Source organism: Sinohyriopsis cumingii, chromosome 7 (assembly GCF_028554795.1).
Source record: "Sinohyriopsis cumingii isolate HCF-2022 chromosome 7, ASM2855479v2, whole genome shotgun sequence".
In the NCBI taxonomy this organism is placed as follows: domain Eukaryota; kingdom Metazoa; phylum Mollusca; class Bivalvia; order Unionida; family Unionidae; genus Sinohyriopsis; species Sinohyriopsis cumingii.
This window is the reverse complement of record NC_142967.1, coordinates 120691582-120763670: the sequence shown is the minus strand read 5'-3', so window position 1 is coordinate 120763670 and position 72089 is coordinate 120691582. Positions and strand designations below refer to the sequence as shown.

The following is a 72089-nucleotide window of genomic DNA, read 5'->3' as shown; positions in this document are numbered from 1 at the left end:
AAATTAGGAAACATAAGTTTGCAACAGTTATAGCTTTTAGCAGAATGCATGAAATAAGATAACATAAATTAAATCTTTATTTTTGTTATTGCCCGTAGTATCTTTAATAAAACAAAGACCAGAATATATATATATATATATATATATATATATATATATATATATATATATATATATATATATATATATATATATATATATATATATATGTGTGTGTGTGTGTATATATATATATATATATATATATATATATATATATATATATATATATATATATATATATATATATCTATGTGTATATATATATATATATATATATATATATATATATATATATATATATATATATATATATATACAATTTGACGTATATAGCCAATGGTAGAGTGAGACACTCGCATTCTATGGTAATTGGTGGGCAGGGAATGAAATCGGTGTGTACAAATCGAAATATGTTTGTCTTATTAGAAAGGATCTAATGATTTTAAAATATTTCCATTTCAACAGATATATAGCTTTTTTCAATTTATTACTTAAATTTGCATTACTGAAAATATATATTTTATCTCTTCACACACACACACACACACACACACACACACACATATATATATATATATATATATATATATATATATATATATATATATATATACACACATATATACACACATATATACACACATATATACACACATATATATATATATATATATATATATATATATATATATATATATATATATATATATATATATATATGTATATGTATGTGTATATATGTGTATATATATATGTGTGTGTGTGTGTGTGTGTGAAGAGATAAAATATATATTTTCAGTAATGCAAATTTAAGTAATAAATTGAAAAAAGCTATATATCTGTTGAAATGGAAATATTTTAAAATCATTAGATCCTTTCTAATAAGACAAACATATTTCGATTTGTACACACCGATTTCATTCCCTGCCCACCAATTACCATAGAATGCGAGTGTCTCACTCTACCATTGGCTATATACGTCAAATTCACTGCTGACGACACTTGCCTCCAAAAGGTGTATCTAATGTGCGGATGAATGGCTATTTCCGTTTATTCTGTGGGTAGATACAATTAATTAAGACTAGAATTTAAAATAAGAAGCAGGTTTCCGATTACTAAGCAATGACAAAATCAATATAATGGTGGCGGTAGATTAGGGTCTGTGCTGCCCTGTCTTGGATTTCGACCATTTGTAGTAGATCCTGATCTTCCATCAAATTATCAACGGTAGACCCACAGTAATCTGTATACCAGTGGTATACTGCTAAAGACGGCACTTATAAGGTAGACCAAGTAATCTGTATACCGGTGGTACACTGGTAAAGACGGCACTTATCCGTTGGTCGATGGCTTTTGCAAGAGGAACGTGGTAAATACGTCAATTATTATTATTATTATTATTATTATTATTATTGAATTACTTTTTCTGATATTCGTCGACACGCCCATTTTGAATAATTATGTGTGAAACAGGATGGAAATTATTGAAGGTAAAATGAACCGATATCTGTCAGTACAACATAACTTTCAGCTTGAGAACTGGATTGTATTAAGCATATTATGACTGAGTTATGTATTGAGATACATCCACATACCGATTTTCATGACTGTTTACGAAACTGCGTCTAGGAAATTGAGGATGTAATGAAATAACAGAGGAAAATACAATATCGAAATAACAATAAAGTTACTATAATTAACGATGCTTCTATATGCTGATTTAATTTCATGTAGAGATACCCACATACCAAATTTCATCAATCTAGTATCCTGAATAATCATGTTAGATTAGCTGAAAATACAAAAGTCAATCAAGCGTTTAAAATTAGGCAACATGCACATAGCTTTCATAATGATTTTGCTATGTTACTCTCTCTCTCTCTCTCTCTCTCTCTCTCTCTCTCTCTCTCATGCATCAACATACCACTGCTCATAAGTGCTAAGTGAAATATGACCCAAGATACTGAGGACATAATAAAACGAATTTCACCTTTTGATGCAAATATACACAAAGAGAACATCGTTGAAAGCAACTCCATCATGAAAGCAGGGTAATGGTTACCTCTTTTCCAGAGTCTGAATATCACTGAAAACTGGTGTTTGTATTAATCTGTTAGCACATGTTAACCTATTTCCACCAAACATGAACTGCATGCGCATCTGCTAATATAGCTCTGTCACGCAATAAAACTGGTGTCTAGGACCTATTTTCTAATCTTTATGGAGCACTTTTAAAGATGCTGATTAATGCCAATAAAGTAGGGATGCGTTGTAAGCTCCCGGATGACTAATAGCTCTATTTTTCATAACCAAAAAGCTGAAGTGACCAACAATTCAATAAAAATATCTTCATCAGAAAAATTCAACTGAAATTCTTCGATAAGGCATATTATATTTTTTGTGTATTGTGGACATGATCGTAAAGTACCTCAGACGTAATAATTCAATTAGTATACTCTCATTTCAAGTATAGCTTAGGAACCAAGGTTGGCTCTATTGAGCAGAAATCACTTGACTCACACAAATATAATTTGACCTGGGTTGGCTCTAATGAGCAGAAAACATGTGACACACAAATATAATTTGACCTGGGTTGGCTCTACTAAGCAGAAATCACGTGACTCACAAATATAATTTGACCTGGGTTGGTTCTACTGAGCAGAAATCACTTGACTATCACAAATTTAATTTGACCTGGGTTGGATCTAATGAGCAAAAATCACGTGACTCACACAACTATAATTTGACAGTTATAGTCAAATCAAAATGTAGATTAAGTGATTAGTTTCTTTTCACAATTACTTTGAGTTTAAATATTTGATAAGTCATTTTTTAATGTTTATTTTTCATAACTTAAATGCAATCACGGCTAGGATCATTTGGACGATTCCACAGGAACCTTCTACACGGACACAAAGAGAATTCATTACATATGATGTGCAAATAGCCCGATTAGTTTTTATTATGCCAGTTAAAGCTTTTGACATTGATACATTTTTAGCAATTTCTGGACTTCACAATTTTGGGCTAGACCGTTGGCTCGTGACAATTGAAATGTAATATACATATTTCTATGCATACCGTCACGTAATTGTGTGCGGTTAATTTAATGTTTTTTTTTTTTGTGCATGTTCATGTCTATACAGTCTAACGGCATCATTGTTATTCCTCCGATAGCTTAACTTGTGATTGTTTTGGCTCTCTTTGCGAGTTACTTCCCTTAGTCGTACACGGTATATAGTACAGGTCATGGATGAACACAGTCCATCTATACTTTCGTGCTTAATGTTGTTGTTGTTGTGGAGTTTAACGCCATTTTTCAGCACACGATAAGCTATACATGGCGGCTAGTATTAATGGTGGAGGAAGAACCCGGGAAAACCCCGGAAAGAACCACCGACCCACGAGAAGCTACTGGCAAGCTTTCGTGCTTAATGTGCGCACCTCATTGTTGGTTTCAGCCACATGAGATAGATTCCGTTTACCCGCGGACACGGGTTCGAAACCCCGTAGAATGCCGATTAGAAAGTGCTCACACCTGTATGATAATGTTATTTAGTCATAAACAGCACCTATCGCCTTGCTTGCACGCAACAACCCCTAGTCATTCCGGTTTTCTATGACAGAAATCAAGGTATATAGAATTAGTTATGGAGAATTACAAATACAAACACAACAGAATGGAGAGTGATATCTCTGGATTCTAAATGAGAATGATTTATGATATTAACATAATTTAGAAGAGTACATTCTGAATCTACTATTAGAACTGTGCGCGTGCATTTACCACTACTTTATGCGGATTCAAGTGAAATGCAAACTCGAAATAATTCTTAGTTTTTTAAACGGTTCCTGTTTCCATAGTATAAGAGGGCTGATTCTTTGGGGAAACCTACGACGTATACAAGATGTCATATAAAGCCATCGATGCCACGACCTCTGTTACCTGTGCTATAATTCATTTCCTGAAAGGAAGTTAAAGATACTGGTTAAGATTTAATGGATTACCAATTACTTGTGAAATAATACATTCCACAAGACTATGTCATTCCATTTAATTTTGGATAACATGTTGTGTATGTGGTCGTGGCTGCTTTTCTTGGATCTCATTAACCGTCAGATTCTATAAAGGAAACGTATCACCAGTGCATGCACAAAACGTAACAACTTAAACTGCATCCGTGCACGAAATCTCCACCGTGATAAAATTGTTACCATCAGAGCTGAATATGTCTTATCTAACCCATTGTGAATCTACCTTTTTAATTTACCGAAAAGGCTGTGAGGCATGTATCATCCACCAATATTTACGACTGGCAGAATTACATGACTGCACAAGTCTTAGATTCGACGCTTGGAAACAAGAGAAGCTTGTATATGTGGAAAAAGTCGTGTATAAGAGATGAAAGAAAGAAATCACAAACGTTGTTTCGAAATATGAATATTATTGTTGTACCATATAAAAGAGAAGGTCTAACGTTCTTGGTGACTTTCTCAGAATCTTTAAAATACAGCTCGAGAGTTAAGACTGTATCCTTCGTTCTGAAGTTGATTAATGAAAGGTCAAGGTTGGGAGGTACTGTATCATCGTCATCGATATATCATTCTAACTTTAGGGCGAAATGGTTCAGGCAAAACTGGATTTGTCAAATATGTGATCGATGGTGAAAGGACTTGAGTTACCATTTCCTGCCTTCACTGACTTCCTTGGAGACGAAACACATCGAATCTCTTGCAACAGATCGCTGAGACTTCCTGTTTATCGATTTATTTGACAGATCATGTTTTAAAAAGAAGTTAAGAGTGAACCCATTACTTACCATTCCTTGTGACAATGAGTACCATGTAACTTCATTACCTTCTGACCATCAGTACGCAAAACAGCTGTCTGGAATACAGTAGTGTGTACTAAATATGAATTTCTTCATCGCGGCCCTAAAGACATTCCAGTTTATGTCATCCACCTGGACGACATTCATGTACACAAGAATCCATGGGGTAGGCATTTAGTTTCCCAACTAGCACAGTCTTGAATATATTGATATCTAATGGTTACCTCCTCTAGAAGACGATATCATGAAAAGAAGTAATGCTTTCATCCAGTTCAATAATGTCAACCAGTCGGATTTGGTATATGATTTAATAGTGTATGTATGTTAGTTCAAGAGTTTAGTTCGGGGTGGGTGGGGTCGAGTGGTCTCCGGTGCTCTTCTTTACAGAGCACTTACATCTCACCCCTCTGTCCTTATGTGTTCGAATCTTGGCGTAGTAACGTGAGTATGTACAAAAAATCTGGCCACTAGCTTCCAATTGGTCGGTGGTTCTTCCTCCACCAAATATACTGGCCGAGCTGTGCGGAACAATGGCGTAAACCAACAAAACCAAACCAATGAATGGTATGTGGACAATACTCTGTATGTTTCTTCCTCGACACAGTCTTAAGATCCTGCTAGAATATTTACTACTTTGTATGTGAAGTGTTTGCTTTGAAATGATGTCAAAATAGAAATATGATTTAGTGATCACTATTAATATATAATTTCTTAGCTCAAAATAGTAGAGCTCATAGATGGCAAACTGGCATTGAAATATATTATTGGAAATCCAGTCATATTCCACAACTTTGTCAACATAGTAATAAGCATGTGTGTATGACATTAATTGGGTACTTAAACCCGAAGAAAACTGGATTTGATCTTCTCTTTTTGTTTTGTTGCTATCTGAGTGAGTGAGCATTATTACAATGTTTATTTTGAAATTTTGGAGCTATCTAGTTTTTGAAAGAAACAAATTATTTTTGACATGCTTTTTCACTTCCTCTCATTGCACTTTGAATGGATGGTTTCTTTTCAGTCAGTGCTTATAGTATATAAAGCAGTGCGTTCACAAAGTCGTGCCATTAGAAAAACTGGAGAGATATAATCATTCATACTACTCATTAATACGATCACTAACATCCGTTCTTCCTTTCTCACAAACCTATTTACACCACTCACCTATTCCATAAACCCTGACCGAAGCGAGAGGCAGATAGAACTAGTCGGCTGATGGATGGAACGACCCATCAATCATGTCGCTAGAGCATAGTGTCGCCTCGCGCGATCGATCGATCCCAAACGCAGTTGAAAAAGAACTCCCTGCTTCCACATAATCAGGTCCGTGGCCAAACCACCTTAAATAAGTCATTAGAGTTATAATAATATGAGCGAATGAAATTATTAATTATATATAGTAGTACATATTTTATATATACCAATAACAGGAAAGCTCCTCTTTCAATTAATTGGAACTATTCCAACCCTCAGTCTCTACTAGAATGACACCTACGCCCTCAGCGAGAGGTGTATTAGGTGGTCGTACCAAGAACCTTCATGTCCAATACATATATTTCATTACCCACTAATCGTTGGAAGCAATATAAATCCCAAAATAGCGAATACATACGATGGTCCAATTCCCAAGAATATCATACCCAGCTGTACAACGTGGCAACCTATATTGCTCAGCTTTAAAAGTAAGCCATCAAACTTAGTGAAAATATAATGTGGTACATCTCAATACCACAACAGCTTAAACGTGGCCCACAATGATTACTGCGTCATTACCCGTTACATAAATTACTGAAATCTTAAGGTCATTAAAGCCCTAATCATGAGACACAGCCTCACAGGGTGGCATACTTTGGATCAACTTGACCTCAAGCCCATTTCAAGAGCCAATTTTACAATATTAACAGATCAATCAATTAACAACACTTGCCCATTTTCGACTACTTCTGATTTCATTACTTCATCTCATGCACAGAGATTCAAGCATTCCAAATTTAGGCAAGACGGTCAATTGAATTATTGGATTATCTGGGAATTAAATTTCACACCTGGGCACGGATCCTTCGTGAATAGCGTTGTGGCTCACTCGCCCCCTCTCCTCTCTTGCAACAGCCAGACATTGAATGAAATAATGTGTGGAGCACACACTAATGCAAGCCGGAGAGAAGCTCGTTTTCCCTCCATTGTTTTAAATCAAATAGCCCTCGGTGTGGACATTAACAAGTCGTTCATGTCCAAATGGGCGAATACGACTTAAATGCTAAGATAGTTAAGTAAGTTAGTCTTGCCATTAAACATCGGTCATGGAGTGCTGGTGGAAGATTAAGGGAGATATTATTTATCTTACAGCATGAACAGAAACTCCCTGGCCGAGTGGAAGACATAGAGTTGCATTCTAATAGGAGAGTTATGAAGAGGGAAATATCTCAAAACCGTCAAGGAGCTCTTAGTCTCCGTGCTGCAGGAGGATGTGGAAAGGGATAAAAATAATGAGAAGAAGCGAAAAGGAAGCAACAGAAACGACAAGAACAGAGTCAAAATGTCTTAGTCCCGACGGCAAAACATGGTGAGAAGGAGTCAAATCCCCTCTTTTGTGAAGTAAAGCCTTTATAGTTCATATAGTTTCTGATTTTTATTTCTTCCTTTTTCACTCTGAATATTGTTTCGCATCTGGCCTTAACCCTTCCTAACTGCACTCTTTTTCAATACATGCACACGACACATAAGTAGAATAAATGGTTATATTTTGTACAGTAATTATCTATGTTGCTTAATGAGCTCACTGGTAATTTCTTGGACATAATTAGTTTTGGAAGATTGTTTTAAAGTGATAACGCAAGGCATTTGACATAAGCATAAATACTTTGGTATTCATGCTTATATGCAAATGCTGTCAAGAAGAAGTTTGAGTCATTTGAGTGAATTATGCAAGCTTTAGAAACTGTTACGAAATATTGAACTTAGTGTTTTGAAACTAGTTATTTCCACGTCTTGAAGGTCATATGGGGTCAAAGCTAGCTTTACATTAGAAGTTACATGGCGGTCAAAAGGAAATCCTATTTTAACAATGTCCATTGGTTTACGTTAGGCTTTTTGGGGGTGGGCATAATTGAGAAAAGCGGCTATTTAACATGGGAAACGCTTATAGGGTCAAAACATTAGTAGATCAAACATACTGTCCAATACTCACTATTACTATCAGCAGCCATTTTTTATAAGGATTCAACATCTTGCTCTCCTGCACCCGCTTTTTATACACTATCCCACATCCCACATTACACTATCAACACACCATATGTTGTGACCAAGACCCCAAACATACCATCCAACACTTCATGTATAGTGACAGGTAGCCAGTAAATTACTACTCAACACCCCACATTATACCGTCAACATGAGATGTGGAATGACCAATACCCAACACACGCTATTCATAATGGCGTGTGTAGTGGCCAACAATCAGTCATCTACTATCCACCATTATAACTTCAACACGCCGTGTGTAGTTACCAAGACCTTGTATATACTATCCAACATGTTGTGTGTAATTACCAACCCCCATTCATCTAGTAGCCCACACCCCACAATAAACGATCAGCACGTTGTGTATAGTGATACCTACTATCCGACTAAATGGCTAGAGTGTAAAAGAAGGGGGATGAAATCATGCAAACGTACTCTCTTCATCACCCACTTTTTGATATACAATCCAACAGTCACATTTTGATTACTACTCAAAACCCTCTTTTATTTCAGATTCAGTACCAATACATATGGTTCAAAACGACTTGTTTTTTGTTTAAATGCTCCACACATTCAATCGAAACAAAAGGAGTATGATGTAACACGTATCGCTTACGTGGACATGAAATTAAACATTATTTTAAACAAAGATCAATAGGGAGAAAATGAAAGAGCATGTCAGTGCAGTTACGTTTTGCTAAGTAAACAAGATGAAACCAGTTGTTTTTATAAAAACGCCACGCTTTTAAATAAGCTCCGCTAACTAAAGTATCAACAATGAAAATGAAAGAATTGGGCAAGTCCCTTCCTCTTTATTTACAAATAACATAAACGTTAAGCATGATGTAGGTATTTGAACGCTGTGTCTTTGAGCTAAGGAGAAGAGATTGTCATAATATTTATGTTTGGCTTCATAATATTTGCTAAATCACCTCTCTATTTTCCTGAGGACCTATGGTCAAATCAAGTAAAACAAATTCTAAGGGAAATCGAAGTCTGCGTTGATGACAAAAATACACACAATATTGTACACAGATAACGAACTTTGTCCTTTTTAATGTCACATTTACAAATTCAGTTGATACAACATTAATTTTTATAATCTATTTGATGTCATCATCCATCAGAGGTTATCCTTACGAATCAAAATATTGCTCACCGTGCTCGTTTGGAAAATGCACGCTACCCTACCCAACAGATTCATGGAAGATGGCTGTCGTCTGTGTTAATGACATATTTAGTTCTGGTTTCAACATGTTTAGCTTCGGCTTCGACGAGAAAGTTCATCTTAAGCACACACCACACGACCCCCCCCCCAAAAAAAAAAAATATGCACGAACTATGACTTATAAGATAATGATGTTCTCGGGTATTTATTGTTTCTTTGTCTCTTTTGTCACTGGCAATATTGTTTCGTGAGTTCACACGTGACGTTTCCATTAACAATTTCAGTGAATGAAGTCAATACATCGATAGTCGCCGTATCTGTTGCAAGATAGCATCGATGCGTCCTGTCTCCAGATAAGTCAACCACTTTTTCAAACTGTTCTCTTCTGAGACGAGGATATATGACACTTGCAGATAGTCATCCAACTTCTCTTCTGGGCTCATCACCAGACATGTATCGTGTTGTTTCTAAGATAATCCATAACAATTTCCATGGCTAAACCTTTGATTTCTAACAACAAAACATGAAACTAAGTGTTTTTCTTGTTCTGCTGATCTCGACATCACGAATGTATTTTTGCCTTCTTGTTTACTTGTAGTCTGTGAATGTTGTTGCTTTTTCTATGTATATTAAACATTTTTCTCGCCTATTTTATAGGTGTGTATTCCAATGTTTATATCTTCTTATAGTCTTGATCACTTCTATCAAACTGTTTATTTTTTAAAGTCTTTTTAATTTCCTGCATACAAGACAACGTTCATTTGTGTCGTAAGAGCTACTGCGAACGTAAGGTAAACACAAATTTCGTCCGGTTTAATAGGGTGGAAATGTTTCTTGCTTTGGTTTATAGTGCAATCAAATTCCTACAAAACATATCCTCTTGCATATTCTATGTACAAAATACCAAGGCTGTTGTTCGGTCCCTAATTGTTCCATGATTTCAGTGTTCAGTAAAAAAAGCCATTCAATTAATTTTTGTGGCCAGAGCTAGGTTGAACAGGTCTAAGAATTTACCAGTAGCAGAATAGATAATTTATACAGTTCATAACTCCGAACTAATGGATCCTTTTAATCAGTAATTAGCTAATAGATAATTTATACAGTTTATAACTCCGAACTAATGGATCCTTTTAATCAGTAATTAGCTTCTTATTGCACTTGTTTAACTGTTCTAAATTATTTTTGCTGTTAAGATAACCGTGTGATAATAGGATATACCTACATATTAATTTGTTTGTTGATAACATCTTTATACAATTGCTATAATGTTTCACGTTTGTGAGGTTTCTGAATCTACTTTTTACAGACAGAACCATTCAAAGTATAAATTTGTATTGTTCTCTTTTCGCATGGATAATATAGTCAAGAAAACTTTTACGGAAGATAATTGATGTATTGGCTAGTAAATGACATTTTCTGGATAGTATAAGACTGAATATTGGTCATTCACATTTTGACAATATATATGGGTTCTATTTTGTTCGATTTGCAACGTTTAGATGTGTGCGGTATTATGTATATTTCATTTCATTTATATTTGATTTAGTCTACTTGTTTGTTTGTTAGTTTTTTATTCCATTAATTGCTATTGTAATGTAACTTTATTTCCATGAATAGAGTTCAGTTTTGACTGATTTTTTATTTTGGACGTAAATAGTTTTTTTTTTTTTGTATAATAGAAACATTGTATCTAATGTTGACCTAGTTCCTGGCCTTAATTCAGAACCAGTGTTATTTTGTAGTAAACAACTTTTTATATAATAAAAAAAATTCTCAGAGTAAGATTCATAAATTAGATTCAAGGTCATACATGGACTACGTGTTAAACATCATGCATCAATTAGGTTTTTCACAGGATTGACCTACATCCGGACCCCTGTTTTGCGGTTTAGCTAGATTAATTGTTGATGTTTTGAGAAATAATAGTCTTATTTGCCTTAACACTGGGGACGTCAGGTGTTTTATGTTGTGACCAGTTTAGGGGCCAATTATTTTATTTTATTTTAAAGAAAAGTGATTTTTTTCCTTGGAAATACTCGTTCTCTAAATCAATTTTTGGACAAAGACAATTATCGAAATTTATACAGAATTCAAATTTGAATATTATTTTATGTGATTCATCAAAGGACTGTTCACACATTAGTACGACGCTGACCATAACACCCGTCATCGCCTTCCATTTTGGATTTCATAGGGATTTGAACTCAGTTTCATTAGGAGTTTTTGTTTCCGGGATTTATATTTTTTAAATCTTGGATTACATTTGGATTTGATTCGTAAAATAGTAAGTTCTTTGTCTCATCTTTAACTTGTTTTTCTAGGGAAATAAACTATTTGTTACATCTTATAAAGCTTGCTGTCTTCACTTTTTTCTTATTACGTTTTGGCAGAGCCTAAACACGTAACACCGGATATTTTTCAGAAATCGTAAAATTCGGTTTAATTTTTTATTTGTATTTGTAAAAAAATTGTAACCTTTCATCTTTAACTTTTTGACAGTTAGTAAATTTTCTTTTTACAATGTTTATATTTTTGGGGGACTTTCATTTTGATCTCCACAAAATTTCGTATTAGATAGAAATTTTAGTTTTACTTTTCGCCTCAACCGAATTTTTAATTTTTCAAGAATTGTTTCAGTTACTACTAAGGTCTGTGTGAGTTTCGGAATTTAGTATTACTTTAAGGATTGTCCATTTTTTAAACACAATTTTGTTTTTTTAATTGTCTGCTAAAGCCAGCAACAATTTTGGAAGCTTAGTTTATTTTTTCTTTCGAATTTGTTTTTCCAGGCACAGCTAAAGTCCGAAGTTTCAAACTATATATGCTACCTTTAGTCTATGCCAAAATATATGTCATTTTTCTGTGTTCGCTAACGTCTGTGAAACTTTAGAATTTTTGTAGTACTTTCAGTATAAGACTGCCATATAATTTTCTTGATTTTGTTTCAGTCCCAGCTAAACTCTCATACAGTTTTGGATTTTTAGTAGTAAACTTAGTCGCGTCTATTTTACTAGTATTACAATTTGGTACCCTCGATTATAGCTATTTATGACATGAGTACAATTTATTTAAATTTACTAACACTGCCACTAGGCAGAAGGTCACTGCACACGTTGTTGTGGATAGTATATGTGCCATTAGAAGTCAAAAACTTCTAACAATGTAAAATGTAGCCCAATTTCAGGACAATCGTTTCTAACAATGTTACCATTTTCCCTCAATCTGAGATTCCTATTTGACATTTAAGTGTCGCCTAACGTTAACTTATGGACATTTTTAACATATGAATTTTAGTTAATCCCCATGTAAAAATATGACGTATGAACCTCAGGAGGCACATTTAAATACTTTTGGGGTTGCAGTGGGGGACTACAAGTTCCGCGAAATAGTTTCGATGTTAAACTCGGAGCTGATTTCTTCTGCTTATTTCTTATCAAAGACGGACGGTAAAGACACAAAGGGGAAAACAATTTCAACGTGTAACTAATTCATTTAGCGTTCTACATGAGTGACATGACACAAACAAACAAAAATAGACGTCTTTATAGCTACAAACTTAGTAGAAGGGAGAAGAAGAAAAATGTATATGTGATATTGGGAAGTACGTCCCGCCAATAACCCAATTTATTACCATGTATGATAATATATGTTCATTTTTAGTCGTATTTCCTTATACAGTGAAATACAAACTAAACTGAATGCCCAGAGCAATGAACGCTCCTTATAAATCATATTTCCAGGTCAACGCCATTTTGAAATTTTGGGGAAGAAAGAACTTTAAAATTTGTTTAATACAGAGTGAACGAAAAGAGTAAGTATTTTGATTAATTTTGAATCCACATGGGAATCATATTTCACTCAGTGGTGTCACTAGGGTTGGTGTCGCCCAGTCCGGTAACTCATGGTGTCACCCTCATGGACCCTCTTCCGTTACAGACCATACAGACTCCTTAGTAATGTCATTTTGGTGTCACCCCTCTGATGGTGTCACCCGGTGCGGTCCACACCCCTCCCCAGTGACTCCACTGATTTCACTATAATGTGTTGCTTGTCTGTAAATTAGTATTCAGAGGGTTACGTGACACACGTGACAGAAGAGAAAATACTTAAATGCCTATAACGTACCACCATTGCCATACATTATTAATACTTAACTCATTTTTAAATGCTTATTTGTTTGAACACCGAGCTTCTTTTATGCGTATTTATTAGAACACGGAGATCAATTTTATGCGTATTTATTAGAACACGGAGATCAATTTTATGCGTATTTATTAGAACACGGAGATCAATTTAATGCATATTTGTTAGAAACCTGGGATAATGTTTTATGCACAGACGAAACAAAGTATTGTAGCTTATAGTATTCTAATAATAGATAGCATAATATTCACCACTGAGTAATATTGAAGTCCATAACATTGCGTAATAGAATATCACAATTTCTGTTAATACCCTGGATCTTTGAAATAAATACGTAAGTGCTCCATAAATGGGCTGATTTATTTGCACCGGGACCCATCCCTCCTCTGTGTCGTTAGAGCGAATGATACATACTGTTTACATTGCACCGTTTTTTTCTTCCTGAGGATGAAGAAAAACTATTTGGCAGTAACTATCACTATGCTACTTGTGTACCACAGTATGAAGGCCAGAGCGAATACCAATTCAGACCACGACGAACCAGGTAGTTTTAAAATGAATCTGTGTCGGTCAAAAGTAAGTACAGTTTAAAGTTTTAACCTAAAATACGCTCGTTACAAATAGCTACACTTCTATTTTGAAACCAGTTGTACCTTTGTCTAAGGCATGAAGATGGTTGTAGTATGTCCGTCGTATCGCACCTGTGATTCAAAATTGACAATGGTCTTGATGGTGATATGTGTGTTTCAAAGTTAAACCATTTGGGCACTGGTTTGTTTAACTATAACATTTTAGTCACTGGGTTTTTTAAAGGTTAAATAAATGTTTCAACATAGGTTCTGAAGATTAAATATTCATGTAGATGAATGACAATATAATGGAAGTTTGGTCACTCAGTCCATTATAAATAACAACCATCCCTAGATATCTAATTAAATATGGTAGCAATTACTATTGTGTATTTCATTCATGATTGAAATTACGACATATTCTTGAAATTATATAACTGTTGAGAGCTAAATAAATAAAAACATGTATAAACATAATTAATAAACAGTTACTCTTTGATTTGCCTCAACTAGCAATAAAGAAACAACAAGGGGGGGGGGAAGGTTGGACATAACAATGCTGGATGCTGTATTTACTTAAAAAGTTTTTATTTTTAAACTACAAAGTCAGCTATTTTTATTGAAGATATTTTAATTGAAAGCAATAACTGTCCTTGAAGATATATAAGTGAAAAAAGGATAAAAAAATAAACCAAAATATATTCGCACCAATTATTATCGAAACTTTTTCAGTCAAAATGTTTTAATATCAAAACATTCTCGGGTATTCCTAAAATAACTTTTGAGGTTTAGTTTAGTGTAAAGGTATTTTATTGCATAAATTTGCTATTGGAGATTACAAGCGATACAATATTGAAGTTAAAAGATTAAACTCTAAAATCCAATCATTTCACTCGAGAAAAAATAAAATTAGAAAGTTGTTTACTTGTCTCAGTGATTTCTGAATCAAGGGTGGAAACTAAGTCAAAAATAGAAACAGTGTTTCTATTATTAGATATTTATGAAAAGATTTAGTTCAAACTTTTACTGGAAAATATAACGTTCCTAGTAAACAAAATTATATTAAATTGACATATAATGAAATTAAGAATATATATATATATATATATATATATATATATATATATATATATATATATATATATATATATATATATATATATATATATTGAAACCAATTTGTAACGGAAATATTTATATCTTGATTTTCTTTCAATCTTGATTTGTTTCCAATGAGTCACGTTACCTTTGTAAACCAACCCTCCTCGTCTATCCCAAGTTTCATTGTTATGTTTGGAGGAACCCAAAATTACCTTAATTGATTCAGAACATTTGAGCATCCACTGGTCCAGAAAGCACGGCAACACGAAGTAAAACAATAATAGACTCATGCATATAAAGTATCTGGTGTTTTGTTCTTAATGTCTAGCTGGAGTATCAGAATTCGAAATTATAAATGTTCAATTTAGTGCTGTATCATCTATTTCCTTGATTCTTTAAGTTAACATTCAAATGGAATGGAGAATCTAAGTTCACAAATAAGAAATATTAGATCTCTAAAAGAACCAAACTTGGAGACCAGGGAAGAAGTAGAGCTTTAATCAGACCCAACAAATAAGCACTCTTTTATTGTTACAACATGATGCTTGGATACATTAACATTTAAATAAATTTATTTAAATGACACCAGTATGAACTAACATGTCAGAGAGTACAAAGTCGTTCAAAGCCGTGAGTTCTCGTGTCCTGATTTTTTACATATATATATATATATATATATATATATATATATAGAGAGAGAGAGAGAGAGAGAGAGAGAGAGAGACAGAGACAGACAGACAGACAGACAGACACAGACAGACAGACAGGCAGGCAGAGGGAGACAGAAAGATATCACCTATCCATCTCTCATTTTAGTTGATGTCCTGTCGGGAAGAGCCGTTGATTTCAGGAAGATGAGAACCATGGCTCAAATACAAGAGGCGGTAAGTAATCCAGAGAAGTTTGGATTAGATGGAGACGCAGAGAAACCGCAGCTAATGCATTTACATGAAAATGGAAAACTAAATCCTGATGAAAAGGTCAGGTTATTGAAGGAAAATGATGAAAAGAGAGGACCATCTGAGACAATTATGCCGAGGTTCTCTTGCCTGCTTGAAATGGGGACTTCTAAATATGAATCGGAGAGTGGTAGAAGCCACTCCATAGTTGATGAGGTAGCAACCCTGCCTTATGTGGCTAATAATTCGACACTTCCTTCATTGGCCGATAAAAAGGGCAGAAAATTTCGGCAAAAGAGGAACCAAAATCCGAATATCGTCTCCATGGCCAATGATCAAGAAGGAGATGTACAATTTGAATCAAGCGAGCCATTCTTTTACAATTACGAAAACGATAACGACGATGCAACTTCTGAATTAGTGTACGCCGAAATCCCAAACATGGATGAGGGCATGAAAACTCCAGTCCCAAGAGGAAAATAACGACAGAGGGTAGGCGGGGAGCATGCAAATTTAAGGCCAGGTTCTAATGTATCAGAAGGAGACAGACATCATCCTAGAAGATCTGACACGAGTACAAAACGTGACAGATCCAATACAGTATTTGACACGCATCCGGATAAGAACCATATCCTGCCTGTAAAGGTTCTTTTCAGGGTTGGTGGTTTCATTCGCGGACTTTTCGGCTTTTGAAAAAGTAGAACGGTTAAACAGTAAAAAGTTGTCTTTAAATCTTGAATTTATTTAAAAGGGACAATACTGTTGAAACAGTATGAACTTTGGAGCATGCATATTCATGAGGCAGACATACTAATTAGTCATGCTGACCGGGTTTTTCATATATAAATTCTATTAAAAGATGAGATTGCTTTTGTTTGTTTTCTGTCCTGTCCACTTTGTGTCCGACTTGATGGTTTTATTTCTGGACGTTTTGGCTTTGAAAATATTTTAAACGTTTGTTGATAAAAATAATGGTCCTTAAATCTCTATTGTAGTCAAATGTGGAAAACACTGACACTAAAATATTATATTTATTTTCTGAAGTTTATTACACTATAAGGATACATTTTCTTTCTTGCTTTTATTTTCCATACCAGCGTTAAGAAGAGTTATGATTCTGTATCCATTCGCACTGCTTATCTCTGCTATATTTAATAGTTTTGCAATTTCTCTTAAAAAAATTATATATTTTATCGAAGTTGTGTTTGAACAAAAGAATTTGACCAACTGGACCATATATGGGAAAATTACAACCAATTTCGTTGTATCATATCATGCAGACAATCCTTACGATTATTAGAATAAGCAAAAAAAGAGTTTACATTCAAATGAAGCTAAAAACTCGCATTCCATACCAACAACATCACACACACTCACACACACACACACACATACACATACATACATACATACATACATACATACATACATACCTACAGTATAGCGAATGCCACTACGTATGTTTGTAATTAGGCACATCTTTGTATTCGTTCGTAATTGATCCTTATAAAAATCCTCTCTTCCACATTTTTTAACCGGCTTAACCATCTAGCTTCCTAAACTCAGACATAATTGCATATCAGACTGTATCATGGCATACAGATAGAAATTGCATATCAGACTGTATCATTGCATACAGATAGAAATTGCATATCAGACTGTATCATGGCACACATAAAGAAATTGCAGATCAGACTGTATCATGGCATACAGATAGATGTATTAAGGGATACGTACATTTATTCATCTTTCTCTCATCACACATTTTATACATTGCTAATTTAAAAAATAACTGATGCATTGACATATTTAAATAGAGTTTTGATTATTTTCTTTTTATTTAAAATGTCACGGAAGTAAAACAGTTTTATTACCTTTTTTAAAATTGTTATCAATTTCCCACTTTTTTTGTATTCGTTCAATGTCTTTTTGTTTTGATTGCACTTTCTTTGTCATTTTCCTAATTCTTTTTTAATGTTTTCAGTATTTCTTATTTTCTTGTTATTCTTATTCTTGAATATTGCAATCTAAATGCAGTCATGATTACAGTACAAATCAGAAATATATAATGCAGTTTATTCCGCTTGATTTTATATGAATATAGAAACTGTACGTGTCGAAATTTCAGTTTCCTGTATGATTCATTTTACATATACATTTTTACGTGTATCCCGATTTAAGGAGGAAGCAAGCTAAATCAAATGCCTTGAGCAGTAAAAACCTGCGTCACGCAAGTTTAACAGGTTTATACTTATAGTTTTCCTTTCAATAGATGTCTCACATTTTTGCATAAGCATTTTACAGGACAGAAGTATCCAGAGTAAGTACGTTTTAAGGATTTCTTTCCAAACTGATGTGTAAAAACAACTTTCAAGATGACATTGTACAAAGGTCATAATTAATTAGCACGAGAAGAACTAAATATTTTGAAAAATTATAAAAAATTATATAAATAACGATAGGTATAAAATAACGTGTACGTCTGTGTGTCAAATGTACTATACTGTTATATGCTAGAACGACAAGTCTTTTTGTATCTGGAAGCTGATAGAATGAGTTCGAGGTATGACTGCATTTTAACAATGTATTCTATTCCACTCAATATATATATATAATATAACCGGTCACAAAGAAAGTATTTGTTGTTGTTGTTCTAGGGTTTAACGCCATTTTTCAGCACAAGATAGGCTATACATGCGTCCAGTATAACTGGTGGAGGAAGAACCCTGGAAAACCCAGGGAAGAACCACTGACCCACGAGAAGCTACTGGCAGGCTTTCCCACATACCCACGCTAGCCGAGCCTTGGACTCGAACCCACGCAGACAGAGGTGAGATGGCAGTGATCCGGAACGGTGAGCGCTTTAGACCACTCGGCCACTCGGGGCCCCAAGAAAGTATTTGGAATATAGCTTTTATATATATATATATATATATATATATATATATATATATATATATATATATATATATATATATATATATATATATATATATAACCGGTCACAAAGAAAGTATTTGGAATAAAGGAAGAAGGAAACGCGTTTTTCCTCTAAAACGTAAACATAATGTAATTGTTTAGAAAACACGAGATAATCTTACTATCAACTTAGAAAGGGAATATTTATTGTTTTCTTCCAAATTAAATTTATTTAATTAGTTATTTATTGTAATATTGGTATAGAGCGAATATAACTTCAAATTTCTGTGAATTAATTTTGTCTCGGCATAAAAACTATCTGTTGTAGTCTCTGTTTATAATTTTTATTAAGTGTTAAATTGTCTACAAAATGATGAACAGCTAATCTATTACGTATACTCTTTTATTTTGGTTAGAATTGCAAAGCCAAACTATTAAAGAAGTTTTAATTAAGACAGCAAATGGTTTACGTTTTCCTTTACCCTACTGGGATCATAATCAGTTGTACGGAAAGTATCAGTTAAGATACAAATTCAACAAATCTGCATTGCCATATTTTTTCAGAATGAAAAGACAATATATTGCTTTGAACTTAACGGTGCTGCTGTGGTTTCATCTTCCACTTGTTTTCTCAGATGTCCCCAGGAGCAATGGACAAACAGGTTGGTCGGCATTTAGAATCAAACCGTCTGTTACACTTCAAAATTTGTCAGACTCATATGAAATTAACATATAGTTTTAAAGAATTTGGTAAAAGCAATAAAATCAAAATATACGGGTATTAATTTCTATTTTAATTGTAAAGGCAATACCCAACTATATCGGAAAACGGTTGCCATTGGATGATATACAACTATTGCGCTACCATAAGATTTAAACGTCAGTGTAGTCTTCTTCATTTACGAATGTATCACCCATTTAATGTATAAATGCTATAGATTTAAAGTGACATACTGGCTTGGTATGACATATTTGCGGTTATGATAGACGTTGCAGCGTCTTTTTCACTGGTAATTTCGATAGCCTGTATTGACACACTATTGAACTTAAATCCAATAAACTGATCACATCAGAAAAGTAAAATATGCATTTCTCTTAGGTAAAAATGACACCTTGACGTTCGTAAATATCAGCGATACCCATGCGCACGTCATCCGAAATATCCATTCTGTGTTTAGAAGATTAATATGAAAATAAATATAATGTTATTTTTTCTTTTGTTCATTTCTTGACCGCAAGATAATGAAAAGACAACTGTTTACTTATTTTGGGTGACGTCAAATTTTTCCTCAACAGCTGTTATTCTGATTCTGTGTATTAAATTTTAAATTGTCAACGTAAATAGCCTTTTAGACGTAAATAGCCTTTTAGACGTAAATAGCCTTTTAGACGTAAATAGTCTTTTAGACGTAAATAGCCTTTTAAACGTAAATAGCCTTTTAGACGTAAATAGCCTTTTAAACGTAAATAGCCTTTTAAACGTAAATAGTCTTTTAGACGTAAATAGCTTTTTAGACGTAAATAGCCTTTTAAACGTAAATAGTCTTTTAGACGTAAATAGCCTTTTAGACGTAAATAGCCTTTTAAACGTAGTATCGTAACAGAAACCTAATGAACTATAAAGATTCTCGCTCGAGGACATTTCAAGAATCGGGTATATGTTACGTAACCGATCAGATAGTTAAATATTAGTCATTATTTTATTACTTTGACATTAAAACTTCGCAATTACCTGATTTGTTGGACGGAATTGATTGCATTTTCATTTACTTGAGTTTAGGTCATTCTTTTGCTGAAGGAAGTCATAAATTAGAATGGTAATGAGAAAATGATGTTCAACAAATCATAGTTTTAGTGTATTATTAAACCTTGTTATAGCACCACTTGATCTCGTCACATGTTGCCAACGGCTGGTCCACCACTTACTGCCTAATCCCTTGACATGTTGCCAACAGTTGGTCCACCACTTACTGCCTAATCCCTTGACATGTTGCCAACGGCTGGTCCACCACTTACTGCCTAATCCCTTGACATGTTGCCAACAGCTGGTCCACCACTTACTGCCTAATCCCTTGACATGTTGCCAACGGCTGGTCCACCACTTACTGCCTAATCCCTTGACATGTTCCCAACGGCTGGGTCACCACCTAATGCCAAGCCAGAGTGAACGCACAGTATTATATAACGTCAGTTTGTTTGAGGGATCATAAACTAACATGGTCCACAAAAATGGACGGGATCATAAACTAACATGGTCCTCAAAAATGGACAGGATCATAAACTAACATGGTCCTCAAAAATGGACGGGATCATAAACTAACATGGTCCACAAAAATGGACGGGATCATAAACTAACATGGTCCACAAAAATGGACGGGATCATAAACTAACATGGTCCACAAAAATGGATAGGATCATAAACTAACATGGTCCTCAAAAATGGACGGGATCATAAACTAACATGGTCCTCAAAAATGGACGGGATCATAAACTAACATGGTCCACAAAAATGGACGGGATCATAAACTAACATGGTCCACAAAAATGGACAGGATCATAAACTAACATGGTCCTCAAAAATGGACTAGCACGTACAAAATGTATATTATCTTTGATATCCCGAAAAAGTATTGATTAATTTAAGCTTAAATTTGGAGAAAAATAATTAATATATAAGACAGCACGTTTGTTAAATTTTGCAATTTACTTGCAATTAGTAAAACAATTGTATTGAATTTCAATGTAATTTGATTTTTACATTGCACTGCACTGATAATGACGTATAGAGCTTTTTGTATAGATAAAAACAAACACACTGATGAACTTGTCATTTTCCGAGCAAGCTAGTATGATAAATGTACACGTGAGTATGTATCTAAAAATAATAATATGTCATCCGAAACTAATACATTTCAGCTGCACCGGAAAGTGGCACCTCTACCAGAGGCAATGACGCAGAGGTACAGAGACTCAAAGCCCAAATACTGGAAACAATAAATGACCCCAAAATAGGCGAAGTAGAACTGGACGAGATAGTAGGTCAGGTGAAGAGGCTGCATACTGAAAAGGTTTTAAATTCGAATGATATCAACGATATAATTGCAGAAATTACAAGGAGAAGACTTGAAACCATCCCCCATACTGATTTACAGAGTCAGCCCTTGGACACTGCGACGGCAGATAGGAATTTGACACAGAAGAAAACATCCAGGGACAGCAGTTCCAGTCAGGCCGTGAAGGGACGGCCTTTTCGAAATAGGCATGGCGAGTTTCCGCGTCCTGATTACGTGATGCCGACTTTGACAAAGCCTTTAGGCAATAATGATGATCAAGGACCAGTAGAAGCTTCAAAAGACCCATCCGTTGTCAAAACTTATGACGAACATGTAAATTTGGAATCCATGGATATGAAAAAGCAGCAGGATCCGATTGAGAGAACGCCTAACGGCGAGAGCAATGCGGTCCCTAAGATAAAGACGGGAACACACAAATCGAATTCAAACTCAAACATGGGTCAAGTAAAGTCAAATGAGAATTCAGGTCCAAAGCCTACCACGGGACCACAAAAGGCAGATGGAAATCAAGGCGCAGAGCAAACTAAGGGACCAAATAACGCAAATGGCACTCCAGGACCGAAGCCCAACACAGCGAAACAAAATGCAAAGAAAAACACGGGTCCTAAGCCAAAATCGGATAAAAAGAACTCCACCAAGGATAACAAAGATCCAATCCTACCAATCAAGGTCGTCAAAAATGTCGGTAAATTTGTTGGTGGATTTGTTGGATAAAATACTCAGAGTCTATTGCTATTAACTTCCCACCACGATGAAATAAATATTGAACAGAATTAAATAATTATATCCTTGGCTATAAAAAATATTCCATCATATTATCAAAGCCTGCTTTGTTTTTCATTACTTAGTTAAAACAACCGAATCTCTCAGTGTTTCTGAGTATTAAGATAAATAGTTTTATATATTAAAGAAAATATAGATTAGCGTATTGCCTGCATTATAGCCACAAGAATAATTTTCTTCACAGTAAACCAAGCTCTTATTTAAAGTGGACTTATGCCATTCTACAGTTGAGTACCATTCTACGGTTGAGTACAAAGGCTCTCTTCACTATGTCCTCTTTACTCGTACTATTATTTGTATTCCTCTGTGATACACAGTATGGCAACGGTTGGTGGACGATCTAACAGCCATAAACCAGTCTATATTATATTTACATACAACTTAGCGAAATTGTCTGGGCTTCCTCACAAAGTAAAATTAATATCTTGGCGTGTGTAATGCAGTAATAAAACTAATATATATTTGCTTTTAAATATCATTTTGTCTGAATAAGTAAATAAGAATCATGCTTTTCATGAAGCCTTCCCTTTAAAAAATTTGAAAATAGTAATTTCATTTTGGTATTTCTGTTCTTGAAAACACTAGAAAATCTAGAATTTAGAAGCTTGCATATATCCAGTTATAAGACACGTAAACATGAAACGGGGGAAAGATGATCAACGCCATTGAAAAAAGGACATTTCCAAACTGAGAATAATCACTATATGCTAGCCTAACTAGCTGACAGTAGTTAGCATTATCAAGAAAACACATAAAAATGTATGTTCATGAGAAAGACTTCTGATTTCTAAATATCCATGATGCAGAACAATTTTTGCACGAAAGAGTCGAAGGCTTGCACAGTGCGAACGCATAAAATGTATATTGTTTTGTTCTTTCATCGCAATACATCTATCTATCTATCTATCTATCTATCGGTCTTTCTTCCTATATGTCTATTTATCTCTCTAAATAAATATATGTCTGTCTATATATCTCTCTATTTATCTATCTCTCTATCTATCTATCTATCTATCTAGCTGTAACGTTTTTGACTGTTAGGTACTTTTTCACTTTTTGATACAACAACCCCAGACACTAGTGACACTGTATTTGTTAAAGACACCTTGTGCAATAAACTGGATTATAATATGACAGAGACAAACCTTTGTGTGTAGTCTATACACATTTATTCCAAACGCAAAATTCAAATAAGTTATATACTAATAAACTGAATATTCAGTAGTCGCCTAGATTCACGGAAATACGTCACATTGGTGGAGATGTGAACTTTGACATCAGGTCTGACATTCGGGTATATTTCTTGTACGGTTGATTTTTATCCTTGCTTGCAATCACTGGTGTGAAGTGGAACATATCGCCAAGTTCTGTGTCAGTATGACTTGACTCCTACTTAGTGTACTATTGCTTAATAGCTGTGGTTGACTCCTACTTAGTGTACTATTGCTTAATAGCTGTGGTTGACTCCTACTTAGTGTACTACTGCTTAATAGTGTCAGTGTGACTTGACTCCTACTTAGTGTACTATTGCTTAATAGCTGTGGTCAGTGTGACTTGACCCCTACTTAGTGTACTATTGCTTAATGGCTGTGGAAAGGCGGGGAGTTAATATTGAGGAGATTCTCTTTATTCGTGTAATATAAAATCTTGGGCAGAAAACGACTTTATCACTTCGAATTCTCGTACATGATGTTAACTGGAGTTAATTGGACTGCAATATATCAGGGGGAGCTAGCTTATCCTGCAACAGCTTTCAACACATGAAAGAGTTGTGTCCCTTAGACGGCGTCCTCACTGATGGCTACCTAATTAGGATGTGATATCGGGAGGAAGGTTATGTTCGATCGACGAACACAGAGATGTTCATTAGATCGAGAGTTTCAGTCCAAGAAAGTGTGATATTTGAAGATCAATATATACATTCAATGATCACACATGCATTTATAAAACTTAACAGGTGTGATACGAGGAAATAATTATTTTAATCCAATGATCACACAATGTTTAATAGTAAATTGTGGTATGTGAAGAGAAATTGGACTCATTCAATAACCACACACGATTAATAAAAATGGGGCGATGTGTCGTGAGAAAACGTCACCATTGATTACTCAAATGAAGTTTTATAGTTGCAATGTATAAATTCTACTTTAAATACTGTAATTAAAACATCAGTTATATGTATTTTAAACTTCTTTACTACCGAAATTATTAATGCAATAAAATAGTTGCAAAATAAATACTAAGTAAATTATAGAAGTAATTAAAATAAATTAAAGTAGACACCTAAATCTTGATATATTGACTCTTAAACCTGGTTATTATGCGGTACTTACACACCCAACGAACGTGGGCTTCAGACGCTTTTTTTTGCTTACTTGCTTGTGCACCGGTTTTTATTGTGCTACCGATTCAGACTTTTCCGGGCTTTAAATACCGTATATTTGGAAACTTTCTGGCAAACCAATGAAAGGTGGAAGACTGTTGGAAATGTGTTGGAGGTTGGAGAACTTGTAAAATTGTTGAAAATTCCTCACTCGTCTTGAGACTATAAAGCTAGATATTATTTCCAACTAAATATATGTATTTGTTTGTTTGAAATTATCAACAGGGGAAAATACTGTATTCAAAATGTATCCAAAACCATTGCTGAACCGCAGTTTCGTAACTCAAATTGCCATCCGTACAAGTGTACCATACTGGACCTATCTTGCGCACGCTCAGTGAGCTATAAACAGCAATGGCAGCGACCTACGAATTCTACACAGTGATTGATGAAATGATGTCCAGGAATATGATATCCCCAGTAAAACGTCTCCTTATAACGTCAAATTAGCAAACGCGTCCTTCTAATTCGTCCATAGCTCATATGTACATGTACACATCGTGTGTACCGTAATCAGCTGTCAGTTACAGTGACTATTATTGTTTTAACTGTACAATCTTTACTTCCTGTTTGATAAATGTACTTACTGAAAAACAAAATCTGTGTAGTAATTGTGGTGTTCTTATCGGTCGTTTATAACAGTATTCCAGGAACATTCTTCAATTACCGTAAAGACCTTGAAAGCTCCGTCTCTTACATTCCATCCATCCATCCATCTACATGGAAACTTGTTGTACTGGACGCATCTATCTGAAGATGAACAGCGTAGAAAGGAACGCATACAGAACCCATTTCTCAAAGTTCGCTTTTTTTGGTGTCATTTCTGAACAAAAGACCTTTCCTGATAAGGACACAGTTATGAGGTCCTTTCGGATCCCTGATAGCGTCACTGCACCCACTTCTACATAATTACTTAATGCAAAAACGAAATATTCGCCAACGCTGTCCTTTACCTATAGCACTCACTGTCATTCACTAATCGTTTACATAGGTACGTGCGTACGTACGTGCGAGCGTGAGTACGCACATACATACATACATACATGCTTAGGTACATACGTACAAACCGCTCCGATGGCCTAGTGGTTAGAACGTCCGCCTCGGATGCGGCAGGTAGTGGGTTCGATCCCCGGCCGAGTCATACCAAAGACTTATAAAAATGGTACTAACAGCTGCCTCGCATGGCATTAAGAGGTTAGTGTTAGGACTGTTCGGCATGGTGTCAGGATAATGTGACTGTGGGACATGTCTGGAGCATTACGTCACAGTGCTAGACAATACTATAAACTGCCACACTGCAGACATTGTAGCAATATGACTGCAAAATTGTTAAAGCTACGTTAAAAATTCAAATCACACACACACACATACGTACGTACGTACATGCGTGCGAGCGTACATACATACATACATACATACATAAAGACAGACACTTAGGACTTGTCGCTTAATGTAGTTTCTTCATACAGTATTTAGGGGATATTGTGTTTTATATGATTTGTACGAATGATAATTTATGTTTGAATGTGTGAACAGGAATGATGGCATATAGATCATTTTAAAAATTTAGATTTGCATATTTAGAAAGAAAATTAGTGTGTGTGTGTGCCTGTGTGTGTGTTTGTGTTCGATGCAATGTTCAGTTACACACCAACCTGCCTGACAAGGACACACGGCAGGGGAAATCGTGGTTATTTTCCCTTTTATTTACTAAAATACACTAGATAATGAAATGAGAAAATTTGAAATAATTGATAAATATGTACGAAATTATTGAATAAAACTTAAATGGTTGATTATTCGAGAATGTATGTGGTGATTTTACGTTAGCGGAGCAGCTACAACGCAGATATAAAAAAGTATTGTTTAGAAGGAAAAATAAACATTGAAAGCAAATCGTGGCCTCTATCAAGAAGGAAATGTAGAATAATGAATCAAAACCAATACTTTCAAAATATAAACATCAAAATACTAAAGAAAACAAACACATCGACCAACTCAATAACAACGATCCTGTCCCCTAAGATTAGAACCGGTGGTCTCCGTGTTCTGTTGCAGGACAGCTTCTATGCCTCCTGTCTCCAGAGAAGTCAACCACTTTTTCAAAGTGTTCTCTTCGGAAACGATGGTCAGTGACTATTCCAGATACACAGACAACTTCTCTTATGAACCCATCACAAAATATGTATTGTATTATTTCTAAATAGGATGATCCATAACAATGTACCATGGCTAAGCCATTAATTTCTGCTCCCAATTCACAAGCAATTCAAGAGATCAAATGTTCTTCTTGATCACCTTGACATCACGACTTTATTTAACATTCTTGTTCACGTGCGGTCTGTGACTGTTGTGGTTGTTTCTATATATATTAAACACAGTGCTCGCCTATTGCCATTGGTTCGTGTTCCATCTTTTGCTTCTTTTATAATCTTAATCACTTCTATAGAGCTGTTGACTTCTTAAATATTGTTGATTCTGCATAAAAGATAACGTTTTCTTATTCACAAAAAATCTACTGCAAACTTAAGTCGCAAAAAGTCTGGCCGAAATCAGTTCGAACCAGGGAATGAGAAACAATCTTTCGTCGGTGGAATTTATAAAAAATTACATCGATGCTTCTAAGGCTGCAAAAAAGCAATACCTCGATACAAATATCGCTGAGTTCTCCACCACCACCACGTGCAATAACATCATTGGGACCAATTGAGGGACCAAAACATCAATTTTTAAAGGTGCCAGTTCTGGCTCACATTTATCCATCTTAGGAGTATTTCATCGCCGATGGTTGGAATGGGTATAGTAATAAACAATCACCAACCCGATGGATTTTTAATAATTTGTGCTATGAAAGGTGATAATGCTAAAATATCTTTTACATGTGCACCATCAGTATCACTAGTCGCGTAAGACGAAATTCAATTAGAAGGACTCATCATCTTTCCAGTCGTGTACTTAATCGTTTTGAACGTTTGTGGTTCATATTTATCATTATATCTTAGCAGTGGATTCTGAACAGCAGTGTGATTAAAATATTGCAGAATGTGTAGACGAGGTGTTGGATCAACTGACAAAGGATGCCAAAATCAACGATAACTTTTTTTCCACTTGAAGATGCATATTAGTGTGAATACGGCATTACTAAACGATCAAGATAAAAACTGAGATTTTGAATCTCCCTGGTGCTTTACCACCATATTGAAAACAAATTTGAATCATTGCTAAAGCACTATAAAACGTCCAGTCGCTGATTACACTGCCAGGCGTGAAAACACCATCGGACTATTTTTACAATGAAAAAGTTAAATTTACCGGCAAAAAGATATTCTGATTACATTTCCCGTTGATAATATTGCACCTACATTGAAGCATCTAAAAAGAGAAAGATCTATACCATTATTCAACAAGGACGCATTCGTCCATGTAACAGTTCTTGGGGAAAATCAATCGTTTTTCAGACGGAAGTAAGAAGTATGACATGGTGCAAACATAAATAATACCAAGGCAGTTACTTTCTGTGATTATATGGCAGTTGTACCAGTCAAAAATGAATACTTGGTGCGAGGTCGGCGTAAGTCTTGCACGCGAACAAGTCTACCTGTCAAACATTTGTACTTCACGATGACAATATAAGTAAAAGAAATACGGTGAATCCTCAAAATTACGGTCGCGACAAAATAATTGAAGTAGAACAACACGTGCGAGGTAATTCTGAAGAAAAAAAAACACTCGCAAAAATAAAAATTTGTTTCTTGCTGATTGTTGGCGAAACCACCGCCGCGACCATTATTGGCCTTGGTGTTTGAAATTACAACTTTAGCAATTATCATTTATAGACCAGTCAGATTTGGTGTATGAAAATATCGCGAGTAACCGGTTGCGCTGGAGGCCTTGAAAATAATTCCGTTACGGCTGTATTCGCGAATACGTGTCTATTCAGAAAATCTCTCTGCAGCACAAAGTAGTCTGGATGCAATCGGTAAACTATACTTGGTGTCTATCGAGTATAGTTTATAGCATAGAGTTCGAGGCCATGTTGATTGAAATGTAAAACCACCTTTGTTTCCAAGCACATCTACGGAACAGGGGAGCTAGCAATCTAAAACAGGTAACTGGCTCACATTTAATAAAATTAGAATTAATCTAGCTGACGGAAGCTTCATTGGTATCATTGGGGCGCCTTGTGTGAACTTTACTTGAGGGCTCGTGCGGGTGGCAATAAAAAATGCACGCACGTGTAAACGATCTCAGTGGAAAAAGTCATGGGAGATATAGAAGGGCTTTAGTGGTTGGGAACAAGAGTTGGCCAGGCGGCCTCATACCACTAGTATCCTACTACGTTAAGTCAAGTTCTTTAAAGCTATTTTATATAAAACTTTTCATAACATATCTCCATGATATATACGTGAGCTCCTTATTCCAGATTCTCATATCTTTTCAAACGATCTGGGGTCTACTTCGAATTCTACTCTTCATTTTTCCTAAAATAAAAGGAATCTGTACTAAATATTCCGCATCAGATTTATACTTGGCTTGATTCCTGCCACTGCTTTCCCACGTCGCAAACCTAACTGTATAACGTGTATGCTTGAATCTAATGTGTATGGGGATGTGTGTATATTGTATAGTTGCATATGTCTGTATGCATATTGAATAGCTACATGTGTTTGTATGCATCCTGTATAGATACATGTATGTATGTATATTGCATAGTTAATGTGTATATGATTGTATAGTTTTTATGTGTGTGTCATACACTGTAAAAGTAAGAGTAGTATTTACATACGTTGAAATTCTTTTATTTAATGACTACATGAATGATTGGTTGATTTTGAGCCAACAGAATTATCCTGAGTAAACACAACTGTTATTCTTTTCTTCTTCTTCTTCTTCTTCTTCTTCTTCTTATTATTATTATTATTATTATTATTTTGTCATTATTTTGTTATAATAGTTTGGGTCGTTGGGTGGGTGGGTGCACGTTTATTGCATTTAGGTGGTTATATCCTATCTATTACACTGGTCTACAGCCCAACTGCTTCCGAAATAAATGTAGTGAAACTTCCCTAATTCTGGGTCACTGAGAACGAAAATGATGCTTAAAATTGTTGATTGGCTCTAGTTTTAAAGATATGATACTGGGTCAGTATATAAATCATTGACCTGGGAATGACGGAGGATAAGCGAGTTAGAAAGGACAGGGATCTCAATTTAAACCGGAAATGACTAAAATACATCTTTGACTAGATCTATGAATAAATCTATTACTGGGTTTTGACATTACGTGTTTTTTAGACAGAACAATGAATGATGCAATCTGAAGCTGGTATTGCGTCACACATACAATGAATTGCATCCGATAGGTTATAGATGATGAAGTAATACATAACCTTACTTCACTCTGCTGAACAAATTACCATATATCAGCTCTAGAAATCATAGTGTCGTGCTCTCTTATTTCTCAGTGTTTGATTCTGCAAAGAGACATATTTCTGTTGAGCCAAAGTGAGCAGAGATGCCTCGTACTTGTGTAAGCAATGCAGATAACTTCTGCTATGTTTGTGGTGATGTGACTTTTGCATTACAAAAGCCCAGTATGACTATTATGGTTAGGAATGCCTATCACCTTTAATTTGGCTACATAATTGGAGATCAGTACAAGAGGTGGGCCCTACACATATACTGGAACACTTGTGCAATAAATCTTCGCGAGTGGTGGTACAGGAATTGTGAATCTATGCCTTTTGCAGTGCCAATGATTTGGAGAGAGCCAGGAGATCATATCAGCAATTGTTACTTCATTATAATGCCTCCAGTTGGGAAAGGTGTGTCAAAAAAGAAAAAATGGACTATGAATTATCATAACATTTTATCTGCTCTACGCCCAGTACCCAACAGAGAAGGACTGCCAGTTTCTGATGCACCAGAATCATTCTCACCTGAGTCAGACGAGGATGTGGAAGAGGAAGAAGATGAAACTTCTAGTCCTAAATCATCAATGTCACATGACCCATATTTTCTCCCATTCTCCTCCTCTGAACCACATATCATAACACATAACCATCTTAGAGTAAGGCAGGCAGAGCTGCTGGGCTCCAGACTAAAGCAGCAGAATCTCCTAGTAGGTGATGTTATTGTTTCCATGTTCCGTGACCGTCAAAAAGATATTGTCACATTCTTCTTCATGGAAGGGGATCTTGTAGCCTGCAACAACAACGATGGTGTGATGGCAGCCCTCAATCTCGTTCATGATCCAGATGAGTGGTGACTGTTCATTGATTCGTCAAAGACGAGTCTAAAATCTGCTTTGCTGCATAATGGCAACGTTTTGCCATCTATTCCAGTTCATCATGCAATCTATGAAAACATGAAACAATTTTGGAGATGCATAAACTATGACCAACATCAGTGGCCTTTTTTGTGGCCAAATAGACAATGAATAAGGACTAAACTATGTACTTATATATACATAGTAGTTTTGTGCCTTTTGTTTCATTATAAATCTCATTTATAAAACCCTTTCGCTGTTTTTTTTAAAGTGTTACATAAACAGGACAGGTGAAATATTGTGACGGCAAGCAACAATAAACACATATAATTAAAATTCTACAATCTACACAATATACCTATATGTAAAATGTAAAACATTATTTATCTTGAAAACAGTAGCCAATCAATTGTGCCAAATTGTCAAATTTGAATTCTGCGCATCAAAATCCATAATAAATAGCATATTTAATCTCTGAAGCATACGACTTCTAAAAAATTGTAGACTAGTGTTACAAGTAAACAGCACATTGTCCTTTAGAATGGGGCAATACTCTACTTGTATGAATTACTGCAACTTGTCTTTCAGCCAGAGACAATATTCTTCTTCCATGAATTGCTCTATTAAACATGTTTCATGTTTCTCAGGCTGGAGCAATACTCTTTTTTGAATAAATTCTGCAACTCGTTTTTAAGTCTGAGAAAATGATTTTCATGTACGAATTACTTGTTATGTAAATCAATTTGCATGATTTGTTGTTTTTGTTTATTTTTTATTTCATTATATGCTGTTGATAATGTGAAATTGTATGCTGTACTTGTCCTTGTCCGAAATTTAATTCATTTACTACCTGGCCTGAATTATTGATTTTGGTTTTGTAGTAAACATGTTTATCTCAATCGATTCTTGAAATTTGGAAATTCCCGATGGATTTCCGGGTGTACCTGTAGTTTGCTTCACATTCTAAATTATAATTCACACAATAAACAATCTAATTATAACTAACATTTTATTTTGTAAAGATTTAGAACTTTCCTGATTGACAGTTTCCATTAAGTAATAGTTTTAGTAGATAATGCTAATTGTGACCTGAGGTCAAGTAGAGAAGTATATGACTTCTCACCGGAAAAAAGGATATTCATTTGTGATTTAAGATCTTGGCAGAATGAATTAAATTATGTTGTGCCCAGTAATTCTTTGGTGCTGAAATTTATTTCTTCAAATTGTTTAATTCAAGTGATTTTTGTATGGAAATACAGAGTGATCATAACATAAAAGAACACAATATTCTTAAACAGAGACATTCGCTGGAATTTATATTGATTTCAAACTGGAATTATAGTCTTGCGATTCAACGAATACTTATGGTACAACACCAAGATACAAGCTATCACAGGCATATCAACACCAACAGCATTGGATTTAATTTGGATTTCCACTAAAATTTACTGAGAAGTTTTGTAAGGACATGTGTCTGTCATTCTATGATTTTTTTAGGATTTAATTTGATATAACATAAGCTACTTTTACATATTCACTTTCTATTCTAGGAAATAAATTATTCGTTGAAGTTTACAAAGCTTGTCGCTTTTAACTCTTTTGTGAGACCATATATTTGTAACATACTGTAACTTCTGCCGTGGAAAAAAAAAAACAAATTGTATTAGGTCCTACAATGATCATAGTTCGTGTTCTTTGTAGTCAATGTATGGCATCATATATTTAGCTGCCCAAATCAGTTCCCAGAAAACTATATCAGGTTAGGATTTTGTAAAACTTACATGTAAATGTTAAAATTTGCCTTGATGAACTTTTCATAAGGTAAGCAATTTTGAAACCATAAATTGACGATTTTATCCTCTTCTTCAGTAACAGTGGTCGATCACGTTTTGTAATCTGGTTAGTTTTATATCCAGATTTTATTTTAGAAATCCGCGGAGTATAAATGGAAAGATTGGAAACATGACATAGGATTATACGTTTATACCATGTGGCATAGAATTTTTATTATTTATACTATTTGACATAGGACTTGTATATTTATATTATATAACATAAGACTTAAACTTTGCGACATAGGATTTATCGGTTTGCAATATGTGACATAGGACATATTGGTTTATACTCTGTGGTATATTACCTGTATGTTTGTACTATGTGTCATAGGATTTATATGTTTACAATATGTGACATAGGATTTATATCTTTATAATATGTGACATAGGGCTTATATGTTAACACCATGTGGCACATGACTTATATGATTATATTGTTTGATATAGAACTTTGTCACGTTTGCTCAACCCAGTTCGTAGTTCGTGAACAGACTAAGGTATTGGTACAAGCCATGTTTAATGCCTGAACATAGCTGCGGGCTAGAATTAATCTCTTACGCAAGGTTACCGTGACCAGAGAGAAAATCCGGCATCTTGAATCGGCACAGGCGTTAGATCAAGCAACTTCACACCTAGGTGATACAGCTTTGTCACAGATAAGAGGAACCGCGAGTGGGTGTGTTCTAAGTCCGTCCCCACGTTGACAGACAGCAAGAAGGACATTGTCCGCTAAATTTTATTGGATCTAATCAAAGCGACATCCAATCGAAATTAAGACGGAGGATGTGATAACAATTTCGATCCGAACTATAACTTCTAACTAGCAAGCAAAAATTTAGTTTCGCCTAGGAAGACTGCTGATCAATAGGGTTACTCCGAGAGAGCTACTCGTAATTTGGCGGTAAAACTTAGAGAGGAGATTCTAAGGAAAGACACAGCTTTGTAAAGGAAGCTCTTTGTGGGACAGAACTTCCGGTTTAGATAAGTCCCGAGTCTCTAAGAGGGGAGACGGAAGTAAGACTAGTAGAACAGTTGGAGTCGACAAGTTTAGTCGGTGTAGAGTTGAGGAGGAGGAGGAAAGGAAGTCTAGGACAAAAGGAGCAGAAGTAAAGAGAAGTCGAGGAGGAGAAGGAATTAGGAGAAAGTAGGGAGGAAGAGGAGAAGGAATTGGAGGAATAGGAGAGATGAATACACAGAGGAGTAGAATACAAGGACATGTTGGAAGCTATCTCACACTACAAATCAAATGATGCAATAGGCTATCACAGAGTCGAGCGGAAGGATAGTACTTGGGAAATTTTAATCATTTGATTATTGAATTGTCATTAAATTGTTATTAGCTGAATTTCACTTTATTGTATATTCAATCATTTAACCGTCGGCATTACTGACTGGGGATTTGAAATTTACAGCCCGCAAGCTAAATCTTCGTTCAGTAAAGTTGCGGAAATGAGCCAAATTTAATCATTAATATATAAATAAAGCGATTTAGCAATGGACCAAGAAAAAAAAAAAGAATCGTTAATTTACGCCACACATAAAATGTACATTTAAAAGGATGAAAGCGAATCCTTGTATCGAGGAAATATATAAATTTCAAAATGCCTAGAGCGGTGAACACTACCTGTATATATTGCAGTGGGTTGAGAAATATTTCCATCTGAGCGTACTGCTCCAAATCCAAAGGCGAGTGAGCCTGCGACTAAAAGGGAGAGCTTTACGTTTCAAAAAGTAGGTACAACTATATTCATCTAAATTTTCAGGTATATGTTAAAGAGATTAATTGATTACTTGTCAAAAAACTGCTCATCATGTCTTATGTCGCTAAAATCCGGCATAAACAGCTTAAAATGTAAAATGGACATTACATATATCTTTTAAATTTTTTGTTCCGGTAGGGTATGACTTTCTGACCATGATTCCTTTAATAAGAATACACCTGTTGCAAAATGGATTTAGTAAGCTGTCATGATAAACGACATATTTGTATTTGCTATACCTGCTGTAGTTCTAACATTTTTGCCTCATATTTATTTATGTTTCAAGAATCGATCAAGTAGTAAAATACGTGATGAGATGTGGTTTAAGCGGAACTGAAACACTTCAACAAACGTTATTATAATGCAAGAAATGGAAAGTATTGCTGTAAGAATCACATACATTAAACATTGATTGCTACATATTCTAAAACGTATATAGTGCTAACAAGATTTTTCACAAATCTGTGTGTGTGTGTGTGTGTGTGTGTGTGTGTGTGTGTGTGTGAGAGAGAGAGAGAGAGAGAGCATTAATATATACCAGGATGGTTAAACATTGCATCTTATTCTTGCATTCGATGATACGTTCAGTCTTTATGTGGGCTGCCTTAGTAAATAGGAAATTCACTAGATTCTATCAATTTCTTTTCTACGGTACACATTGATTAATAATTATTTGTTTTAGGATGAAAAAGATACATATAGCAGTCGTTGCTGCCTTTGTATGCTGTCAGGTTCTATGTATTCAATCGGCAGACCCTTACAAAAGGCACTCAACGCTTAATAATACCGACAATGGTAAGTGTAAAGTAATTTGGTCAGTTCTATTGATTGGATATGATATGGGATGGTATTTTGTATTGGTGTGTCCGTTGTAATGATTCCACACTATGTGGGTAGATATTTTGTTTATCTTAAATATTTTTGTAAGCTATGGCGGATGCAAGGATTTTGTTATTCTTTCCATGTTCACAGAGAGATTTAATCAGTGATTCAACAGTTCGCTTCTCAGTGCTGTATATTATAATCAAATGAATGCGTAATTAATGAGGTAGATTTGCTTGCTTAAGACACATAATATGCGCATCAAAACAGAAGATTTCCAACCCTTCAACGTATGATTGAAGAATCTCTTGCTCATGTCGAAAGAACAGTATGTAAACTGTTTAAGAGCGTGAAATGGAAACGATAGCTTACTGTGTACTGTTATCACTTTTGCAATTAACTGTTAAATCATACAACTGAATTTGCTACAACACACACACACACACACACACACACACACACACATATATATATATATATATATATATATATATATATATATATATATATATATATATATATATATATCGCTTCGTGATCTAAACCATTAAGATGTTTATCAAAGAAAGTTCAAGGCCATGTGGTTGATCCTTGCTTAATATAAAGGTCAGTTTTACCGAGTTTTGCTTTATACTAAGGGAAGAGTTTATCATAAACCGCCAGTTCATTAAGACGAGAACATTGGAACTGCAATATTGGAAAATTTAGTGATGACTGTTGCAATTAAAGTTTAGGTCTGTTTAGATAAGTCAGGTTTGCTACTATTTGTCTTCTTTCAGGGCAAGGATTCAAGATGATTACGAACCGTATAAATAGAGTTGAAGAGCCCATGCTGAACGAAGGAATTGATGCCTTGACAAGTAAGATGGTCAACTGTCTTTCACAACTAAAAATATTTCATTACCAATATTTAGTCTTTTGACACAAAATTTTGATAATATTTCTTTCGTGAAGAAGTTATACAAATTCCAGCTACAGGGAAAAAAGTATTAACGGAGTTTAACGATCCGCTTGACAAAGTTGATTGTGGAAGTCGTTAGAGTGGGAGCAAAATGAATTAGAGTTATAATGGATGTATGACATTTGATTATTCGACGACGGATCACAATCTGCTGATTTTCACAACGATTGGTTACAGTAACCTTTGAACATTCCGACGTTCAAACTTCTCGATGATCGCAAAATATTTTGTTCAATCAATATATTTAATATGTTTGGTTCGTCGGGAATTTATTGCGTAATAGTTGTATTTATTCTGATAGACATTCATTATTTTTTCGAACTATATACCTGCTAATGTATTTTTATGTTCACAATTTTATAACGTTCATTTAAGACAGTGATATTAGGAAAATTGAAGGATCGATAAACATCTGATAAATAGTAATTTCAAATTCTGGTGACGTAAGGAAACTCTAAGCGGACAGAAAATATGGTGCTGCACCAGATATCGTCGATTGATCTGCAGAGGTATACTTATCACAGATAAATCAGGAAAAGTGTTCGGTACAGAAGAACCCGAGCATACTCACGTCGGTAACATCGCCATATCGCTCACACGCTAAACTATCGGAGAGATCAGAAGGAAAAGACTGAAGTAAATGCTACTCATAGCTTAATTTAACTGACTATTGCATCATTTATATCGAGTCGCGTATTTATGACTCATCCTAAACTTTTGACAATCAAACAAGCTATTCAATGTCACTGAGGTAAAATGCAAACGGACGAGGATGTAGGAGCACATGATGCCGACAAATCCAACTGAGTAAACATCTGACGTCAACAAAAATTCACTGGGTTGCTCTTTTTCGACTGTGGTGCTAGAAACAAATCAATCATTATCATCGGATACATCGAATTGACTAATAAATTCATCGCGATGAAAGTATGGTTGGCTGATGGAATGTTTAAAGCTGTTCCCTCATTGAACTTCTAAATATATACGGTTAGTTGCCAGTCCGTAAATGGCTGTAATCCCGCTAGTATACTGCCTCTTGATGAACAAAACTTGGTGCACTTAAGCAATATCTAGTGAGGTACAATAGACACGGGAAAGGTATAGGCTGTTGCGTGACAGAGTCGCTCCTGTGTCGATTCCTACGGAGGACGGACGTTTTCAGCTTGCTCCTTGCAAGCATTTATCTGTTGCACGCCAAACTCGGTAACTCTTCTCTAGTATGTTTAACATTAATGCTTAACAATAAATATTTTCATACTCATATTTCTTATAGCTCATTCTATAATGTGCTGAATATTTAACGCTTATTAAATGCTTAGAAACATTATCAAACTTTTCGAAACATACATTTTATCACAGTCGGCAAACGTAGCGATGATCAAACGTGGTAAGTAACAAACATTGTGGTGATTAAACTGAAATCACATGTTGTGGTCAGGGCCGGCGCTACCATATAGGCAAACTAGGCAGCCGCCTAGGGTGCTGATTTCAGGGGGCGCATTTCTCCAAATTAACAACAGTTTTGAAAAAGAAATAAATAAATTTCAGTTTTATTGAGGGTCGTTTTTCATCCTGGTTTATTTCATACAGGGACAAATAATCGGGTAGATTAATCTGACCGAAACACCAGGCTAAAAATTACCCTTGGTCTATGCACAAATGTTGAAAATTTTTTTAAAAAAATTTATTGTCTATAAACTTTGAAATTGATATTTTCCGGGGGTAGGGGTGCACTAGAATCTAACCTTGCCTAGGGCGCCAGATAGTCTGGCGCCGGCCCTGGTTGTGGTAATCGTCAGTAAAGGCTGATTAAATGTCTAGTTATCGTTATAATATGTATTAAATCACGTGTTGGAATGTAATGAAATGCACGAATAGGCCAGAAAAGTAAGCAGCCAAACGTCAAATATCCGTTCAAAACAGGAGCATACCGAAACTTAGAATATATATGTACAAGTCATAGAACATGACAAAACTTTTCTTTCCCCTTTTAAAACAGCAACAGTAATATAGGATAGTCCTTTGGTTGATATCTTGGTCAAGATTGCCGATTATTGTATTATTAACCATCGATAACCTTATGGTCAGCAAGACAGGAAAATTGGAAATGCAATATTGGAATGTTGGGTAATAACTATTAGAGTTCATACCGATGGTATACAGGACATCAATGCAAATATTTAATTCTAATTCACTAAGTCAGTTTTAATAAAACAATTCTTCTTCCAGGCGAAAATATTACGGACATGTTGGATCGTCTTAAAGCCCATGTTGAGCAGGTCTTAAACAACGGAGGGATTGATGTCTCGCAAGGTAAAATGGTCAACAGTCTTTTACAGTCAGAAATGAAAATACGTTCTCAAAATGGTAATGTCTTTTCACAAATACGAGTAAAGTTTACATTATTGTTCATTGAAGTGATTTACAAATTCTTGCTCAAAGAATGAAAATGTCACTGGATAAAACTAAACCTTTTAACAGTCTTGATGACGGAAGTTCTAAATACTGGGAGTAAAATGCCTCGGAGTTAATATCTGTATGAGATAACAATATTGGGATACAATTCAATTTTAAATACGGCCAGAGAGGTAAGCAGCCAGAAGCGAAATCTGTCTAAAACAAGAGCTTCAAGAAAAAAAGGATATATTATACTTTAACATGGTACAAGAGCTTCAAGAATAAAGGATATATTATACTTTAACACGTTACAAGAGCTTCAAGAAAAAAGAATATATTATACTTTAACACGTTATGCATGGGTATAGAAAATGTTGATAATTTGACTGAAATGGAAAAAGACAGTGGGAAGAATGGTGAAAACTATGTGTAGGATTAACTGTACATATTTTAAAAGAATTAATCTCGCTTGGACTATTGTTGGACTGTATTTTGTTTTCTTTCTTCAGCCCTGCCAATTTTGGATCTCATATACAGCATTAGAGAAAGAGTTACTCTGGCTGTGTCCATTGAAGCAGGTAAGACAACTAGATTCCTTGTATTAAATACAATAGTAAATCCAAATTTTCAGTGCTTCATGGCTTAAAGGATGGACTGATGGTGTTACTTTGCAGAGGAGGTTAAGAGGTTGTCACGTGCCCCCTACGGAATTATTGCTAACCCCTGAGAAGGACAGACAATTAAAAGGTTAAATAGCTCCAAGCCCCCAGTCAGCAATGCCGACGATCTAGGTGTATAAAATATAAAACTAATACGGTGAAAGGTATAACAATTTAATAAATTATATCTCGATATTCACGATTACAGAAACATATTTCAATGCAATTGCTTCCAATCAATACAAGACCCATTCAAGCTGCCAGTTATTTCACGACGCGAAATTAAAGGTGAGAGTGCTTATTCCTGTGTCACTTCTATGTTACTCATCTGTAACATCCGCCTTATATTCCTTTGTCGGTAGTTCCGGTACCATTATTTCCATTCTCGATGCTCTCCTTGTCGGTTCTACCAGTACCCTTTTTTCCAGGCCTACTGCCCCTTTGCACAACGGCCTAATTGCACTTGCTCTCCTCGTCTCCTTCTCTCTAATCTTCGGGTGGCGTCCTATTCCACCAGGAAAGCTTCCTCAGAAGCCTTTATTCAAAATCTCGTCAAAAGTTCCTTGTACTCCCTTCCCGATCTTTTAAAGAGCGCACAACTTAGGCACTCTGTACGCAGTCTAGTGTCTTGAACGTCCCTATGATCTGCTCTCGCCTATGTCTAGACCTTAACTGATTCATTCACAATGAATGTAGCAGAATAATGTCTAGCTGCGTGAGAAACCCGCCCCCAAATTTGACTATCTTAGTTCTGGTTGGATACCAGTGTTCTTTTTTAAAACTGTCTTGGGTAGTATCACTGATGTGTTATAATGTCGGGTTTCCGGTCTCTAAGCCTTAGCGGACCGGTGAGATCACTGCTGATTGCAAAACAAACAGAGTTTTTCACCACCATGTCAAGGTTATATTTGAAGTAAGCACTGTTACGTGTTTAGGCTCGAATAAAGAGTAACACAGAAAGAGTGAAAACAATAAGCTTTTTAAAATTTAACAAATAATTTATTTTTCCGGAAAATTCTGTAAAGGTTTAAAAAAAAGGGAAGAAATTACCTTTTCAAGAATCAAATCCAAGAATTAATCTAAGAATAATCCAAGAATTAAATTGCAAAAGTCCTAGTAATAAATGTTCTAATAATTTTAAATTCGAATCCTGATGTAAAATCCAAGATGGATGACGATGAAATATCTGTAGTCATTACTGTGCTTATCTACAGTTCCTTGTAGAAATACAAATAATGGCACTCCGGTGGTGGAAATCCAAATTGAATTTGTCAGCAATATCTTTCCCTGTGTAAGCACTCTTCAGAATATTTCCAGACAAATAAAACAATTAATCCTATTTTGAATCCAAGTAATTTGAAATAAACAGCACAACATAACACTTTAACTGCCCAACTTCAACTAAGAATTATTTCTTTAAACCACTGAGTTATATGGGCTTTCCTAAACATCAACAAGGACCATGTGATCATGTTTATATCACATACAGAGAATATGGCCTTGATTAGACCAATGATTTTATTCCCAGAATAAAAATTTTAAAAAGTGTTTACTTCTTAACCCACGTAGGTTCATCATGACATTGATAACTACCAATCATTTTTAAAAAAAATAGAACTTTGTTTACTAATTCTGGACCCAGATCAGAATTTAGATCAATACTTGTTGCTTATAAACTAACAGTCAAGGTCAAACCATTTCTTGAAAAAAGTATCATCTATAGTGAATAAATTTACATTATAATAGCATATGATAGAATAAAAATTTTAAAACTGACAAATTAAATTAAATATAAATATTAAATCAGATATACGTTCGACGGTAACGCTATGGTTAAGATAGTTTCTTTGTTTAAGAATCGGTCTAAAGTCCTAATATTGTATAAGCACGTTTTGACATGACCCAAAGTACTTTGAATTACGAATTATATCAGAACAGAAAACATGTATAATATGAGTCAGGAATTGCTAGTAAATTTTCTCACACAACGTGACAGGGGTTTGAAAGAGGATGGAATATTGGTAGAGGAGATGAGGTAAAGTTGTAGACTGATCAGATTGATTACGAAGTTTTATTTTATATTTTTGGAATCACTCTATGTACAATTATATATGTGGCAATTTGTTGTGTTTAATAAATTACTAGTAACCGGAAATTGCAATAGAAAACAAATCAAAGTGAGGGCTAGATATATACAAAGTTAAACAGAATATGCAAACTGTTTCACAAATTGATCGTTAGTTGCGAGTGATGTGTGCGTAGTCTGAACGAGAATTGTATGTTTCTAAAGAGTCAATAATGTCTGGTGGGAGATACTCTAAATTAATGACTGTAGTATCCATGGTTTGACTGCGATATCATATATATTTCCGTAACAAAATATTTGAAAATGCTTAAAACTAATTTAGTACATTGTGAATAAAAAAAAAACATAAAAAGTCAGTTACTTTTTGTAAAAACAAGCAATCTAGCCAGTCTGATTTATCAAGCAGAGATCACATGTCAACGTGGGGGTCACGTGATACAAAATGCTCGAAGTTATTCTCGTAATATATAAATATGGAGAATGTAGTGTTATTTCGTTTTTGTATTTTTATTACAACCACTATACGACTTTCATTTAATTTTTATTTTTATTTTTTCTCTACAATATTTGGAAAGGTTGGTTGTTACATATGCGTACGGTGCTCATGCGACTAGCAATGCAAATCGCGAGCAACAGGTCACATTTCATCGACGACGTAGTTTTATCATGACTTTCAGCAGATTAAAGACATACCGATTTTACAACTCACAACTTGATCTAGCAACGTTTAAAGATTGCCAGGCCATCCGGTAAGCGGCTGCGCTTTGCCACCACCATGTTGGCCTCTTGTGATGCTGGACTGGTTTTCCTACCTTCCATGTAAGCAAAGATGTGGATATCGAGCTGACTTTGAAAATAAAAGTCTACTAGACAAATCTAATCACTGGGCATTTGGATTGACTCAGCATATATGTTTATTGCAAGCAACTAAATAATCCATACTGCACCCTCGGAATATTCGGTTAGAACTCGATAAATTTAAATCATGATCAGTTTAGTTACGACTCAATTACGTGAGTGTTTCGGGCGTTAAGTGGTGGCGGCAAATTCCCGGGTTTTCCCGACTTTCATCGATATTTGTGAAATTCCAGGACTTTTCACGGTCGGGGAAAATATATCATTTCTCCTGACTTTTTCCTGATTTCCCGGTAGCGTGGGAACCCTGATTATTCTAGAGCAAGATTTATTTATTCAAAAGAAAGAGCAAGAAACAGTTATCCAGAACAAGCGGCTGATATTCACGAGCTAGAGATAGATATTCCAGAGCAAAAAGGTTGTTATTCCAGAACAAGAGAATCTTCTTTTTGAGCAAGAAATAGTTATCGCATAACAAGAAAGAGATAGCTGCTCCATAACAAGACATAGTTACTCGAGAGCAAGAACTTCCTACGCCAGAACAAGAGGTAGTTATTTCCAGAGCATGAGATTGTTATAGTGGCAGATAGGCAGAGCCAGCGAAATCCTTGGAATGCATCGTAGGATTAATAAACTCTGGGTCACAGTAGATATCTTCGACCTCTGTGATGTGAGAAGAAAACTGAGGAGGGATCGAGAAAACCATGAAGGAGCAGAAATATACAAGGATATGAACAACAGTATTAAAAGGAGCTTAAAGCAAAGGACAGCTGGGTAGATGACCAATGTAAAGAAGTCGAGAAAACCTGAACCAGAATAACAGTAAAAAGGCGTAACGGTTGGCGTAAGACCTGAAAACAGAGTAACAGAACAAGGCTAATAATACTCTCACAGAAAATCACGAGATTCTCAACAGATGGACGGAATACTGTTCAGATCCTTGCCACAAGGAGACGTTTGGAGACCAAGCTGTACTGGAGTTCCCACTGACTACAACTGCGGTTGACCACCAGATCCTCAGAGAAAACGTAGAAGCTGAAGTAAAGGCATTAAAGAAGGGTAAGTCAGCTGAGATATAAACTATACCAGCAGAACTTTGTTGAAGCAGGAAGAACGTCTATCATCTCATTACTACAATTTGCATCAACATCTGGTAAACAGGAGAATGGTCCACCGCATGGACCCAGTCTCTGATCATCACATCAATCTACAGCTGTGCCAGAACTATCGAACAATCAGCCCCAACAGTCACCCAAGCAAGGGTATGTTTAAGATTATTCTCAACAGAATGAAACCCAAATCAAAGCACATCGTTGATGAAGAACTGGCAATTTTCAGAGCAGGATGTAACAATATAGAACAGATCTTTAATCGTAGAATCCTCTGTGTAAGGTATCTCCAGCATCATCAAGGCCTGTATCATATCTTAACTGACTTCAATAAGGCTTTCGATAGGGTAAGGCATGCAGCCTTATGGGTCGTCATGCTGATATACAACATAAACGCAAAACTAATCAGCGCCATAGGAAACCTGTATGACAATGCGACTAGCGCAGTTCTGGTCAATGACAACATAGTATATTGGTTTAGAACCACAGTAGGGGTCAGACAGACGTGCCTTTTCTCACCCACTCTGTTCTACATCTACCTGGAATGGATCATGTCCGATGCCTTGGAAGACCATGAGAGCAATGTGAGCGTTAGATGCAGAAGAATCACGAACCTTCTCTGATGTTATCGATGGCTTAGCAGGAGGAAAACAAGAACAGGAAACTTTAGTGAATCGCCTCAACCAATCGTCACTAAGGTATGGGATGGCGATCAGCGCTGTAAACACCACGTTAATGACTATAATCCGAGTGGCATTCAAAAGGAATTATGAGTGAATGGACAGAGGCTTTGCACAGTGACAAACTTCAAGTATTCGCATGATATTACCTCTGATAAATGTTCAATACCTGAAATCCTTTCCAGGATTGCTCAGATAACGATTGCACTTGCTAGGCTATTTGGAAGAATATAAACATTACGCTTGGGTCCGTGATCAAGTTTATGCCCTCCCTCGTCATGTCCATATTCATGTATGCATGTGAGACATGGACCCTGACAGAAGAAATAGAGAGAAGAATTCATTCTTGTTAGATGCAATTTCATCAAAGGATCGTGAAAATCTCATACTTAAATAAATGAATCTAGTGAGGTGGTGCCCATTATAATCCAATATGCAACTGGACCATATGAAGATCTTCTCACCACCGTGAAGAAAAGCAAAATAAAATGCAGGTAAGTCAGCAGAATTATTTTTTGTTGGGGGGGGGGGGGGAAGGAGGAACATGCAGAGGTCAGATCTTAAGCTTTACGGCTGCAGGCCAGAACCAGTTTGGAGGTGGTATTTGCACGTCTCTCGCTCATCTGGTCTATCAAAGACAATAACGGGACAAAGTGAGAGGAAAGAGATTAACATGGCATACCGAAGAAGAAATGGGAGAGATAACATCAAAGAGTGGACAGGTATACACTTCACAAAGTTCTAAAGAGCAGTGGAGAGTACGGCAAAACGAAGAGATGATTGTCACAAAGTCATCAGCCAGGTTACGGGAGAAATGAAATAAAAATGATATATAAGTTCAGCCCATTATAAACTTTAAGGAAATTATCTTATTCTGGTTTTGCACGATTGGCACATGCAACGAATATGCGTTAGTGATCTCAGTTGTAGAGTAATCTCTCTTAGTGACATATATCTTGATGCCCCTACGCCTGCCCCATAAGACATGGAAGCAGTTGTTAACTGGAATGCCTGACCTATAAGACGATATTTGTTCCATAAGACGTGAAAAGCAATTATCGTGTCATATTTAATGTACATGTTACACATTTCTGGATTATTTTTGGGACCCTGGGCAATAAAAATTGGTTGCAACCTAAGCGGTTTATGATGTTGCTTTTATACAAAGGAAAGCCAGTTCTATCAAGCGAAGACTTTTGACGATAGGCAAATTTCTTTCAAACTTTTGCACATGGCAGATAGTCTTCATTAACATCATAACTTGGAGTACATTACTCTTGACTGTCATTATTATTATTATTATCATTATTATCATTATTATTATTATTATTATTATTATTATTATAGATGACAACGTGGCGGGTAATTCCGACAACGTGGCGGGTGATTCCGATGATGACTCTCCTATCGAAAATAAACAGGATAACACGACAACTAATGAAAATATATACTAGGATAAGTCAGGAAAAGTCACAACAGGATAAAAAGGGAAAACAGGAAGGAAGGAATAAATAAGGAAGGAAAATAGAAGAGGCTACTCAGAATACCAGTTAACAATGTCTGTATTTATACTGTTGATCGCATTTATTTCTTTTTCTAACATTCTCGTTAACAAAACTAACAATAGATCAATTGTCAAATTTTTAAAAGTTGTATATTTTATTATTGTGGAAACATTTGATTTGATATTGGTTTTCAAATTGATGAAGTCTGTAGAACGCATGATTTGGTATCTGTTGTTTTGATTTCAAATTTACCTACTTTGTGGATATATTGTCTAATAAAGAAGATGATTTGGCATCTGTTGTTTTGATTTCAAATTTACCTACTTTGTGGATATATTGTCTAATAAAGAAGATTTCCTTTCCAAACAGATCCTTCTACGTGTCCGCCTCTATCTAAATATCAATTTCCCGCCCATGACTCAACGGTGTCTCTAGCTGCCAGTCTATCTGTCTGTCTGTCTGTCTATCTAATAACATTTCGCCGTTTATCAAACTCATCCGTTTGCCTCTTATCTCGTTTTTGCTCATATACTGAATTCTTTCTTTGTCTAACCACCGTCCTATCCAAACATTCTTCTGTCTAAATATCTATTGATATCCTAGATGAATGACCAAGCCATACTTTTAATCCAAACTTATAGTAATTATTGTTACTGTAAGTGAAATTAATGTAATTAGATTAAAAGGTTGTATCAGACCGTATTTTCGACATTTTAAGATCCTGAGAATCAGGAAATAGAAATTCAGGTCCAAACATACTGCTTGTAGCAAATTTGTATCATTACAGTTTTAGACGAATGTAAATGTTGCAAAGATTGTCGCTATATAATTATGAAAGTTATAGAACACCAACATTTTCGAAATCTGACCATGTTCTTGAGCCCGTTCATGTAAAAAATAAAAATGGAGAATTTATTACCTGGTTACGTAGACACGTATTTATCTGACTTAACATAGTCTTCACAAAATAAACTAGTTGAGAACACATGACGTGTTTACAGGGGCATGTGTTTGGCCGATTTAGTATATGTGTTTATAAAGAGACGCACAATTATCATACGATAATCGATTCAAGAGCGTCAGTGTCCGGTCTCACATAGGTCATCGATGTTTGTCCTTTTTTGACAAATATGACAATGAATTTTGAAATTTTCTCTCACAAATAATTCCATTAAATTAGCTTTATCTATCTATGTTTTACCCACTAGAACAATTGGACTAATTTTCAGAACAACGAGGAAGTAACATCGGGATAATTATATTAACAACAACATCATCAACAACAACAGCACTAATAATAATAATAATAATAATAATAAAAATAATAGTCATATTACTAATTGTCAAAATTAGAAAACATAAGTTTGCAACAGATATAACTTCTAGTAGAACGCATGAAATAAGAAAACATAAATTAAATCTTCATTTTTGTTATTGCCCGTAGTATATTTAATAAAACAAAGACTAGAAAAGATATATCTGTCAAGAAATAAAATGTATATTTTCAGTATTGCAAATTTAAGTAACAAACTGAAAACAGCTATATATATATGTTGAAATGGAAACATTTTCAAATCATTAGATCCTTTCTAATAAGACAAACATACATATTTCGATTTGTACACACCGATTTCATTCCCTGCCCACCAATTACATAGAATGCGAGTGTCTCACTCTACCATTGGTTATATATGTCAAATTTACTGCTGACGACACTTGCCTCCAAAAGTACATCTATTGTGCAGTTAAATGACTATTTATTTCCATGTATTATGTTGGTAGATAAAAGTGATTAATGCTAGATATTAAAATAAGGAACAGTTTTCCGATTACTAAGCAATGACAAAATCAATAATGGTTGCGGTAGATTAGGGTCTGTGCTGCTCTATCTTGGATTTCGACCATTTGTGGTACATCATAATCTTCCAGCGAATTATCAACGGTAGACCACAGTAATCTGTACACTGGTGGTACACTGGTAAAGACGGCACTTATCCCTTGGTCGATGGCTTTTGCAAGAGCAACGTGGTAAATACGTTATTTTTATTGAATTACTTTTTCTGATATTCGTCGACATACCGATTTTTAATAATTATGGTTGAAACAGGGTAAAAATGTTTGAAGGTAAAATGAACCGATATGTCAGTACAAAACAACTTCATCGTGAATACTTGGTTATATTAAGCATGTTATGATTGAGTTATTTATTGAGGTACATCCACATACCGATTTTCATGAATGTTTACGAAACTACGGCTAGGAAATTGAGGATGTAATGAAATAATAGAGGAAATACAATATCGAAATAACAATAAAGTTACGATAATTAACGATGTTTCTATATGCTGATTTAATTTTATGTAGACATACCCACATACCAAATTTCATCAATCTAGTAACCTGAATAATCATGTTAGATTAGCTGAAAATACAAAAGTCACTCAAGCGTTTAAAATTAGGCAACATGGACATAGCTTTCATACTGATTTTGCTATGTTACTCTCTCTCTCTCTCTCTCTCTCATGCATCAACTTACCACTGCTCATAAGTGTTAAGTGAAATATGACCCAATATACATAATAAAACGAATTTCACCTTTTGATGTAAATATACACAAACAGAACATCATTGAAAGCATATCCATCAAAAAAGCAGGGTAATTGTTACCTCTTTTCCAGAGTTTGAATATCACTGAAAACTGGTGTTTGTATTAATGTTTTAGCACATGTTAACCCATTTCCACCAAACATACATTGCATGCGCATCTGCTAATATAACTCTGTCACGCAATAAAACTGGGTGTCTGGGACCTATTTTCTAATCTTTATGGAGCACTTTTAAAGATGCAGATTAATGCCAATAAAGTAGGGATGCATTGTAAGCTCCCGGATGACTGATAGCCCTATTTTTCATAACCAAAAAGCTGAAGTGACCAACTATTCAATAAAAAATTCATCATCAGAAAAATTCAACTGAAATTCTTCGATAAAGCATATTATATTTTTTCTGTATTGTGGGCATGATCATAAAGTACCTCAGACGTAATAATTCAATTAGTATACTCTCATTGCAAGTATTGCTTAGGAACCAAGGTTGGCTCTATTGAGCAGAAATCACTTGACTCACACAAATATAACTTGACTTGGGTTGGCTCTATTGAGCAGAAATCACTTGACTCACACAGATATAATTTGACCTGGGTTGGCTCTATTGGGCAGAAATCACTTGACTCACACAAATATATTTTGACCTGGGTTGGCTCTACTGAGCAGAAATCATGTGACTCACACAAATATAATTTGACCTGGGTTGGCTCTACTGAGTAGAAATCACGTGACTCAAACAAATATAATTTGACCTCGGTCCGCTCTACTGAGCAAAATCACGTGACTCACACACATATAATTTGACCTGGGTTGACTCTACTGAGCAAAAATCACGTGACTCACACAAATATAATTTGATATGGTTTGGCTCTACTGAGCAAAAATCACGCGACTCGCACACATATTATTTGTCCTGGGTTGGATCTACTGAGCAGAAATCACGTGACTCACACAAATATAATTTGACAGTCATAGTCAAATCAATATGTACATTACATGATTAGTTTCTTCTTACAATTACTTTGATTTTAAATATTTGATAAGTTATTTTTTAATGTTTATTTTTCATAACTTAAATGCAATCACGGCTAAGATCATTTGGACGATTCCACAGGAACCTTCTACACGTACACAAAGAGAATTCATTACATATGATGTGCATATAGCCCGATTAGTTTTTATTATGCCAGTTAAAGCTTTTGACATTTTTAGCAATTTCTGGACTTCACAATTTTGGGCTAGACCGTTGGCTCGTAAAAATTAAAATGCAATATACATATTTCTATGCTTACCGTCAAGTAATTATGTGCGGTGAATTTAATGTTTTCATTGCATTTTCATGTCTATACAGTCTAACGGCATCATTGTTATTCCTCCGATAGCTTAACTTGTCGCGATTGTCTTGGTTCTCTTTCCGAGTTACTTCCCTTAGTCTTCCACGCTATATCGGACTGGTCATAGATGAACACAGTCCATCTATACTTTTGTGCTTAATGTGCGAACTTCATTGTTGGTTTCAGCCACATCAGATACATGCCGTTTACCCGCGGGAACGGGTTCGAAACCCCGTAGAATGCCGATTAGAAAGTTCTCAAACCTGTATGATAATGTTATTTAGTCGTAAAAAGCACCTATCGCCTTGCTTGCACGCAACAACCCCTAGTCATTCCGGATTCCTATGACAGAAATCAAGGTATATAGAATTAATTATGGAGAATTACAAATACAAACACAACAGAATGGAGAGTGATATCTCTGGATTCTACATGAGAATGATTTATAATATTAACATAATTTAGAAGAGTACATTCAGAATCTACTATTAGAACTGTGCGCGTGCATTTACCACTACTTAATGCGGATTCAAGTGAAATGCAAACTCGAAATAATTCTTAGTTTTTTAAACTGTTCCTGTTTCCATAGTATAAGAGGGCTGATTCTTTGGGGTATACAAGATGTCATATAAAGCCATTGATGCCACGACATCTGTCACCTGTGCTATAATTCATTTCCTGAAAGGAAGTTAAAGATACTGGTTAAGACCTAGTGGATTAGCAATTACTTGTGAAAGAATACATTCCACAAGACTATGCCATTCCCTTCGTGTATGTGGTCGTGGCTGCTTTTCTTGTATCTCATTCACCGGCAGATTCTATAAAGGAAATGTATCACCAGTGCATGCACAAAACGTAACAACTTAAACTGCATCCGTGCACGTAATCTCCACCGTGATAAAATTGTTACCATCAGAGTTGAATATGTCTTCTCTAACCCATTGTGAATCTACCTTTTTAATTTACCGAAAAGACCGTGAGGTATGTATCATCCACCAATATTTACGACTGGCAGAATTACATGACTGCACAAGTCTTAGATTCGACGCTTGGAAACAAGAGAAGCTTGTATACGTGCAAGAAGTCGTGTATAAGAGATGAAAGAAAGAAATCACAAACGTTGTTTCGAAATATGAATATTATTGCTGTACCATATAAAAGAGAAGGTCTAACGTTCTTGGTGACTTTCTCAGAATCTTCAAAATAAAGCTCGAGAGTTAAGACTGTATCCTTCGTTCTGAAGCTGATTAATGAAAGGTCAAGGTTGGGAGGTACTGTATCATCGTCATCCATATATCATTCTAACTTTAGGGCGAAATGGTTCAGGCAAAACTGGATTTGTCAAATATGTGATCGATGGTGAAAAGACTTGAGTTACCATTTCCTGCCTTCACTGACTTCCTTGTAGCCGAAACACATCGGATCTCTTGCAACAAAATGATGAGACTTCCTGTTTATCGATTTATTTGACAGATCATGTTTTAAAAAGAAGTTAAGAGTGAACCCATTCCTTACCATTCCTTGTGACAATGAGTACCGTGTAACTTCATTACCCTCTGACCATCAGTTCGCAAAACAGCTTTCTGGAATACAGCAGTGTGTACTAAATATGAATTTCTTCATCGCGGCCCTAGAGATATTCCAGTTCTGTCATCCACTTGGACGACATTCATGTACACAAGAACCCACGGGGTAGGCATTTGGTTTCCCAACTAGCACAGTCTTGAATATATTGATATCTAATGGTTACCTCCTCTAGAAGACGATATCATGAAAAGAAGTAATACTTTCATCCAGTTCAATAATGTGAGACTACACCAGTCGGATTTGGTATAGGATTTAATAGTGTATGCATGTTAGTTCGAGAGTTTAGGTCGGGGTGGGTGGGGTCGAGTGGTCTCCGGTGCTCTTCTTTACAGAGCATTCACATCTCACCTCTATCCTTGTGTGTTCGAATCTTGGCGCAGTAACGCGAGTATGTACAAAAGATCTGGCCACTAGCTTCCAATCGGTCGGTGGTTCTTCCTCCACCAAATATACTGTCCGACCTGTGCGGAACAATGGCGTAAACCAACAAAACCAAACCAATGAATGGTATGTGGACAATATTCTGTATGTTTCTTCCTCGACACAGTCTTAAGATCCTGCTAGAATATTTACTACTTTGTATGTGAAGTGTTTGCTTTGAAATGATGTCAAAATAGAATATAATTTAGTGATCACTATTAATATATAATTTCTTAGCTCCAAATAGTAGCGCTCATAGATGGTAAACTGACATTGTACTATATTATTGGAAATCCAGTCACATTCCACAACTTTGATAACATAGTAAATAAGCATGTGTGTATGACATTAACTGGATACTTGAACACGAAGAAGACTGGATTTGATCCTTTCTTTTCATTTGTTGCTATCTGAGTGAGTGGGCATTATTACAATGTTTATTTTTGAAATGTTGAGCTATCTAGTTTTTGAAAGAAATTATTTTGATATGCTTTTTCACTTCCTCTCATTGCACTTTGAATGGATGGTTTCTTTTCAGTCAGTGATTGTAGTATATAAAGCAGTGCGTTCACAAAGTCGTGCCATTAGAAAAACTGGAGAGATATAATCATTCATACTACTCATTAATACGATCACTAACATCCGTTCTTCCTTTCTCACAAACCTATTTACACCACTCACCTATTCCATAAACCCTGACCGAAGCGAGAGGCAGCTAGAACTAGTCGGCTGATGGATGGAACGACCAATCAATCATGTCGCTAGGGCATAGTGTCGCCTCGCCTCCCAAACTCAGTTGAAAAAGAACTCCCTGCTTCCACATAATCAGGTCCGTGGCCAAACTACCTTAAATAAGTCTTTAGAGTTTTAGTAATATGCGCAAATGAAATTATTATGAAATTAATAATTATATATAATGGTACATATTTTATATATACCAATTACAGAAAAGCTTCTCTTTCAATTAATCGGAACTATTCCAACCCTCAGTCTCTACAACGTATTGAGACTATCTAGTGCAAGTCCCTACTAGAATGACACCTAAGCCCTCAGCGAGAGGTTTATAAGGTGGTCGTACCAAGGACCGTCATGTCCAATATCTAATACATAGATTTATTACCCACTAATCGTAGGTAGCAATATAAATCCCAAAACAGCGAATACATACGATGGTCTAATTCCCAAGAAAATCATACCCAGCTGTACAACGTGGCAACCTAAATTGCTCAATTTTGAAAGTAAGCCATCAAACTTAGAGAACAAATAATGTGGTACATCTCAATACCACAACAACTTAAACGTGGCTCACAAAGATTACGGCGACATTAACCGGCCCATAAATTATTGAAATTATAAGGTCATTAAAGCCCAAATCATCAGGCACAGGGTGGCATGTTTTGGATCAACTAAACCTCAAGCCCATTAAAAGAACCAATATTAGGATAGTAACATATCAATCAATTAACAACACTTGCCCATTTTCGACTACATCTAATTTGTTTACTTCCTCTCATGCACAGAGATTCAAGCATTCCAAATTTCGGCAAGACGGCAAATTGAATTCTTGGATTATCTGGGAATTAAATTACACACCTGGGCACGGGAGATTTCGTATAGAGCGTTGTTACTCGCTCGCCCTCTCTCCTCCCTTGCAACAGCCAGCCATTGAATCAAATAATTTGTGGAGCACACACTAATGCAAGCCGGAGAGAAGCGTTTTAAATCAAATAGCCCTCGGTGTGGGCATTAACAAGTCGTTCATGTCCAAATGGGCGAATGCGACTTAAATGCTAAGATAGTTAAGTTAGTCTTGCCATTCAACATCCGTCCTGTGTGGAAGCAAAATTAGCTGGAGTGAGATATTATTTATCTTACGGCATGAACAGAACCTCCCTGGCCTAGTGGAAGACATTGAGTTGCATTCCAATAGAACAGTTATGAAGAGGGAAATATCCCGTCTCAAAATCGTCAAGGAGCTCTTAGTCACCGTGCTGCCGGAGGATGTGGAAAGGGATAAAACAGATTGAGAAGAAGCGAAAAGGAAGCAACAGAAACGGCAAGAACAGAGTTAAAATGTCTTAGTACCGACAAGAAAACATGGCGAGAGGGAGGAAAAGAAGAGTCTAATTTTAGACTATGTCTCTTACAAAATAGAATACGCCCCCACCCCACAAATCCCCTCTTCTGTGCAGTAAAGCCGTTGTGGTCCATATGGTTTCTGATTTTTATTTCTTCCTTTTTCACTCTGAATGTTGTTTCGCATCTGGCCTTAACCCCTTCCTAACTGCACTTCTTTTCAATACATGTATACACAACACATACGTAGATGAAATGGTTATGTATTTTACAGTAATTATCTATGTTGCTTAATGAGCTGTTTGAAAATTTCTTGGACTTGTAGTTTTTTTTTGGAAAACAACGTTTTAGGGTGATAAAGCTAGGGCATTTGACGTACACATAAACACATTGGTAGTCATGTTTATATGCAAATGCTGTCAACAAGAATTTTGGGTCATTTGAGTGAATTGTGCAAGCTTTAGTAACTGTTAGGACATATTGAACTTAGAGTTTTCGGACTAGTTATTCCCAACACCTGCAGGCCATATGGGGTCAAAGCTTTACATTAGAAGTTACATGGGGATCAATAGGAAATCCTATTTTAACAATGTCCATTGGTTTACGTTAGGCTTCTCATGGGCATCAAAATAGGATTAAAAATGGTAAAGGTTTATTGGTCAAATGTTTATAGAACCTAAAGATGGGGGTGGGCATAATGGAGAAAAGCGGCTATTTAACATAGGAAACGTTTATAGGGTCAAAACCTAAGTAGATCAAACATACTGTCCAATACTCATCTTTATTATCCATCAGCCATATTTTTATAACGATTCAACATCTTGCTCTCCTGCACCCGCTTTTTGATACACTATCCCAGATTATACCATCAACACACCGTATGTTGTGACCAAGACCCCAAACATACCATCCAACACTTCATGTATAGTGACTGGTACCCAGCCATTTACTATTCAACACCCCACATTATACCGTCAACATGAGATGTGGAATGACCAATATCCAACATACGCTATCCATAATGGCGTGTGTAATGGCCAACAATCAGTCATCTTGTATCTCATAACGTACACTGTACCTTCAACACGCCGTTTGTAGTTACCAAGACCTCGTATATACTATCCAACATGTTGTTTGTAATGACCAACCCCCAGTCATCTACTGGCCCACACCCCACAATTTACGATCAGCACGTTGTGTATAGTGATACCTACTATCCGACAAAATGGCTAGGGTGTAAAAGAAAGGGGATGAAATCATGCAAACGTACTCTCGATCACCCACTTTTTTAATATACAATCCAACACTCAACATTTTGATTACTACTCAAAACCCACTTGTATTCCAGTTCCAGTACCAATACATGCTATTCAAAACGATTTGTTATTTGTTTAAAAGCGTCACACCTTAAATGGAAAGAAACGGGATGTGCTGTAACGCGGATCGCTTACGTGGACATGAAAGAAAACAGTATTTTAAACAAAGATCAATAGGGAGAAAATGAAAGATCATGCCAGTGCAGTTACGTTTTGCTAAGTAAACAAGATAAAATCATTTTTTAAACGCTACGCTTTTAAATAAGCCAGGCTAACTGAAGTATCGACAATGAAAATGAAGAAATTGGGCACGTCCCTTCATTTATATTTACAAACACCAAAACCGTTAAGCATGATGAAGGTATTTGCACTCTGCGTCTTTGAGCTAAGGAGAAGAGATAGTCATACTATGTCTTTGAGCTAAAGAGAAGAGATAGTCATAGTATTTACTACATCACCTCTCTATTTTCCTGAGTACCTATGGTCAAATCAAGTAAAAATTCTAAGCAAAATCGAAGTCTGCGTTGATGACAAAAATACACACAATATTGTACACAGATAACGGAATATGTCCTTTGTAATGCCACATTTACGAATTCAGTTGATATCACATTAATTTTTATAATCTCTTTGATGTCATGATCCATAGATGGTTATCCATACGAATCAAAATATTGCTCACTGAGGGCGTTTGGAAAATAGACGCTACCCTACCCAACAGATTCATGGAGGATGGCTGTCGTCTGTGTTAATGACATAGTCTTAAACATATTTAGTTCTGGCTTCGACGACAAAGTTCATCATTAGCATACACCACACGATCCCCCACCCCACTACAAATTATGCACGAACTATTACTTACAAGAAAATGAAGTTCCCGGGTATATAATTTTTTTCGTCTCTTTTGTCACTGTCAATATTGCTTCGTGAGTTAACACGTGACGTTTTCATTGAAAATTTTAGTGAAGAAAGTCAATACATCGGTAGTCACCGTACTCTGTTGCAAGATAGCATCGATGCGTCCTGTCTCCAGATAAGTCAACCACTTTTTCAAAGTGTTCTCTACTAAGATGAGGGTATATGACACTTCCAGATAGTCATCGAGCTTCTCTTCTGGGCTCATCACCAAACATGTGTCGTGTTGTTTCTGACTAGGATAATCCATAACAATCTTCTATGGCTAAACCTTTGATTTCTAACCGCAAAACATGAAACTAAATGTGTTTCTTGTTCTGGTCATCTCGACATCACGACTGTATTTGTGCCTTCTTGTTTACTTGTAGTCTGTGACTGTTGTTGTTCTTTCTATGTATATTAACCATTTTAATAGGTGTGTTCCATTTTTTAAACTTTTTTCTTATAGTCTTGATCCCTTCTATCAAAGTGTTTATTTTTTATAGTCTTTTTAATCTTCTGCATAGGAGACAACGTTCATTTTTGTTCGCAAGAGCTACTGCAAACGTAAGGTCAACACCAATTTCGTCCGCTTTTATAGGGTGGAAATGTTCCATGCTTTGGTTTATAGTGCAATCAAATTCCCACAAAGCATATCCTCTTGCATAATCTTTGCAAAAAATACCAAGGCTGGTGTTCAATCAATAACTGTTCCATGATTTCAGTGTTCAATAAAAAAATATCCAATTATTTTTTCTGGCCAGAGCAAGGTTGAACAGGTCTAAGAATTTACCACTAGCAAAATCGCCAATTTATACAGCTTATAACTCCGAACTAATGGATCTTTTTACCCAGTAATTAGCTTCTTATTGCAAGTGTTTAATTGTTCTAAATTATTTTTGCTGTAGACATCTTTATACCATTACTATAATGTTTCACGCTTGTGAGGCTTTTTTGCATCTACTTTTTACGGACAGAACCATTCAACGTATATATTTGTATTGTTCTCTTTTGGTGTGGATAATATAGTCGAGCACACTTTTACGGAACATAATTTGTGTATTGGCTAGTAAATGTCATCTGCTGGATAGTATAAGACTGAATATTGCTCATTCACAATTTGAAAATATATATGGGTTTTATTTTATTAGATTTGCTACGTTTAGATGTGTCCGGTGTTATGTATATTTGATTTAATTTATACTTGATTTATTTTAATTGTTTGTTTGTTAGTTGTTTTGATTCCATTACTTGCTTTTGTAATGTAACTTTATTTACTGGAATAGAGTTCAGTTCTGACTGATCTTTTATTTTTGACATAAACAACTTTTTAGAAACATTGCAACTAATGCTGACCTAGTTCCTGACCTTAATTCAGAATCATTGTTAGTTTGTAATAAACAACTTTAAAAAATATTCTTTCTCAGAGTAAGATTCATAAAATAGATTCAAGGTCATACTTGGACTACGTGTTAAACATCATGTATCAATTAGGTTTTTCCAGAGGATTGACCCACATTCGGGCATCTATTTTGCGTTTTAGCTAGATTCATTGTTGATGTTTTGAGAAATAATAGTCATACTTGCCTTAGTACTGGAAGTTTCAGGTGTTTTGTGTTGTGACCAGTTTAGGGGCCAATTATTTTATTTTATTTGAAAGAAAAGTGATTTTTTCCATGGAAATACTCGTGCTCTAAATTAATTCTTGAACAAAGACAATTATCGAACTTTATACAGAATTCAATTTGAATATCATTTTCTGTGATTCAGTAAAGAACTGTCGACACATCAGTACGACGCTGACCACAGCATTTTCCCTCATCGCCTTCCATTTTGGATTTCATCGGGATTCGAACTCAGTTTCATTTTGTTTCCAGGATTTCTATATTTTAAATCTTGGATTACATTTGGATTTGATTCGTAAAATCGTAAGTTCTTTGTCTCATATTTAACTTGTTTTTCTAGGGAAATAAACTATGTGTTACATTTTTTAAAGCTTGTTGTCTTCATTTTTTTCTTGTTACGTTTTGTCAGAGCCTAAACAAGTAACACCGGACATTGTCAGAAATCGTAAACTTCGGTATAATTTGTTTATTTGTATTTGTAAAAAAAATTGTAACCTTTCATCTTTAACTTTTTGACAATTAGTAAATTTTCGTTTTACGATGTTTATATTTTTGGGGGACTTTCATTTTGATCTCCACAAAATTTCGTATTAGATAGAAATGTTAGTTTTACTTTTCGCCTCAACCGAATTTTCAATTTTTTTCTAGAATTGTGTCATTTACCGCTAAGGTCTGTGTGAGTTTCGGAATTTAGTATTACTTTAAGGATTGTCCATTTTTTAAATACAATTTTCCAGTATTTTAATTGACTGCTAAAGCCCGCAACAATTTTGGAAGTTTAGATTTTTTTTTCTTTCGAATTTTTTTTTCCCCGGCACAGCTAAAGTCCCAAGAGTTTCAAACCAGATATGCTACCTTTCGTCTAGGCCAAAATATATATGACATTTTGTCCGCTAAAGTCTTTGAAACTTCAGAATTTTTGTACTACTTTTAGTAGAAGACTGTATTCTAATTTTCTTGATTTTTTTTTCAGTCCCAGCTAAACTCTCATACAGTTTTGGGTTTTTAGTACTACCCTTAGTCGCGTCCATTTTAAAAGTATTATAATTTGGTTCCCGCGATTATAGCTATTTATGATAAGAGTACAATTTATGGAAATTTACTAACACTGCCACTGGGCAGAAGGTCACTGCACACGTTGTTGTAGATAGTATATGTGCCATTAGAAGTCACAAATTTTAACAATGTAAAATGTAGCCCGATTTAAGGTCAATCATTTCTAACAATGTTACAATTTTCCCTCAATTTGAGATTCTCGTTTGACATTTAAGTGTCGCCTAACGTTAACTAATGCACATTTTTAACATAGGAATTTTAGTTAATCCCCATGTGTCGTCTAATGTAAACCTATGACGTATTACCCTCAGGAGGCACATTTAAATATTTTTGGGCCTGCAGTGGGGGCCTACAAGTTTCACGAAAAAGTTTCGATGTTAAACTCGGAGCTGATTTCTTCTGCTTATTTCTCATCAAAGAGGGACGGTAAAGACACAGAGGGGAAAACAATTTCAACGTGTAAGTAATTCATTTAACGTTCTGTATGAGTGACATGACACAAACATACAAAAAATAGACATCTTTATAGCTACAAACTTAGTAGAAGGGAGAAGGAAAAAAAGTATGTGTGAGATTGGGAAGTACGTCCCGCCAATAACCGAATTTATTACCGTGTATGATAGCATATATTCGTTTTTAGTCGTATTTCCTTATACAGTGAAATGCAAACTAGATTGAATGCCTAGAGCAACGAACGCTCCTTGGAAATCATATTTACAGGTCAGCGCCATTTTGAATTTTTTTCGGAAAAAGAACTTTAGCATTTGTCAAAAAGGAGTGAACGAAAAAAGTAAGTAATTTGTTTAATTTTGAATGCATATATTCTCTTTCATCGATACTCCACATGGGAATCATATTTCACTCAGTGGTGTCACTAGGGTTGGTGTCGCCCAGTCCGGTAACTCATGGTGTCACCCTCATGGACATTCTTCCGTTACAGACCATACAGAATCCTTAGTAATGTCATTTTAGTGTCACCCCTCTGATGGTGTCCCCCGGTGCGGTCCACACCCCCTCCCCAGTGACGCCACTGATTTCACTATAATGTGTTTCTTGTCTGCATACTAGTACAGAAAATACTTAAATGCCTATAACGTACGACCATGGCCGTACATTAACAATACTTAGCTCATTTTTAAAATACTTATTTGTTTGAACACGGAGCTCCTTTTTACGCATATTTATTAGAACACGGATATCAATTTTATGCGTATTTATCAATTTTATGCGTATCTATTAGAACACGGAGATCAGTTTTATGCGTATTTATTAGAACACGAAGATCAATTTTATGCGTATTTATTAGAACACGGAGATCAATTTTATGCATATTTATTAGAACACGGAGATCAATTTTATGCGTATTTATTAGAACACGGAGATCAATTTTATGCGTATTTATTAGAACACGGAGATCAATTTTATGCGTATTTATTAGAACACGGAGATCAATCTTATGCGTATTTATTAGAACACGGAGATCAATCTTATGTATATTTATTAGAACACGGAGATCAATTTTATGCATATTTGTTAGAACACGGAGATCAATTTTATGCGTATTTATTAGAACACGGAGATCAATTTTATGTATATTTATTAGAACACGGAGATCAATTTAATGCATATTTGTTAGAAACCTGGGATAATGTTTTATGCATATTTGTTAGAAACCTGGGATAATGTTTAATGCATACACGAAACAAAGTATTGTAGCTTATAGTATTCTAATAATAGATAGCATAATATTCACCACTGAGTAATATTGAAGTCCATAACATTGCGTCATAGAATATCACAATTTCTGTTAATACCCTGGATCTTTGTAAATAAATACGTCAGTGCTGCATAAATGTCCTGATTTATTTGCATCGGGAGCCATCCCTCCTCTGTGTCGTTAGAGCGAATGAGACATACTGTTTACATTGCTCCGTTTTATTTTTCAGGATGAAGAAAAGCTATTTAGCCGTAACTATCACTGTGCTCCTTGTGTGCCACAGTATGAAGGCCAGAGCGAATACCAATTCAGACTACGACAAACCAGATAGTTTTAAAATGAATCTGTGTCAGTCAAAAGCAAGTACAGTTTAAAGTTTTAACTTAAAATGCGCTCGTTATAAATAGCTACACATCTATTTTGAAACTAGTTGTACCCTTGTCTAAGGCATGAAGATGGTTGTAGTAGGTCGGTCTTATCGCGCCTGTGATTCAAAATTAACGATGATCTTGATAGTGATATGTATTTTTCAAAGTTAAAACATTTGGGTACTTGCTTGTTTAACTGTAACAATTTAGTCACTGGGTTTTTTCAAGGTTGAATAAATGTTTCAACATAGGTTCTAAAGACTAAATATTGTTGTACATGAATGACAATATTATGGAAGTTTGGTCACTCAGTTCATTATAAATAACAACCATCCCTAGATATCTAATTAAATATGGTAGCAATTACTATTGTGTATTTCATTCATGATTGAAATTACGACATATTCTTGAAATTATATAACTGTTGAGAGCTGAATAAATAAAAACAAGCATAAACATAAATTAATAAACGGTTACTCTTTGATGTGCCTCAACCAGCAATAAAGAAACAACAAGGGGGGAAAAGGTTGGACATAACAATGCTGGATGCTGTATTTACATAAAAGGATTTTTATTTTTAAACTATAAGGTCAGCTATTTTTATTGGAGATATTTTAATTGAAAGCAATAACTGTCCTTGAAGACACACAAGTGAAAACAGGATAAAAAATAAACCAAAATATATTCGCACGAATTAATATTGAAACTTTTGCAGTCAAAATGTTTTAATATCAAAACATTCTCGGGTATTCCTAAAATAACCTTTGAGGTTGAGTTTAGTGTAAAGGTATTTTATTGCATAAATTTGCTATTGGAGATTACAAGCGGTACAATATTGAATTTTAAAGATTAAACGCTAAAAGCCAATCATTTTACTCGAGAATAAATAAAAATAGAAAGTTGTTTACTTGTCTCAGTGATTACTGAATCAAGGTCGGAAACTAAGTCAAAAATAGAAGCAGTGTTTCTATTATCAGATATTTATGAAAAGATTCAGGTCAAAATCTTTCTGGAAAATATAACATTCCTAGTAAACAAAATTACATTACATTGCCATATAATGAAATTAAGAATAACAAATTTAAAACATACAAACAGACAATTAAATTAAATCCAATATACATAACAATATATATATATATATATATATATATATATATATATATATATATATATATATATATATATATATATATATATATATATATATATATATATATATATATATATATATTGAAACCAATTTGTAACGGAAATGTTTATATCTTGATTTTCTTTCAATCTTGATTTTGCTTCCTATGAGTCACGTTACCTTTGTAAACCAAACCTCCTCGTCAATCCCAAGTTTCATTGTTATGTTTGGAGGAACCGAAAATTACCTTAACTGATTCAGAACATTTGAGCATCCACTGGTCCAGAAAGCACGGCAACACGAAGTAAAACAATAATAGACCCATGCATATAAAGTATCTGGTGTTTTGTTCTTAATGTCTAGCTGGAGTATCAGAATTCGAAATTATAAATGTTCAATTTAGTGCTGTATCATCTATTTCCTTGATTCTTTAATTTAATATTCAAATAATGTTTGTATTCCCATCTAAAATACATCCTTCCCTTCATATCTTCTTCACGTACAGATGCCATAATAAAAAATTTATCAGACATGCTACATGTAACTGGTTTACAAACATGAATATATCTCTATTTAAATCTGAAGCTCTCATACAGGTATCGCAACAAAATTAATGAAAAGCGCATAGAGTGCAAATTTCAGACTAAAGATCTATATTCTGTGTCGTGAGATTTCATTATTCAATACTTAATTATTTATTTTATCCATGGGAATCACATATCTCATGATCCTATTGAAATGGAGAATCTAAGTTCAAAAATAAGAAATATTGGATATCTAAAAGAATAAAACTTCGAGACCACGGAAGAAGAAGAGCTTTAATCACACCCAACAAATAAGCACTCTTTCTTGGTTACATCATTATGCTTGGATACATTATCATTTAAAAGAAATTTATTTAAATGACACCAGTATGAACTAACATTTAAGAGAGTACAAAGTCTTTCAAAGCCGTGAGTTCTCGTGTCCTGATTTTTTTACATATATATATATATATATATATATATATATATATATATATATATAGAGAGAGAGAGAGAGAGAGAGAGAGAGAGAGACAGACAGACAGACAGAGAAAGAGAGAGACAGAGACAGAGAGATATCATCTATCCATCTCTCATTTTAGTTGATGTCCTGTCGGGAAAAGCCATTGATTTCAGCAAGATGAGAACCGTGGCTTATATACAAGAGGCGGTAAGTAACCCAGAGAAGTTTGGATTAGATGGAGACGCAGTGAAACCGCAGCTAATGCATTTATATGAAAATGAAAAACTAAATCCTGATGAAAAGGTCATGTTATTGGAGGAAAATGATGAAAAGAGAAGACCATCTGAGACAACTATGTCGAGGTTCTCTAGCCTGCTTGAAAAGGGGACTTCTAAATATGAATCGGAGAGTGGTAGAAGCCACTCCATAGTTGCTGAGGTAGCAACCCTGCCTTCTGTGGCTAATAATTCGACATTTCTTACATTGGCCGATAAAAAGGGCAGAAAATTTCGGCAAAAGAAGAACCAAAATCCGAATATCGTCTCCATGGCCAACGATAAATAAGGTGACATACATTTTATGAATCCAGCGAGCCATTCTTTTACAATTACGAAAACGATAACGACGATGCAACTTCTGAATCAGTGTACGCCGAAATCCCAAACATGGATGAGGGTATGAAAAATCCAGTCCCTAGAGGAAAAAAACGACAGAGGTTAGGCGGGGAGCATGCAAATTTAAGGCCAGGTTTTAATGCAACAGAAGGAGATAGACATCAGCCTAAAAGATCGGACACAAGTACAAAAAGTGACAGATCCAATACAGTATTTGACACTCATCCAGATAAGAACTTTATCCTGCCTGTAAAGGTTCTTTTCGGGGTTGGTGGTTTCATTCGCGGACTTTTGGGCTCTTGAAAAAGTGGAACGGTTTGATAGTAAATAGTTGTCTTAAAATCTTGAATTTATTTAAAAGGGACAATACTGTTGAAACAGTATGAACTTTGGAGCATGCATATTCGTGAGGTAGACATACTAATTAGTCATGCTGACCGGGTTTTTCATATATAAATTCTATTAAAAGATGAGATTTTGTTTGTTTGTTTTCTGTCCTGTCCGCATTGTGTCCGACTTGATGGTTTTATTCCTGGACGTTTTGGCTTTGAAAATATTTTAAACGTTTGTTGATAAAAATAATGGTCCTTAAATCTCTATTGTAGTCAAATGAGGAAAACATTGACACTGAAACATTATATTTATTTTCTGAAGTTTATTACACTAAAAGGATACATTTTCTTTCTTGCTTTTATTTTCTGCACCAGCGTTAAGAAGAGTTATGATTCTGTATCCATTCGCACTGCTTATCTCTGCTATATATAATAAATTTGCAATTTCGCTCAAAAATTTTATTTAATTTATCGAAGTTGTGTTTGAACAAAGAAATTTGACCAACTGGGCCATATATGGGAAAATTACAACTAATTTCTTTGTATCATATCATGCAGACAATCCTTACGATTATTAGAATAAGCAAAAAAAGAGTTTACATTCAAATGAAGCTAAAAACTTGCATTCCATACCAACAACATCACACACACACACACACACACACACACACACACACACATACATACATACATACATACATACATACATACATACATACATTATAGCGAATGCCACTACGTATGTTTGTAATTAGGCACATCTTTGTATTCGTTCGTAATTGATCCTTATAAAAATCCTCTCTTCCACATTTTTTAACCGGCTTAACCATCTAGCTTCCTAAACTCAGACATAATTGCATATCAGACTGTATCATGGCATACAGATAGAAATTGCATATCAGACTGTATCATGGCATACAGATAATGTATTAAAGGATACGTACATTTCTTCATTTTTTTTTTCTCATCACCCATTTCCTAAATTGATAATTTAGCAACTAACTCATACATTGACATATTTAAATAGAGGTTGGATTATTTTCTTTTAATTTAAAATGTCATGGAAGTTTGAAAAGTTTTAGTACCGTTTTTAAGATTGTTATCAATTGCCCACTTTTTTGTATTCGTTCATTGTCTTTTTGTTTTGATTGCTCTTTCTCTGTCATTTTCCTCATTCTTTTTAATGCTTTTAGTATTTCTTACTTTCTTGTTATTCTTATTCTTGAATATTGCAATCTAAATGCAGTCATGATTACAGTACAAATCAGAAATATATAATGCAGTTTATTCCGCTTGATTTTATATGAATACAGAAACTGTACGTGTCGAAATCTCAGTTTCCTGTATGATTCATTTTACATATACATTTTTACGTGTATCCCGATTTAAGGAGGAAGCAAGCTAAATCGAATGCCTTGAGCAGTAAAAACCTGCGTCACGCAAGTTTAACAGGTTTATACATATCGTTTTTCTTTCAATAGATGTCTCACAATTTTTGCATAAACATTTTACAGGACCGAAGCGAAGTATCCAAAGTAGTTTTTAGGATTTCTTTCAATGCTGATGTGTAAAAGTAACTTTCAAGCTGACATTGTACAAAGGTCAATATTAATTAAGAGAAGAACTAAATATTTTGAATAATTATCAAAAATTATATAAATAAAGATAGGTATAAAATAACGTGTACGTCTATGTGTCAAATGTGCTATACTGTTATATGCTAGAACGACAAGTCTTTACGTCTATGTGTCAAATGTACTATACTGCTATATGCTAGAACGACAAGTCTTTACGTCTATGTGTCAAATGTGCTATACTGTTATATGCTAGAACGACAAGTCTTTACGTCTATGTGTCAAATGTGCTATACTGTTATATGCTAGAACGACAAGTCTTTACGTCTATGTGTCAAATGTGCTATACTGTTATATGCTAGAACGACAAGTCTTTACGTCTATGTGTCAAATGTGCTATACTGTTATATGCTAGAACGACAAGTCTTTACGTCTATGTGTCAAATGTGCTATACTGTTATATGCTAGAACGACAAGTCTTTACGTCTATGTGTCAAATGTGCTATACTGTTATATGCTAGAATGACAAGTCTTTTTTTTGTATCTGGAAGCTGATAGAATGAGTTTGAGGTATTAATGCATTTTAATAATGTGTTCTTTTCCACTCAATATTTAAAGACTGTTAATTTTCTTAATACTTTTAGAAACTGCACGATAGCTTATATATATATATATATATATATATATATATATATATATATATATATATATATATATAACCGATGACAAAGAAAGTATTTGGAATATATATATGTCCACTTAGAAAGGGAATATTTATTGTTTTCTTCCAAATTAAATTTATTTAATTAGTGATTTATTGTAATATTGGAATAGAGCGAATATAACTTCAAATTTCTGTGAATTGATTTTGTCTCAGTATAAATGCTATCTGTTGTAGTCTCTGTTTATAATTTTTATTAAGTGTTAAATTGTCTGCAAAATGAAAAGCAGCTAATCTATTACGTATACTCTTTTGTGTAGGTTAGAATTGCAAAACCAAACTATTGAAGAAGTTTTAATTAAGACAGAAAATGGTTTACGTTTTCCTTTACCCTACTGGAATCATAATCAGTTATACTATTTTAAGAGCTTGCACAGCATAATCAGTTGTACTACTGAAAGAGCTTGCACCGAAAGTATCAGTTAAGATACAGATTCAACAAAAGTGCATTGCTATATTTTTTTCAGAATGAAAAGACAATATATTGCTTTGAACTTAACGGTGCTGCTGTGGTTTCATCTTCCACTTGTTTTCTCAGATGTCCCCAGGAGCAATGGACAAACAGGTTGGTCGGCATTATAATCAAACCGTCTATAATACTTCAAAATTTGTCAAACTCTTATGAAATTAACATTTAGTATTAAAGAATTTGGTAAAAGCAATAAAATCAAAATATACGTGTATTAGTTTCTATTTTAATTGTAAGGCCCTACCAATCTATATCTGAAAGAGGTTGTCATTGGATGATATACAACTAGTACGCTACCTTAAGTTTTAAACGGTAGTGTAGTATTGTTCATTTGCGAATGTACCACCCAATTAATGTATAAATGCTATAGATTTAAACTGACATACTGGCTTGGGATGAAATATTTGCGGTTATTATACACGTTGCAGCGTCTTTTTCACTGGTAATTTCGATAAACTATATTGACACACTATTGAACTTAAATTCAATAAACTGGACACATCAGAAAAGTAAAATATGCATTTCTCTCAGCGATACCCATGCGCACGTCATTCGAAATATCCATTCTGTGTTTAGAAGATTAATATGAAAATAAATATAACGTTATTTTTGGGTGACGTCAATTTTTCCTCAACACCTATTATTCTGATTTTGTGTATTTAATTTTAAACTGTCAACGTAAATAGCCTTTTAAACGTAGTATCGTAACAGAAACCAAATTAACTATAAAGATTCTACTTCGAGGACATTTGATGAATCGGGTATATGTTACGTAACCGATCAGACAGTTAAATATTAGTTATTATTTTATGTACTTTGACATTAAAACTTCGTAATTGCCAGATTTGTTAGACGGAGTTGATTGTATTTTCATTTACTTGAGTTTAAGTCATTCCTTTGCTGAATGTAGTCATAAATTAGAATATTAATGAGCAAATGATGTTCAACAAATCATAGTTTTAGAATATTATTAAACCTTGTTATAGCACCACTTAATCTCGTCGCATGTTGCCAACGGCGGGTCCACCACTTACTGCCTAATCCCTTGAAATGTTGCCAACGGCTGTGTCACCACCTAATGCCAAGCCAGAGTGAACGCACAGTATGAAATAACGTCACTTTGTTTGAGGGATCATAAACTTACATGGTCCTGAAAAATGGACTAGCATGTACAAAATTATATACTATCTTTGATATCCGGAAACGAATTGATTGATTTAAGTTTAAATTTGGAAAAAAATGATCAATATATAAGACAGCACGTTTGTTACATTTTGCAATTTACTTGCAATTAGTAAAACAATTGTATTGAATTTCAGTGTAATTTGATTTTTACATGGCAATGCACTGATAATGACGTAGATAGGTGTTTTTAATAGAAAAAAAAACAAACAAATACACTGTTGAACTTGTCATTTTGCAAGCAAGCTAGGATGATACATGTACACGTGAGTATGTATTTAAAAATAATAATATGCCTTCCAAAACTTATACGTTTCAGCTGCACCGGAAAATGGCACCTCTGCCAGAGACACTGACACAGAGGTACAGAGAATCAAAGCCCAAGGAAACAATAAATGACCCCAAAATAGGCGAATTAGATTTGGATGTTGTTGTTGTGGGGTTTAACGCCATTTTTCAGCACGATAGGCTATACATGGCGGCCAGTATTAATGGTGGAGGAAGAACCCGGAAAACCCCGGAAAGAACCACCGACCCACGAGAAGCTACTGGCAAGCTTTCTCACATGCCCACATTGGTTGAATCTTAGACTCGAACCGCCGCAGACAGAGGTGAGATGGCAGTGATCCGTAACGAAGAGCGCTTTAGACCACTCGGCCACTCGGGGCCCAGATTTGGATGAGATAGTAAGTCAGATGAAGAGATTAAATAATGAAAAGGTTTTAAGTTTGAATGATATCAACGACATAATTGCAGAAATTACAAGAAAAAGACTTGAAACCGTCCCCCCAAGCTGATTTACAGAGTGAGCCCTTGGACACTGCGACGGCAGATAGGAATTTGACACAGAAGAAAACATCCAGGGACAGCAGTTCCAGTCGGGCCGTGAAGGGACGGCCTTTTCGAAATAGGCAAGGGGAGTTTCCGCGTCCAAATTATGTGATGCCGATTGTGATAATGCCCTATGGCAATAATGATGATCAAGGACCGGTAGAAGCTTCAAAAGACCCATCCGTTGGCAAAACTTATGACGACCATGTAATTTTGGAATCGATGGATATATAAAAGCAGCAGGATCCGATTGAGAGAACGCCTAATGGCGAGAGCAGTGCGGTCTCTAAGATAAGGACGGGAACACAAAAATCAAATTCAAACTCACACATGGGTCAAGTAAAGTCAAATGAGAATCCAGGTCCAAAGCCTACCACGGGACCACAAAAAGGCAAATGGAAATCAAGGCGCAAAGCAAACTAAGGGACCAAATTACGCGAATGGCACTCCAGGACCGAAGCCCAACACAGCGAAACAAAATGCAAAGAAAAACACGGGTCCTAAGCCAAAATCGGATAAAAAGAACCCCACCAAGGATAACAAAGATCCAATCCTACCACTCAAGGTCGTCAAAAATGTCGGTAAATTTGTCGGTGGATTTGTTGGATAAAATACTCAGAGTCTATTGCTATTAACTTCCCACCACGATGAAATAAATATTGAACTGAATTAAATAATTATATCCGTGGCTATAAAAAATATTCCATCATGTTATCAAAGCCTGCTTTGTTTTTCCTTACTTAGTTAAAACAACTGAATCTCTCAGTGTTTCTGAGTATTAAGGTAAATAGTTTTATATATTAAAGAAAATATAGATTAGCGTATTGCCTGCATTATAGCCATAAGAATAATTTTCTTCACAGTAAACCAAGCTCTTATTTAAAATGGACTTAAAACCAGTCTATGTTATATTTACATAGAACTTAGCGAAATTGTCTGGGCTTCCTCACAAAGTAAAATTAAGATCTTGGCGTGTGTAATACAGTAATAAAACTAACATATATTTGCTTTTAAATATCATTCTGTCTGAATAAGTAAATAAGAATCATGCTTTTCATGAAGCCTTCCCTTTAAAAAACTTGAAAATAGTAATTTCATTTTGGTATTTCTGTTCTTGAAAACACTAGAAAATCTAGAATTTAGAGGCTTGCATATTTCCAGTTATAAGACACGTAAACATGAAACAGGGGAAAGATGATCAACGCCATTGAAAAAAGGACATTTCCAAACTAAGAATAATCACTATATGCTAGCCTAACTAGCTGACAGTAGTTAGCATTATCAAGAAAACACATAAAAATGTATGTTCATGAGAAAGACTTCTGATTTCTAAATATCCATGATGCAGAACAATTTTTGCACGAAAGAGTCGAAGGCTTGCACAGTGCGAACGCATAAAATGTATATTGTTTTGTTCTTTCATCGCAATACATCTATCTATCTATCTATCTATCTATCTATCTATCTATCGGTCTTTCTTCCTATATGTCTATTTATCTCTCTAAATAAATATATGTCTCTCTCTCTCTCTCTCTCTCTCTCTCTCTCTCTCTCTCTCTCGCTGTAACGTTTTTGACTGTTAGGTACTTTTTTCTCTTTCACTTTTTGATACAACAACCCCAGACACTATTGGCAAAGTATTTGTTAAAGACACCTTGTGCAATAAACTGGATTATAATATGACAGAGACAAACCTTTGTGTGTAGACTATACACATTTATTCCAAACGCAAAATTCAAATAAGTTATACAGCAATAAGCTGAATATTCAGTAGTCGCCTAGATTCACGGAAATACGTCACATTGGTGGAGATGTGAACTTTGACATCAGGTCTGACATTCGGGTATATTTCTTGTACGGTTGATTTTTATCCTTGCTTGCAATCACTGATGTGAAGTGGAACATATCGCCAAGTTCTGTGTCAGTGTGACTTGAGTCCTACTTAGTGTACTATTGCTTAATAGCTGTGGTTGACTCCTACTTAGTGTACTATTGCTTAATAGCTGTGGTTGACTCCTACTTAGTGTACTATTGCTTAATGGCTGTGGAAAGGCGGGGAGTTAATATTCAGGAGATTCTCTTTATTCGTGTAATATAAAATCTTGGGAAGAAAACGACTTTATCGCTTCGAATTCTCGTACATGATGTTGGAGTTAATAGGACTGCAAAATATCAGGGGGAGCTAGCGTATCCTGCAACAGCTTTCAACACATGAAAGAGTTGTGTCCCTTAGACGGCGCCCTCACTGATGACTACTTAATTAGGATGCGATATCGGGAGGAAGATTATGTTCGATCGACGAACACAGAGACGTTCATTAGATCGAGAGTTTCAGTCCAAGAAAGTGTGATATTTGAAGATCAATATATACATTCAATGATCACACATGCATTTATAGAACTGAACAGGTTTGATACGAGGAAATAATTATTTTAATCCAATGATCACACAATGTTTAATAGTAAAGTGTGGTATGTGAAGAGAAATTGGATTCATTCAATGACCACGCACGATAAATAAGAATGGGGCGATGTATGGTGAGAAAACGTCACCATTGATTACTTAAACGAAGTTTTATAGTTGCAATGTATAAATTCTACTTTAAATACTGTAATTAAAACATTAGTTATATGTATTTTAAACTTCTTTACTAGCGAAATTGTTAATGCAATCAAATAGTTGCAAAATAAATACTAAGTAAATTATAGAAGTAATTAAAATAAATTAAAGTAGACACCTAAATCTTGATATATTGACTCTTAAACCTGGTTATTATGCGGTACTTACACACCCAACGAACGTGGGCTTCGGACGCTTTTTTTGCCTACTTGCTTGTGTACCGCTGTTTTTTTTTTTTTTTTTTTTGTTTTGTTTTTTTGTTGTGTTTCTTTTGCTACCGATTCAAACATTTCCGGCTCTTAAATACCGTATATTTGGAAACTTTCCGGCAAACCAATGAAAGGTGGAATACTGTTGGAAATGTGTTGGATGTTGGAGAACTTGTAAAATTGTTGAAAATTCCTAACTCGTCTTGAGACCATAAAGCTAGATATTATTTCCAACTAAAGATGTATTTGTTGAAAAAATCGCTAGGGAAAATACTGTATTCAAAATGTATCCAAATCCATTGCTGAACCGCATTTTCGTAACTCAAA

General features: G+C 35.1%; 2 protein-coding genes across 2 annotated transcripts; both read left to right on the top strand.

The window, feature by feature from the left end:
• The first annotated feature begins 19478 nt into the window (after positions 1–19478).
• LOC149796038 (uncharacterized) lies at positions 19479–22775 on the top strand. The gene is made up of 2 exons (XM_089963917.1): positions 19479–19575; positions 21830–22775. Exons 1-2 carry the CDS (start codon positions 19479–19481, stop codon positions 22699–22701), a joined length of 969 nt encoding a protein of 322 aa, XP_089820043.1. The 3' UTR covers positions 22702–22775.
• A 12144-nt stretch (positions 22776–34919) lies between these two features.
• LOC149796037 (uncharacterized) lies at positions 34920–46388 on the top strand. The gene is made up of 6 exons (XM_089964165.1): positions 34920–34990; positions 35702–35814; positions 36621–36701; positions 39032–39115; positions 39709–39777; positions 45936–46388. The coding sequence occupies exons 2-6, from the start codon at positions 35703–35705 to the stop codon at positions 46040–46042; spliced, it is 453 nt and encodes a 150-aa protein (XP_089820291.1). The 5' UTR covers positions 34920–34990; position 35702; the 3' UTR covers positions 46043–46388.
• The last annotated feature ends 25701 nt before the right edge of the window (positions 46389–72089 follow it).

Bases quoted from the DNA above. Each gene is read 5' to 3' on its own strand.
- LOC149796037 (XM_089964165.1), top strand. From the start codon at position 35,703: ATGAAAAAGATACATATAGCAGTCGTTGCTGCCTTTGTATGCTGTCAG. The intron at 39,116-39,708 runs GTAAAATGGTCA...TTCTTTCTTCAG, and splicing joins AGGGATTGATGTCTCGCAAG to CCCTGCCAATTTTGGATCTC. The intron at 39,778-45,935 runs GTAAGACAACTA...TTATTATTATAG, and splicing joins GGCTGTGTCCATTGAAGCAG to ATGACAACGTGGCGGGTAAT.
- LOC149796038 (XM_089963917.1), top strand. From the start codon at position 19,479: ATGAAAAGACAATATATTGCTTTGAACTTAACGGTGCTGCTGTGGTTT. The intron at 19,576-21,829 runs GTTGGTCGGCAT...AATACATTTCAG, and splicing joins CAGGAGCAATGGACAAACAG to CTGCACCGGAAAGTGGCACC.